The 72,089-nt window shown below is 45.7% G+C and overlaps 1 protein-coding gene across 1 annotated transcript; it reads right to left on the reverse strand.

Annotated features, from left to right (window-relative positions):
* Positions 1 to 6,502: 6,502 nt before the first annotated feature.
* Positions 6,503 to 39,137, reverse strand: LOC149331886 (uncharacterized). The gene is made up of 10 exons (XM_089557430.1): positions 39,065 to 39,137; positions 36,523 to 36,584; positions 35,485 to 35,575; positions 28,454 to 28,841; positions 22,181 to 22,340; positions 18,181 to 18,299; positions 17,160 to 17,277; positions 16,477 to 16,644; positions 7,883 to 8,017; positions 6,503 to 6,670 (listed from the first exon to the last, which is right to left on the reverse strand). The coding sequence occupies exons 1-10, from the start codon at positions 39,135 to 39,137 to the stop codon at positions 6,503 to 6,505; spliced, it is 1,482 nt and encodes a 493-aa protein (XP_089413556.1).
* Between the last annotated feature and the right edge of the window lie 32,952 nt (positions 39,138 to 72,089).

Raw genomic sequence — 72,089 nt, forward strand, 5'->3', positions numbered from 1 at the left:
ATGCCTAATCATAGACTTTAATATAACCACACATACCGTGATCTCTACTATGAACACACTTCCCGCCACGTTCCAGCCGACTGCGACAGCGACACAAGAGCGCAGAAAGTTGGGAAAACTCCACGACGGTCTCCATATTGTTTTGCATAATAATCGTCCCGCTGCAGCAACCGGAGGTTGTTGCCCTAGGTTCAAAGCAGAACTCTCCTGGATCAGATTTGATCGCGGAAAAATTGCCTCAGAAGGATCGAAAATGAAAGTAATATATTCTCCACAAAATAACAGTGAAAATAATAATAATAATGCTTTGTTCATCAGTATTTTAACGGATCATTTCCATCTTGCTTAAGCAGTCAGAGTCGGTATGGGAACGGAACTGGGCGTTCAAGCTAGAAATACTGGCTAAGAAAAAAAACAAATCAAAATGAAAGTGCCTCTTCGTGATAAAGAAAGGATTAAATAGCCTTTGTGCAATGAAAATATACCTATAATAATGCTCATTATGTACATTTATGCGTGTAGAACCCAACAAAAATACTCATAAATGGAGTCATATATGCTAATGCACTAATTATACATACATAATACATACATACATACATGCATGCATGCATACATACATACATACATACATGCATACATACATACATACATTCATACATGCATACATACATACATACATACATACATACATACATACATACATGCATACATGCATACATACATGCATACATGCATACATACATACATACATGCATGCATACATACATACATACATACATACATACATACATACATACATACATACATACATGCATGCATGCATGCATGCATGCATGCATGCATGCATACATACATACATACATACATACATACATACATACATACATACATACATACATACATACATACATACATACATACATACATACATACATACATACATACATACATACATACATACATACATACATGCATACATACATACATACATACATACATACATACATACATACATACATACATACATACATACATGCATACATACATACATACATACATACATACATACATACATACATACATACATACATACATACATACATACATACATACATACATACATACATACATACATACATACATACATACATACACACACACGCATACATACATACATACATACATACATACATACATACATACATACATACATACATACATACATACATACATACATACATACATACATACATAATTTAAACTGTTGTCTAGTGATAGTCTGGGCACAATTAAAGCCGACTCTCTTAGCGCAACATCGCATGCGTCGCTCTCCCATCTTGACCGCTCCAAATAAGCCTCGGCCACCATTCTTTAGATTCGGCAAGCCGAGCATTCTTACATAATTTATTCTTTTCGCAGTCCTGTCAGGTCTCCCCGGCGGATATCGACCCGGAGCAAGTCTTCTGTAGCGTAGCAACCATCGGAAGCAACACATATTTCATGACCTTCGAGGTGACAAGAACGATGACTAGCAAGGTATGAGACGGTATTGCCTTCGTAGACAACACTGGGGACTTAAAAATTTGGAAACATCCCTTTCGCATGGAGAGGCGTTAGCGGTTACCATTTAAGAGCATGTAATGAGCTCGCTCAGCATGAGCATCTATGAGGTTGTGGCTTAAGGGGTCTATATTTCGCAGATACTGATGGTGGCACGCTTCTATGTGTACACTAGGGGCTCACATTAGAAGCAGAAGGCGGTACTGACCAATAGCGCCGTTGAAAGGTCTCTAAACGTCGCTCATAAGCCTAGACAGAGTCTCTCAACTATTTTTTGGACAAAGCTACCTTTTTCTCTTGTGTTAGTCTGTTATATCTATATGTATAAACTATTTCTCGATTGCCTGTAGTCGCTGACAGCTTGAATAGTTATATTTTCGGGTCGACGACCTTGAAACTATGAACAAGGGGGAAAAAAGTCGGCAAAAAATTGTTTTATGGCTCAATCGTGTGAACTTCTCCCTCTTACGGCTTGTTTATTTTGCGTGTCTTTGATTTTTATAAGTTTGAGCTTTCTTTGATTTTTATAAGTTTGAGCATTGTACTTTTTTTGGTTGCATCACTTAATTCTGTTCTCACTCTAATAGCCTCGTGGAGGCAGAATGTTTTTCAGTTCGGCCCACGGAGATAAGGTAGAGGCACATGGCATACACAGCCTGGTTGTAGCAATCCAGAATTGGCTCGGCGCTGAAACCTGAAACGTGCTGAGTATAGATTTTCTTCGCTTGTTCATTTAATGAATTTTATTTAGCAATATATGGCTGCCAGTGTTGTTATGTTCAGATAGATTCTGAATATCGGCAAATATTATACTTTACTTTTGTACTGCCCTCATAGCAAGAGCATTGCTTGTAGCTTAGGGAGTATAACATAATACCGTGTACAGCAAAATCGCACAATGGCATTATTGTAATAATAAAGTGACTTAAGAGCAAATAACGTTTAGTTAATACGTCTTTCAATCCCATTTTGAAGTAAAATTTCTTCCTTACTTGACTGATTGGTTGATGGCAAATTGGGGGTTGATGTTTCAATATTTCATTGATTCCTACACTCTGGTATTTTCCTCTACCAGGCCACGGAAGTCTATAGATCACCTAAGCTGAAGGACAAGTTCACTTGGCTCCTCCTCAATGTGCACCTCACGGATTTCGCCGGCACTTGCCTTCGGACGCCCTTCGAACGCGTGATTGCTTTCAAGAACTTCAGCAATACACAGTGGGGGAACCGACAAGGATGACAGTGCTCCACAACAGCTGCCTTCTCTGCACCGGAAGGGCTTGGCGGGACTCTGCGTTTCTCGGGTCAGCGGGTAGCAAAGCAAAGCAAAAAAAAAAAAAATCTGTGTGCAATATTAACAATGTTGTGCTCGGGCTGAATCGATCCCCTCCAATTCCTGAGGCCCGCGTGATGCCGAATGACCCAGGAGCTAACATTGCCTGGAACAAAGAGACGGCATTGCATAACCTCCTCTCTCATATGCATACGCAGCTGGTTTGCGATGGAAATGTCTGAGAGTTTGGCTGCAACGTTCGCGACTCTATAAAGGGTTGTGCACCATCAGGGTGAACACGTAGCGTGTGGCAATGCACTTCGGAGCGCTAGTGTGTCCGTCACAGCCACCTTTCTAGGCTGTCAGAAGACTCAAAGCCCCGCCTCAAGGTCAATCTGCACCTGCGCCATTTTGGGTCTCTACGGTTATGCGACGGACACATTGGAGCTCTGAAGAGTGCGGCCACGCAGTCGCATGTCACCCTACAGTGGGCCACCCTGTGAAAGACGGCCACGCTGCAGAGCGGTCGCACTTGCGTAATGCCACGACGGCGTGCAGAGACCCTAAAAGTCTACGTGGTGTTGCTCGATCGCAGGAACTTTAGTATGCGATTACTTGGCTTCATCTTTCTGGAGTGCCAGTAGGAGGATGTTAAATAAGGCATGATGAAGGAAGGGTGTCACAATCTCGCCAGTGCTATTCGCCGCCTGTTTACGGGAGCTGTTCCGAGGCCTGGATTGGGAACAATTGGTGATAAGATTTGATAGAGAATACATAATTTGACATTCGCTGATTACATTGCCTTCGTAAGTCACCCAGGAGATGAGCTGCAAATCTTGATCAACAATTTAGACTGGGAGATGAGAACAGCGGGTCTAAAAATTAACATGAAGAAAGCCAAAGTAATGTTCGACACACTAGCAAGGGAACAGCAGTTCGCAGTTGGTAGGGAGATGCTGGAAGTAGTAAGGAAATAGGTCTGCTTAGGGGAGGTAGCGACCGCTAATCTGGATCCTTAAAGAAAAATAACTACAAAAATAAGAATCGGATGGAGCGCATATGCCAGGTTATATCAGATCATATGAATTGCAGTTTACCAATAACCTTCGAGAGAAATATTCAGCTGCTCTATCTTACCGGTACTGACCTATGGGGCAAAAACGTGGAGGCTAAAGAAAGGGATTGAACTTAAGCTTAGGGCAGTGCTGCGAGCTACCGAAAGAAAAATGAACGGTGTAACGTTAAGAGCGCTGAGTGCAGAGGGAAGAGGGCAAAGTGGGTCAAGCATCAAATACTAGCATCAAGCGCGGATTAATGACATCTTAGTCGAAATCAAGAGGAAGAAGTGGGCTTGGGCAGGGCATGTAATGCGAAGGCAATATAACCGCTGGTCCTTAGGGGTAACGAAGTGGATTGCAAGAGAAGGAAAGCGTAGCAGGGGGTGGCAGAAAGTTAAGTGGGCGAGGATACGTACGGAGCAGCTAGCAAAGGATTGGATGCAGCTACCAAAGGAGGATATGGAGAGACTTGAGACAGGCCTCCTACGTGCAGTAGGCGTGGTCAGGCTGATGATGATGATGATGCAAGCACGTCAAGAAATAGTGTTATAGAGAACCATCCGCTTCCTAGCAATTCCCATAACCGTTCTGGACAAAAGCATCTTTCAACAGCAAAGAATTTATGAACGCAACTTTTTTATGTCGCCGCGGTGGCTCAGTGGCTATGGTGCTCGGCTGCTGACCCAAAAGACGCGGGTTCGATCCCGGCCGCGGCGGCTAGAATTTCTTTGGAGGAGAAATTCGAGGCCCGTGTACTGTGCGATGTCAGTGCACGTTAAAGAACCCCAGGTGGTCGAAACTTCCGGAGCCCTCCACTACGGCGTCTCTCATAGCCTTAGTCGCTATGGGACGTTAAAACCCCGTAAACCATAAACCAAACCAAACTTTTTCATACCTTGTAAAATTTCACTATAGCAATCAATTTATTCGCAGATGTGTCAGCAGGCTTGCATTTTTTTGCTAGTATAATTTTTGATACTATCCAAAAATGTTCCCTACTGGCTTTTTATGGCAGAGTTAACTGCTCGATGCGAGCGACAAAAACTTTGCTACGGATCAGAAGAATGGGCCACACCATAATTATTTCTAAAACAGTTGCTTATAACATTGAAATCTTAAAAAAAGTTCTTCCTAGAATGCTGGACATGTGTAGCGCGGACCGTTTTTTCAGCAAAAATCTTGAAATTCAACTGGCAAAGCGGCCCCGAGGGCTCGCTCGGCGTAGGAAGAAAGATGAGGCACGTGCTTACCCATTGCTGAAACTTTTACACACAATTTATTGCGGACATTCGAGATCGAATAAGGCCTAGCTGCGGGGGTGCAGCAAAGTTTCCAAGGGTGCACTTGAGTCTGCTTAGGTGCAGTACTGCGAAAGCATTTCTTTGACTGCTGTCGATGGTAATTATGCCTTCACCGTTTCTAAGTCGTGCTATCGCTTTAACTTCGGTTCTACGCACATCCGAAGGCATGGGTCGCCGTTGCTAAACTAGTTAACTGAATAATTAACGAATTCAGTTTTAAGGGCTTACAAATTCGATTGAATTATGGATGATTGAATTCACTATCTGAACTACTTAAGTATTTCAGTCCTAACATTGGAGAAATTTTTTCTTCAAGCAGCTGTCTCTGGACTCTAGAGTTCGGTGTGGGCTGCTGGGATACGTCACGTGATTCGAAGCCGTGGCCGTGCATTAGACCTCTAAGCTCAATCTGTGCATATTAAACAGATTCGAAGCTGCGGTGACCATGAGGGGAAAAAATATACAACCCGGCATTTCCTTCATCGCATAAATTCGTTAAGAGCTGTGCGAGTCAACAAGCTATAAGCTCTTTTGTTTCCAAACACAACTGTTATTCGAGGGTTGTCTAATGACGGCCGAATACCTGTTATACCTCTGCATTAACTCAGCGTGCCACCGCGGCGGCTCAGTGATTTCGATGGAGGCGATGTAGGCGAAACTCCAGTATAGAGGCCCGTGTACTGTGTGATATTATCATCATCAGCACCAGTAGCCTGACTACGCCCACTGCACGGTAAAGGCCTCACCCATGTCTCTCCAATTAACCCTGTCCTTTGCCAGCTTCGGCCACCGTATCCCCACAAACTTCTTAAATCTTATCCGCCCACCTAACTTTCTGCCGCCCCCTTCTACGTTTGCCTTCTCTTGAATCCACTCTGTTACCCTTAAGGATCATGGGTTATCTTGCTTTCCTGTTACATGCCTTCCCCTAGCCCATTTCTTCCTCTTGGTTTCAACTAAGAGAGCCCTTCAGTAGAGCATCCCTCATATCCTGAGTCGTTTTGGGAGGTTGAATCACAATAAACGAAACCAAACCACTAACTCAACGACTTGGGCGGAAAATAGCAGCTCTGCATGCTTCAGCATATCACGTGTTTAAAATATTTCAGATAATTTCGTAATGCCGGCGACTCACGAACTTGCCCGAATAGATGAAATCTGTCCATGCACTTTTTTTCAGCCCTTTTTACTTCTTGCTCATGCCGCTCCTGGCTATTAAAAGACAGCTCGCATCAGGTGTATCTGGCAAAGCACGCGCTGAAGGTCCATCCGTAGTCGCACGTGCCCAGATGGCCGAAGCTTCTTTCTCATGGGTTCCGACGTGCCCATTCTTCGTGGAAGAACTGTCTGAACTCTTGCAGCCGTTGGAACGGACCCTGAGGAAGGCAGTGCATTGAGGTGTCCGAAAGGTGCACGTTGAACAAAAACCAGGTGAAGTTGGTACGGATCCCTCGGGACTGCATGACGAGCTTCGCCTGCACGAAGTGGTGATTGGAGTAAGTAAAGGTACAGTCTAGCTCAGTTTAAACGATAACTAATACGTCGACAATGTCCTCTAAGACGAGTCCTAGCAGACAGCAAACGAAGCGGAGAGTATGTGCGCGATAATCTCCTTATATCGGAGCACATCCTTATCTGCGTATCCTTAGCATTATCTCTGAGTGCTGCCATAAAATACGAAGAGACAGAATGAACTCAATACTATGGGATGGTGACAGACACTTGAGGAAAAATATTTCTCTTACGTATCGAGAATTCGATGCCACTAAACTCCTTTTGTACATCATACAATGTGCTTGTAAACGAATTTTTCCACCATATTTATTTTCGCGCCCTTTTTTCTCATCTTTCCGATCTCCCTTAGTTTCCTTTTTTCAATAAAATAAGCCACTGAAGAAAACCGCCGGTCGCCGTTTTCATTTTCCTCGATGGGGCTTCTACTGCTACCGAAAATAACATCCAAAAAGAACAGAAGAATAAGTCAAAAGCTTTCTAGTTTTCAGCCACTGTTAGAACTGGATTTTCTCGCTTTATTGTACACAGCTAATACAAATGATAGGTTCACAGAAATATTTACTCCAGTAGTAGGCCTCCTGCGTTTGATTTTCTCGTGTTTTGCAGAATTCTCTGGCCGCCGTACGTAATAACAGCGGTCATTGGCCGCATAATATAACAATTTTTTTGTTGCGCTCAACGAAATGATTTCATGCGCACAAATAACGCAGGAGACAGGCGGGAGTGCTTAGCAAATTAGGTTCATCAAAATGAGCGGTAGGTGACAATGAGTGAGAATTGTTACGAAATGATGTCGAGAAAATAAGTCACTAGCCAAAGACTGGCCGAAGCCAGGTTCGATGGATATTTGGAAAGTTAAAAAATTCCATTGCTGCGTAGTGGCACCCATCATCATGGGAAAATTCTCGTAAGCGGTGATTCAACTTTTTTGTGGCTACTGACCGTTCAGAGCTTTTAAATTCTACGAAATCAAAATGAAGTCAGTTGTAGAGCTTTTAAATTCTACGAAATCAATATGAAGTCAGTTGTAACGTTAGTGAGTCCCACGAATACAGAAACAGAGCACAATTCAACCGATTGCTTCTGGCCACAGAGGTAAGACAAAAGTCACGTGCGCTAATATTTCTAGCAGGTAATTGGTAGGGGTTCCGTGGAAACAAGATTTGCCTCACCTTCTCCTTCATGAACCTCGGCGTATCATAGGAGTAGAGGATGTATTTTGAGATCATTTTAGACTCCGAGTCCGCGTCGTTTCGACCAACCGCAATCCTCTCGCTGTTCAGCAGTTCTTCCGTTCCGTCGCACGCCTAAATGAGGGTTGAGATACATTCATTACAACCAACTAATCGTTTCTAGTTTTAGCAGTGCTTGCTTTTTGCGCATTTGAAATAAATATTGCAGCAAAATCCTAGTTTTCCTCGTGGATAAAGAACGGCGAGGAAAAGCATTACACCGTATGTCTGCTGAAAGTGAGTGCGCCACAGCCCGCGTACGGCAGGTACCAATGACGTCATTTTTTCCGCCGAGTTGACATAAGATGACCTTGATTCAGCGGAAGTTTGAGGTGACCAGGTTCCAAAGAAGATGACCGTGATCTAACGGAAGATTTAGGTGATCAGGTTCGAAAGGAATGACTGTGGTTGAACGGGCTTTATAGACGATAAACGTTTCGCAAAGTTCGAGGAGAAACAAAATATAATAACTGACTCACAGTATGGCTTTCGTAAGCACCGTTGTACAGAGCACGCATTACTAGGTGAAAAAGAGCACATATTAAAACACCTTGATCAAAATAAAATAGTCATCGGCATTTTCATAGACTTTACAAAAGCGTTTGATTTGTTGAATCATGCATTACTAATCCGCAAACTTGACCGCTACGGTTTCCGAGGTCACGCAGGATCTCTTGTACACTCTTACTTGAGTAATCGCAGACAAGCTGTCAGTAATAATGGGTATATATCAGAAATAGAATCACTTCACCGCGGTGTTCCCCAGGGAAGCATACTGGGTCCTTTTCTTTTTAATATTTTTATCAATGATATTGTGCAAATCGCCCCTGCAAAATACATAATACATGCTGACGATACCAGTATATTTTTTTTCAGGAACTCAAGTAGATACTTTAATAGATACAGTGAATTCTACCCTCTCAAATTTATATGAATGGACAAAAAAAATGGTTTGCAGGTAAATGTCGCGAAAACAAAAGCAGTTATTTTTAGAGCAAAAAATAAGAAAGTTACACTTGTAAAAGACATTTGCTTCAATAATGCTCAAGTAGACATAGTACCTACATTTAAAACACTGGGCGTTGTATTTAATAAAAAAATGACTTGGGATGACCATGCCTATTTTATTTCCAGCAAACTGTCGCAAATTATTGTTTTAATTTGCAGATATCGCCAACTGCTGCCAACAAGAGCATTGCTGGCCATATATCATTCACTCTTTAGTTCTCGCCTCAATTACAGTAATTTAGTGTGGGGAAAAACTTCGCAAGAAAACATCAATAAGCTACTCGTATTACAGAAAAATTTTATCAGAATAATTGAAAATGTTCCTAGAACATTCCATACACAAGAACTTTTTTATAAATACAAAATACTCCCGGTAACTAAATTGTACACCTTTCGCCTCAGCCACGCACTGAAGCGCGACATTATTAATCACACGTCCTTCCTTCATGAACTCTCCAACATTGTAGTAAGCTATAAAGCACACAACACAAGAAACGTCGATCAGTGGCACATTAAAACACACAGAACAACATATGGCTGTCAAACACTTGAAAACATATTACCGCGTCTACTAAATGCTCTTTGTGTCAATGACATTGACCTAAAAACCACCTCACACAGAAAGCTTTTAGAATATCTTTTATTTACAGATACTGCATTGAATCTGTGAACCGAATTTACTGTATTGCACTCTTCATTGCTTTGTTTGTCATTTTGTTTTTCTTGTGGGAAGTACCTGTCGCGACTTTGTTGCAATATTGTATTTAGTTTCAAAGTGTGCCACGGTTTTGTTGCCAAAGTTCGCAGCTGGGTGTCTATGGCCAAGTCAAGCGGTCCAAGAGGACCGCTTGACTTGGCCATAGACACCCAGCTAGTGACCGCGGGGCACTAATTGGAAAGCAGAAGAAAAAAATTGTTGTGGAGTAAAGTTTCACAGGTTCTTTTTCTTCTTCTTTGCACCAGAGGTGCCCCGCAAGAGACGGTTGGTAACTCGAAGACTGAAGCTTATTTCTTCGCACCAGGGGTGCCCCGTCAGAGACGGTCTCTCGATGAATAGAGACGCAGGGATAAAGGGAAAACTTATGGACAGTTTATGTACAGCAATTTACAATAGATACAAGTTAAAGGCACTCGAGACAAATTAAACGGCACAAAGATACACAACAACAAAAAGCCGGAACTGGCTAATACTAGGGGAGGCCCCTACTCGGCGTAGCCGAAGATGCATAGCATCTCACCTTAGCCCAGAACCCCCGCTTCCGGCTCCGGGGCCCGGTTTTAAAGCCTTAAAGGCCCGGCCCACATTTGGTCGCTTCCAATCATGTTGCACTGCTCACATGATTGGTTTACCGAGAGCATGGCCAGCTCTCCAGGTTCCGTAGGGCAAAACGCCCTTTCCACAAACAAAAACGCACGGTCGTGCCAGCACGTGCGGAGTCGGAACATTCTCTCCGCCACAAAATAAAATAAAAACAAACACAAATATACATTCGTGCCAGCACGTGCGCGAATCGGTACCGCGGGACGGTGGACAACCGTAGTTCCCGGCGCGTTCGCGAGCGGTCGCGTTCCAAGAAAGGAGACGCTCCGCTTTGAGCGCCCCTAGCCGCGTTCCAATGACCCCACGTACACTGCCGATCCCTTACATGTGGGTTAGCTCTGGTTAAACCTGGTTGGTTGCGACAGCAAAGTAGCGGCGCATAGCTAGCGTGCCGGGGCCGCCGCCGCTGCCGCCCGCTCTCCATCGACACCTCTCCTCCTCCGTTTTTCAAGACGTTCGGCCGGTTGTTCTGTTTCCTCGGCACGCCTTGGTCTCCTATAGCTTCATTCCGTATAGCACGGCTGGACTCACATTCTGAACTTGAAGTGGCTTCCTTAGCTGCTTCGGATTCTCGGCGTTTTCCTAAACGTTCTTCTCGTTGTTCCTCTGTTTCCTGGGCACGTTTTTTTTCGCTCGGCTTCATTCCGTTTAGCTTGCTTAATCACGGCTTCTGGACTCGATACAGCTCGTTGAGCTGCTTCGGCTTCTCGTCGTTTCCGCAGTCGTTCTTCTCGTTGTAATTCCGTTTCTTGGGCACGTTGTAACCTCTTTCTTGCATTTTCCCTAGTGTGCTTGGCTGTCGCCTTAGAGTTAAAGTGTTCAGAAGCAGCAGAGCAACTAGATTCAGATATAGACTCTTCGCCGGTGACTTCCATGACGAGATTCCTCCAGGAGCGCGGCACGACTGGCTCCTCCTGGCTGCGGTGGAGAGAGCAAGCTGACCTCACGCGTCGCCATAGCAACGGAGAGGCCGACGTCGCACCATCTGTTAGACTTTCTGACAGGCAGAGCTGCCTGCATGAAGTTCCAAGACATCGAGTCTCGCACACTGAAGTTAGGGAGCAGGGGCACGACGCAGGGCTCGGTTCTCTCTCCGTTCATCTTCAATGTGGCATTGTCGGCCCTCCCCGAAGCTCTGCAGAGCATAATGGGGCTATATTTCAGTATGTATGCGGATGACATCACCCTCTGGACTAACCAGGGGAGCGATGCGAGTATCGAGGAGCGCCTCCAGGCTGCGGCGGACACTGTCGTCGACTATGCTGCCAGTAGGGGTCTCTCATGCTCTCCGCAAAAATCAGAATTATTCGTCTATAACCCGAAGTCACTCCGACGCAAGCACAACTGGAAATTTGATATTAAAGTATAGGGGAAGCCAGTTCCAAAGGTAGATCAAATAAGAATCATAAGGCTATTTATTCAGGATAATGGATATAATGATGGGGCAATCAAAAGGCTCGAGGGATTTGCCACGCAAGCACTTGGCATATTTCGAAGGGTCGCGCTGAATGGACGAGGCCTGAAGGAAAGAAGCTTGCTTAAACTAACTCAGGAATACGTAATAAGCCGCCTGAGTTATGCCACACCTTTCTTAAACATTAGGGCTGATGAGAACAAGAAACTAGACTCGCTCATTCGACGGTGCATAAAGAGGGCCCTGGGCTTACCGATTAGCACCCCCACAGAAAAGCTGCTCTCTATGGGAGTGCACAATACCTAGGACGAAATAGCGGAGGCTGTCAGAATTTCACAGCTCGAAAGATTAAGCCGAACAAACACAGGCAGAGCCATCCTTGAAATGGTAGGCCTGCAAACAGATAGGGGACTACGAGTCAAATCGAGCATTCCGCAGGACTGCCGAGAAAATCTAATCATTCCCCCACTCACTCGTAACATGCATCCCATATCCAACACTGAAAGGAGGGAGAAGAGAGCAGAAGCACTAATTAGACGCTTCGATCCGATGGACAGCAAGTCCGTTGCGCACGTGGACGCAGCAAGTGGCAAGTCGGGTGCGGCGGTCGCCTCAGTGGTCGACGGCCGAGGTGCCCCCGTATCGGCAGCCACCATTTGAAGCCGCAACGCGGAAACAGCTGAAGTGTGATAGCGCTCGCTTGCGTTCGAACGGAAGCCAATTATATAATGAGCGATAGCAAAACGACCATCTATAATTTTGGAAAGGGTAGGACCTCGCCGGAAGCGGCAATGATTCTGGCCAGTAGACAGCTAAACAGAAAAGTTAGCCTAATTTGGACTCCCGCACACGCGTTCATTCTTGTAAACGATGCGGCCCACGAGTTAGCCCGAGCTCTCTACTTCCGGGTAGCTGAGGAGCCGCCCGGCTGCCGGAACATGGACGAGCGCCTGCAAAATTATACGGAAATTGTTGAAAATTACAGGTTACAGAGGAGACTGGTGCCACCACCGGATAAAATTCTAAACAATAGGGACGCAATCGCATGGCGACGCCTCCAAGTTGGAAACTTCATAAACTCGGTCTGGGCATATCATGTTCATAGAGATAACAAGGAAAACGATAAGTGCAAGCACTGTGGGGCGAGAGGGACCCTCGTCCGCAGAACTCCTATCCAGACTACTACTATCATTCCAGTGTCACTACACTCAAATCACGGGCTAATCTTACTAATCTTGATAAGCGACGCTGCATCTTCAGGCTGTGCCTTTTTCACAAGTTCTACCACACGCCACTCAATGTTTCAGCAATCTTACCAGTTCATCGACAATCAAGTCGCACCAGCCTTCCTAAAGCCGTCTATCCGCCCCCAGCACAAACCACAGCCCATCTTCGTTCGTTTTTTGTTCAGACAGCTCAGGTCTGGAACAAACTGCCTGTCGACGCTGTGCGCCACTCCGACCCACATTCCTTCAAGACTGCCATTGAACCACTTTTCACTTGAACATTATGCCCATCCCTCATGTAATACCCCTCACCAAGGGGCATTTGAGGTACTAATAATAAGAATAAATAATAAATAATCTGGTAATGCGCTAGCTCCCCAGGGGCTAACGAAAACATAAATTGCAGAGAAACCTCGGAAGCCCTGCTGCGGAGCGAGGCCCCTGCTTCGCAGCAACAAGCCATCCGCCTGGCGGAAGAAGCCGCGGGGAATCAAGACCTCTTTCGCCTGCTTCTAACCGCGAAGGTCCCAGCCCTCGTCACCAAGGCCTGCGTTCCGGGGACGGGGAGTAGGGGGCGTCCTTATCTCGCAGAAAATAAAGTTGATATCATCATCATCATTAGGCGCGCCGGCAGCTGCTCGAGAAGCGGTGGGGGGGGGGGGGGGGGGGGGTGGAGGGGGGCGGGGTCCACGCACCACGCGACGAGCGGTTAGACCTGGTGTAGTATTGCTTTCACAAAAAAAAATGCCGAGAATTATGTTACTGCCTAACCCGAAATTTGAGCGTAGCTTATGAGCAGTTTCAGGTTTTCGATACATTGAGGCAAAGTATTCGAGCGAGACATGTCTGTACAATTGGAGACTTGTTATTTTTCCCACATATTCCTTCTTCTAGACTCCACTAACAGCCCTTGGCTGTCAAGAAGGAAGCGTTGTGGTCGGAATAATAGACGGATATATGCTGGGGTTGCGTCACCTATACCTGGTTCTCAAAGACGAGATCTATGCTAGCATTTTGCGAGGTTGACACAGGCGTCGGAGACGTTACGAGCCATAGGAACGGGATGTTTTCCCGCATATGTTGTCATTGTGATTGAAAGAAAGATGGAAAGGGAAAAGATATTGCACGGGCCTGCCTACTGGCTCGAGCTGAGCCACAACCGCTGCAACGTCCAGATAGAGGAGGCTTGAAATATGAGAGGAACGAATGAAAGAAGAGACGCATGTCGCAGCAACCGCGTCCGCCGAAGCGACGGCGCCGGCTGCAACAGATACCCCAGTACAAATGAAATTGCTATTCTTAAGCGGTTAAGAAATTTCTGTTTGTCTTTATATCCACAGTAAAGTCCCCACTCACCCTTTCACCCTGGCAGGTGGCAATTATTAGTTCATCGCGGGAGTTCGCTCACCGTTGTTGGCGCTAACGCACGCAACCCACATCTATCTCTCATCACGCCACGTATACCTATAAGTATGATTCAGGTGTCCACTCATCCGGGGAGACAGTTATGCGCACTTCCTTGTCTTAAAATGATCGAAGCACAAAACATTGTCAAAGCCAACGCCAATGAAGACAATGAGCACAGACGGCTTATATTCAGCGCCGCGTTTCTGGCACAACGTTGTCAATGCCTGCAGCCCAGATCGCTCTCTCATCACCGCACGTACCTATAAGCGCGATTCATGCGTCCACTGACCCAGGGAGCCACTTATGCGCATTTATTTTCCTTAAAACGAACCGAGTGTAAAACGCTGTCAACACCAATAACACAATGAACGCCGAGTGCCGCGTTTCTGCCTTGACGTTGTCAATGCCAACGCATGCAGGACACACCTGTCACTACCGCCATGTGGCAACGTTACTAGAACTGTTCTAGTAACGTTGGCTTAAGGCGTGACTAAGGTGTCCACTGTCCGAGGGGGCCAGTTATGTGCCTTTCCTCTCCTTTGCTTTACCTGAAGTTCAAATAAAGGTGCAAACCGCAAGCACCACGAAGACAGCCCGAGGTCGCGTAGTGAAGCTTTTGCCTTAAAGATAATTTTAGATTTGTCGAACGGGCAAGGTGCCACGCCGAACGGGCGATGGCGTTCCATGGAGTCTCTGGCAGCGCTGCAGCACGCTGTCGTGTTCCAATTTTCAAGGTGAAGCTTAAGCGTCCTCCTAAATTTTAATCTCCGATTGCTCAACAGCAGACATACTAGTAAGTTCTGGCGGCTGTTGGCTTACGTCATTGATATGCCCACTGTAACTAGTCGTGACATGCAAGAATTTGAACTTAGAGCGCAGCTGTTGAAGCTAAGTATAAGCCGCAGAAAGCCTGTGCGGCCGTTGAAGCAAGACACAACTCTAGAGAGCCGCCGCGGTGGCTCAGTGGTTATGGTGCTCGGCTGCGGGTTCGATCCGCGGGTTCGAAGACGCGGGTTCGATCCCGTCCGCGGCGGTTGAATTTCTTTGGAGGACAAATTCTAGAGACCCCGTGTGCTGTGCGATGTCAGTGGACGCAAAAGAACCCCAGGTGGTCGAAATTTCCGGAGCCCTCCACTACGGCGTCTTTCGTATCCTTAGTCGCTTTGGGACGTTAAACCCCATAACCAAACCAACCTAACAACTCTAGAGAGGTCTTCTTCGCCGCAACTTGCGTTTTTTTAAAACTCGCCCAAGCATTCTTCGGTTATTCGCTTACTATGAACAGCAGCCTGTAGAGGCGGGCTTGTTGGATCGCCGTTACAGTTTCGAGCTGGAAGCTTAAATATGTGAACAGGGAACATTTGTAGACAGCGAGATAGAAAAAATGGCTGAGGCTTAGCTAAGTTTAAGCCTAGTCAGATGCGAAGCATATTGATGGCTAGGCTTGGTAATACATGGCTGTCCTTGGTTGACGTTCATCCCGCTCTTCATCTGTCTCTGTGGCACGCGGAAGCTTTCGCTTCTCGTTCAAATGAGCCCTGCTTCTAGGCGCCATCCCAACACCTGGCCGCCTCGTAAGTGCCCGGAGAGCTGTTGTTGTTGTGACTGAGAGAAGGATGAAAAGGAAATTGCACGGGCCTGCTACTGGCTCGAGCCAAGCCACCACTGCTGCCACGTGCAGATAGAGGAGAGTTAAAAGATCAGAGGAAGGACAGAGAGGAAAGGAAAGACGCGCGTCGCAGCAACAACTGCGTCCTCCGGAGGGGATGGTGCTCAAAAATGGCCCGGACAGCGAGGCAAGCTCAGCTTTATACCGCTGCTGTAGCGTCACGTGGTCAGCTGCAGCGCCTCTGATGTGGAGCCTCCACCGCCGCGGCCGACCGCGCGAGCCGGCAGCCCATCTCTCTTCTGCTCTGACGTCATGTTGTCACGCGGTCAGCCGCCGCGCCTCTGATGTGGAGCCTCCACCGCCGCGGCCGACTGCGCGAGCCGGAAGCCCATCTCTCCTCTGCTGTGACGTCATGTTGTCACGTGGTGTCACGTGGTCACGCTCAAGGTCAATGGTAGCTCCACCGCCGCGCTCGACGGGCTGTAGTGTAGCTCTAGTAATATGCTTCGCATAAAAGACCGCCAGACGTAATCGACAGAAGTAACTTGCCTGCGTGTAGTCCGAAACAACTTTTGACGTGCATTGCTGGTACATGCCACTGGAGGCAGCCTCGTAGCGCTGAGGCATGCGGTATACCAACACACCCATTTGGAAGGAAAAGGCCACAGTCAGCCCTTCTACCCCGAAGCTCTCACTCGCCAGGGGCAGTGCTTGTTCCTGCAAATAATCAATACACGTTTTTGCACGCAACGCTAGGGGTTTTATGTCGGTTAGTAGCGGTTCCGCGGTATTCTCCAGTGACTATCTTCGTTATCTCAAGTTCAGGAAATTATAGTATGTGATAGTATAACAAGAACAGTATAGCGAAGAAGCGTCAAAATTTCAGCCGCAGGCACTGCAAACTGGTCAGCAGCGGACGTTGCATACGCACATAACTTACTGCAAACAACACGTGCAGTGTTCAATTTAATGTGCTGATTAAACTTCGTTACTAAATAAGGGAGACGCTAGCCAATTTTTGTTTCTGAAATTACAAACGCTTTCCACGGAGTTGGGGGTTTCCGGATACATTTCCTTTCTTTTTCGACCAAATCATCCTTAGGAATGTTTCACAGTGTTCGCTGAAACATAGAATTTAGGCATATGGACGCAGGCTTGCGTATGCTGCGCTCAATGTCCCGCTGAACCAAGATGCGGTCCTCACAGTTTCGGACTTTGCTCGCTGTGCTCACCATGGAAAGCAATAGTTTGGAATTGGTCTTCCACGCGTTCGGCGGCAAAGCGGTGCAGTAGTTGGGCTTGGACATCTGCAGAATACTGGTGATTATCACCAGGATGTCTACATCGGGCCTGCGCAAGAATGAACAGAAGCACATCAGGAGAATATCGGAAAAAAACTTGTTTGGACGCAGCCCCGCTTGAACGCTCGCATAAAATGCAAATTGTGCTCTCACATAAGAAAAGCGGTCAATCCTCAGTGAAGCATAGTGTCAGGAAACCCTCTGCTGTATCAGTAACAAAGGCAGCATAACTAAATCTAATGATTTCTGTCCAGGGCAATCCTTATAATTCTGGTAGCTCTGTAAAGTGATGTCTTCGGCGAGGGGTTGGTATTTAGGCCTAATACATTGCTCCCAGTAGCCTAGTTTCTAATGCTAAACAAAAGATGGAACCATCAACTGGAAAGCCAAACATTAGCCTAAGGCTTCCCGGCGCTCCTGCCGCTCACGCTTACTGTCATTACTATGCAGAGGGATTTGTTTACATTAACGTGCGCTGCAAATGAACAAAATGACTTGCAAAAAGACTTTGTTCAAACTTCATACCTGTAAATCTCCTGCTTTGGTAGTGAAAGCTTAGCCTCTTTTCTTTCAGGGCATACGCTGACAGAATCCTTTGCGAAAATCCAGACATGCAACAGGTTAGCAGTAGCGGCTTAAATTAGTGATGTTTTTGTAGCCAATGGGAAACGGTAAGCTCGTACTATGCGGACATTTCGAGACAGGAAGCTACATCAGAATCTCTGATGGAGAATAACTCACATTTCATCGCACGCTTTAACGCCCCAGTTTTCATAGCGCTGCCACACACACACACACACACACACACACACACACACACACACACACACACACACACACACACACACACACACACACACACACACACACACACACACACACACACACACACACACACACGCACACGCACACACGCGCGCGCGCACAAACAATTCTGTTGAGCTATACTCACGTGGCTGCGTTCTCGGCAACGTAGGAGATGGAATTCGAGCCGTCATCGTACTCCCAAAAGCCAATTCCAATAATAATTTTTCCTTCCGTTCTGTCGTTGCCAAGGATATTTCGAAGTGACTAGAAATACAATTAGTTTTCTGTAAGCACAGGATTCTTCTAAGTTTGTGCAAAATAAAGCAAGCAGCAGAAACAACTTGACAATTCTAAATACGGGGAAACATGTACTACATTTTCGGATAAATTTTGAAAATTGGAAAAATATTAAGGTACCTTTATGGAAATATTGAAGGAAATGGTCTATTCTTCTTACATGCAGCAAAATCTTTCTTTTGAATTGTGTGAATCGATTCGCACCCATTAGTTGAGACTCACATAGAAAATTAATGGGGAATGCTTTTCTCGTTGCCAAAAACGTCAATAGAAAAAAAAATTGCAGACTGCCATAGGCTGGTCTGCTGATATATTGATTCTTATAGTTAAATGTTACACTCTATAGAAAATTTGCGTTCATAAATGTTTTCTGATTAACAAAGTTTTGGTCGAGAATTGTTCGGTGCGCAGTACTGAATCGGCTACAGAACGTTGTTCTCGAAATCTTTTTTTCTTCTAGTGACACAGAGAAAGTAGTCGGAATGACCTCGTTTGAGCAAAGCAGTTCAATTAATTTTTTAAACCCAATTTGTCCTTCGTTGCCAATTATTCGAAACTGCGTTCTCCCTCGGTACCATTCTACTAATTAGTAAATAGTGATTATGTCCTTCCTTGAGAAATATTGGTGGGTAAATGCTATGCTCGAATACAATTCTGCAAAACTCAAACACCATCAAGGAGATTCAAGGCGAAAACAAGCTCATCAATGTTTATGGCGGGTATGAAGGTATTTTCTCTAGACAATCTACTTGTCTTTGCGAGCAATTTCATCACGAACGCCATTCATTCGAAAAAAGCTCCCTGCGCATGGCACGATGTATGTTGTCGTGGCGTCCCGACATACCGGCTAACCTTTTCGTTTTGAAGGCGAAAACTACGATTAGGTATAAGGCAGTAGATGCTATTAGGCAGTAGATGCAATGGCGGTATTCCTTTGACATTTACGCTATTTTCTTTCAGAATCAGAATCAGCTTATAGGAGACAAAAAGGAAAATATAAGACGGACAAATTTATGCCGGAGGTCGTGTACTCAATGACTGTACTGGGCTCTCTTATATCATCAAATAAAACAGCAATTAAATAAACACAGCAACTTGAATTAAAACTCAACACTTGTGCAGTTCTCGATATCGTCAGTGGTACAGTTACAGTTAATAAAGAAAAGGTGGTTGCAAACAAACATAGGCTTATACAAGTAGTAAATAGCTGAAGAGTTATACAATACAAAACAAGAAATAAGAGGATAAAAAAACATCATCGACAAAGTTGCGCTTGCAACACATAATGCACGGTTCACAAGTATGCTATTCGCTCCTGTGCAGTTTATTTCTTCATCGTATTAGTTGGTAAACCAGCTTAATAATTATTATGACCATTTTTATATTTAAATATGAATTTGGGTTTTTAAATCCGTCATTAACTATTTGAAGTGTAGTATTCTCAACCCCTTCTTAGTATTCTCTAGAACAAATATTCGAACAAGTACTTGGCCAAAGTTACAAGCACTTAAATAGTGGCAAGAATCCTTCATTTTGGTGTCAGATGTGGGATATACAGATATCCCTCGCTGCCCCGCGCTGAGTCACGCGACGAAGCGCCCGCCGCAGGGAATGGGGAGTGGAGGGCACCCGGCAACTCTCCTCACTCCCAGCTCGGCGTGACGTCACGCCTACGCCCTGGCGCCTTAGGGACGGGGTGAACGACTCTGGATTGCAACCGGGTGCTCAAGGGGGTGCAATGTCGTAGGGGTTTAAGGAGAGCTCGCACGGGAACAAAGGCTCTCGAGTCTCTCCTCTCGCCGCGGTGACTGCCCGACTGCCCCGCCGACCCCGTCTCCTGCCCGCTCCTGCCCGGACTATACTACGCCGGTCGACGACGACCTGGTAAGCTGCTGAACCATCTATTATCGGATAGAACATTCTTCCGCAGTGCGCTTTGCCTTGCGCTAGGTAAATAAACGGTTTCCTAGCGTACTCTGTTCGTTGCCTACTTCGTCCGAACCCGCCGTGGCTGTGACTTTGCGCCACGGGTTGGGGACACGAGAACGCCCGCGCATAGCTGGCACGGAAGCTTGCCTTCCCGGCCGGCTGCACGCGAGCGACCCCATACAGTTCAGAATTTCGGAAATGCCTCTTTTCCGTGCTAGTAGCGATTGTAGCGATTAAGCAGTGAACAAGTTTACTATGAATTTTTCCTATATGAACCCTTGTACGAACACTTGGCTTTCTCGTGTTGAGATGCTAAAACCATGTATCCTTCGCACGAAGAGCACTTCGTAGCGGACGCTTTAGGGGGACAGCCTGTAAGCTAGTCATGGGTGCTTACTTCGTGACTATTCACGACTCTGCTTAGGGTGACAACATCCCATGCATTTTAAACAAACGAATTTATCAGTGCAAAATATTTTAGAAAGCAATTTCTTCATGTATCGTAAGATGTCACTAAAACAATGAATACATACGCAGCTCTGCCTTGGCAGGATTGAATTTTTTTTTCGGTTATTTTCTGTCATAGACAAAAAACGTTCCTTGTTGGTTTTCTGGGTAGATTTTGCTATTCTTGCTAGCGTTGTAGAAACTTTTAGGAAAAGGTTTTAATAAAGCAGTAATTGCTCCTTGGTATCCAAACGAGTGCATACGGCTACAAAGGAAACCCCGCACGAGAACAAACTTTTCTATAACTAAGAAGTTTCTGAGAAAGCTGTGTAGCCTTCCTTTGTAGCCGTATGGCTGCGCTCGGCTGGACGTCAATGGGTAATTACTCCCTGATTATAAATCTACTCCACGTTAGGGGATTCCCCTAAACATTGGACCAAGGAAAGATTGTGCTACGAATCGAATCAGTGAGCAATTACCTTCAATATGAACAGAACAATACCTTACATGAGTAATTCGTTGCCCGAAAATTAAAATTTTTGTCCAGGAACTTTAGACTTATATCGCACCGACACCGTTCACAACAGCCAGTACATTCACACAGTAATACAATATTCTTTTCCTTTCGACCTGTCCATTTTAGAAATCCCTTTTAACCGACACCGTCGTGTCTCAGAGATATACTTCTCTGTCCTCTCATGGCCACACATGTGTTTTCTAGGTCGTTCGTTCTTCTCCTGACATTTACCAGGCTATGAGTTGATTTAGTTGAGAAGAGTAGTCTTCGAACGACATTCATGGAGAGGCACTTCTGCGCAGTTTTTGTGTCATATACCTGACTGGAAAGCCCTAATTCACAGGCTTCGAATTCGCCATTACAAAAAAGGTTTTAGACAGTCTATAGAGTGTCTATAGACTTCTGTCTACAAAGTCTATACACTGTCTATAGACAAATCCGAGAGAGAAGTCTATAGGCAATACAAATGCAGTAGACAGTCTATAGACAATCTATAGATTTATGGATATACACTTTTAGTAGACTTTTTGTCTATAGACAGTCCATAGACTATGAATAGACAAAAATAAATATCTAAAGGAAGTCAATAGAGTCAATAAGTAGTCTATAGACTGTCTATAGGCCATTTTTATAAGGGCGATCACAGCGGCCGCATTTCGATGTAGGCGAAAACCAAAAGGCCCCCGCGTGCTGTGCGATGACAATGGACGTTAAACATCCCCAGGTGGCCGAAATAATTCCGAATACCCACATTATGGCACCTCTTTCTTCCTTTCTTCTTTCACTTCCTCCTTGATTCCTTACGGCGCGCTTCAGGTCTCCACTGAGATATGTGAGACATTTACAGCGTCCTTTCCCTCAAAACCATCTTTATGTTCCATCATAGACAAACAGAAACACATTCTACTTCTGGCATGATCGACATTCTTCACTACAGTGAAAGCAACCGCCCTACCCTGATGGTGTTAGCGGCTTCGCCCTTCGTGTAGTTTTCGGTGACGGCCTTCTCTTGGTGGATGTTCATGATGCCGTAATGGTGGACAACCCCTGTACGCTTCCAGTTTGTCATGGTGTCACGCGTTTCTGTCTTCGTGAACATGTCATTGTTCAGATACCTGTACAAAATAGAAAAGACTTTCCAATTACCGCTTCAGTGAAGAGAAAATCTTTCGCTAGCTGCTGCATATCTTGGTGACGCTCTAGCCTTCGGATTTCAACGAAGCTGCCGATTCGTAATGCCAAGTCCCATACGCCATAAAGCAGATTAGTTGCTTTTGTAGCGAGAGCTACATTACGCGCAAGTCTCGCCGTTTCGCCGTGGCCGCACCGTGACCTTGAGCCGTTGCCTAGCAACCGCCGCAGCTGGCGGCCGCCGTTCGCCGCGCCATGTGGCGTGACGTCACAGGAAGAGTCTGTGTCGCGGCGTGCCGGCGAAACCGAGTTTCTATAGCTGTGCGCGTGCGCCCTAGGAGGAGGTGCGCTGGTGCAGCTGTATATATATAGAAGGCGGCTCGGTGGAGTCATCAGGAGTATCTGATCTCGCTTCGGCGAGCGCGGCTTCGGCCGCTTATCTGATTTTTTCGGCAGCGTCCGCTCCGGCGGACGCAGTTGTTGCTGCGACGCGCGTCTTTTCTTCCCTTTTCTCTTTCCTCTGATCTCTTACCACTCCTCTATCTGCACGTTGGCAGCGGTGGTGGCTTGGCTAGAGCCAGTAGCAGGCCCGTGCAATTTCCTTTTCATCCTTCTCTCAGTCACAACAACAACAACAGTCATCAGTAGATATGAATAGTGAGCAGCAGAGACCGAAAGAAGCCAGGCTTCAACTACAAGATGAAGAACCGGGAATAAAATAAATGCGTCTTCCTTTGCTGAATAAAAACTATCCCTTCTTTAATGTAGCCGCATTTAGACGCAACGGAGGGATAACAACCAAAGCTAAACATAGGACGTAGCCAGAGGGAAACCAACCTAAACGACAAGGTGCAAATAAGTTTAACCGTACTCTCGCTACGTATATCCTGGTTTAGCTGAGCTAAGCCACTGCCATTGTTTTTAAGCATGAAATGCTTTTAGCCCCCGTTGTCGGCAGTATGGTGATGTCACGCCGAGACCGAGAGCCATCATCCGGGCACTGAAATCCACTCATCCGAGCATTGAAATCCACTCATCCGGGCATTGAAATCCACTCATCCGGGCACTGAATTCCAGTCATCCGGGCTCTGAAACGAGAACATCCGGGCACCGTACGAGACTTAACGAGATTTAACGAGACTGCTAGCCCTCCTACGCGACCAGCATGCAAGCGCCGGTTGGTCTCCAAAGGAGTCACAAAAAATAACTGCTACCGGTGCCTTCTCAATGTTTTTCAAGATATCAGTCGCTGTGCGTTTGATAATGCACGGAATTATAATTTCCGATTTCTAATAACGCGTGCAAAAAGCACATAAATGCCACGATACACTTCGTTGTCATACGTGATCTCTTAGGGGCTTCGCGCATCGAAGCAAAGCCGCGCAGGCGCATGGGGGCCCGGGGGAGAAGCGCTGCGTTCAAAGGGCAAGGCATCGCGCCGAACGGGTGGTGGCGTTCCTCCCTTCCATTACGGTGCGGTTCGGGTGTCCACCGAGATGGCAGAGAATTACTGCACCATTTCCTTTCCTCAAAAAACCTTGCGTTCAAATGGCAGGGCATCGCGCTGAACGGGTGGTGGCGTTCCTCCCTTCCTGTACGGTGCGGTTCGGGTGTCCACCGAGATGACATGAGGCCCGTAAACATTTCATGCTTACTCTACTCTCGGTTACGGGAGAGGCAGATAAATTTTTAGTTATTAGCTATTTTGATTAGTTATTAGTTTTACTTCGTCCGATAGCGCTCGGAACGTTAATGAGCGAGACTTGCAAACGCCCGGCAGGAGGAAAAAGGAACGCGGGGTGCCGTCTGCAAAGCCGGGCTTGAAGGCAGGTAGAAGAGGGAAAGGAGGGAAGACACCTTTATACGTGATTGTTCACAGAGACAGTCCTCATAGCTTGACGGACTCTATAAGCGGACGGTTGACCGCACAGATACGTCTCCCATTTGGTACCCTTGTGTCGCTGTTTACGGATTCGAAGACGATGGACGATGACGACAGGACATGGGACGGCGACGACTACAAACCGACGAAAAAGCGGAAGCAATTGTCTTCGGCCAGAAAGCCGAAGCGTAGAGAGCGGCGTGGAGCGAAGCCGCGCGGTGAGCGTTTCAGGACGGCCAGCCGCCATGTTGACCTACTTTCTCGTCCTCCCCGGGCTGTCAAGGTCACCGGGACCGGGTCGCGCTAAGCCTATCTGTACGGTGTCCGCAGTTCACTGTATCCGCGGGGTGTTATTGCTCGTTTCGCGCTTTGGCGCGGTTATTTAGGTGCGCTTCTTATTGGCGCTCGCTCGCGCATTTGCGCGGGTGCTTGTGATGGTATTTCACTGGCGCCCGCTCAGCTGAGGGAGTTCGCGAGGGCTCGCATGGCGCGAGCCATCACCCGCTTATCGAGGGCGCGTCACGGCCGTCGTTGTTCGAGCATGGCTTGAGGATGTCATTAAGCGTAGAAAGTTGGGCTAGTTGGTTGGTAGTACTATTGTGATACATTCCAGCGGCTAAAAAGACACGGACGAAGGTAGACGAGACAGGACGAACGCCGGACTTCAACTGAGGTTTATTTCACAAACAGCGATAATATACAAAAGGGAGGCGCAAGGAAAAGTAATCCGTGACAAGATTAACCCATAATCAAAAAAGTGCAGAAGGCTCCTTTGCCATGCCACTCATGTTTTCCACATCGGCGCACCTACTATTTATCGCCTACCTGGCTGAATCCACCCGTTTGCCTTCAGGTAATCTATTTCTTTTTTGTGTAGCGCCACAGAAGGACTGCTGACGCAGTTTTCTTTGTCATTGAAAATACTGAACGCTTCAAAAATTTCTCGGCTCTTTTGAGTCTTAAATCTGCGCATCACACTTGTCCTTTCTAAAAACGCCTTGCATTCTGGCTTGTGTGAGCAACGGCGAATGTGGTCGGCTAGGTGACCTCCGCCAGATAACGAATGGGCTGTCCGGCGATGCTCTAGCAAGCGTTCGTTGAGGCATCGTCCCGTCTGTCCGATATACCGTCTGCCACAGGCGAGGGGGATGCTGTATACAACACCAACTTCACATTGAACAAGAGGTTTGATGTGCTTAATTTTGCACATAGGCCTCTTTTTGGCGTCATTCACCAGGCGGCACATGCGTCCAAGCTTTTCCGGGGCCGAAAATACTACACGCACGCCACACTTGTCGCCGACCTTCTTGAGGCGGTGTGAGACCTGATGCCAGTAGGGCACAACGACAGGTCGCTGTTTGGTACGTGCATTTTCCCTTGGCTTGCACCGCCCACCAGATTTCACCTCGCGAATCTGGGTTTCCACCACAGATGCCAGAATGCCAGAATGCCAGGACTGCGTCAGCAGTCCTTCTGTGGCGCTACACAAAAAAGAAATAGATTACCTGAAGGCAAACGGGTGGATTCAGCCAGGTAGGCGATAGATAGTAGGTGCGCCGATGTGGAAAACATGAGTGGCATGGCAAAGGAGCCTTCTGCACTTTTTTGATTATGGGTTAATCTTGTCACGGATTACTTTTCCTTGCGCCTCCCTTTTGTATATTATCGCTGTTTGTGAAATAAACCTCAGTTGAAGTCCGGCGTTCGTCCTGTCTCGTCTACCTTCGTCCGTGTCTTTTTAGCCGCTGGAATGTATCACAATAGTGCTTGAGGATGCGAGGCCGCCATGTTTGGCGCTCCGGGCAAGCTCACTTTTTTGGACAGAAGCCTTGCAGTGTCTGCTCTTCTCTCTTTTATATCTCAGGCACACTTCATGTGCTTAATTTTGCGTATTCCCTCTTTCTTAGACAACGCCGCGGCTGATGTAGCGATAGAACATATCTCTAATTCGCTCTTCTTTGACCCGCCGATGCAAGATTTTTTCTACGCAGTTCTTTTTTGTTCGCAGTTTAGATATGTTCGCCGTCGTGTGTGACCAGACTTTGGCAATGATATCCTATCTTAGACGATATCCTAGCATAAGATATCCTCTGATAACCTGAAACTAATAAGGGAATCCATACTCTACCCGAGAAATAGTAGCTTCTGTATGATTTCAGTTTTCGGTGTCCGGTCCACTCCGCCGGAGCTCTCTATTCATGGCCGACGCAAGCTGTCCGCTCGAAAGCAAGAGATAACGCTGCAGCCGTATCTTGAAAGGCAGAGGGCCTGAATTGGCATGCAGAGGTTGTGGACTCGGATCCGAGAAGCTGCTTGACGCCTTAAAAATCTAACGAATAGCCATATCTGGACGTAATTACGCAGAAGAGCGCTACGGAGGAGGACGCAAGCATTACAATATCGCCGGAAAGAAGTCCCAAGCTTCCGCGCACGGCTGTGAGTCCTCTGCTGCGTGTATAAGCGTATTTTTGGTTCAGGCGTTCAGAGCGAGGTGTGTTGTGATTTAACGACTTTATCTACTTTCGAAAGAAAGTGTTTCAGAGCCTCTTCAAGAATAAAATTCAATAGGATCGGAGATCCCTCCCACGGAAGCGCTCCTTCTCTATGGCCAAGGTTCTGCCACCGCTGGGGCTTGTGAGACGAAGGTAGGAACCTCTCGCGACCAATCAGGAACTTAACTCCCTCCTGCCACACTGTCCAATTTGCTCACAAAACGATGGGCAGGTTGCAATCTTGAACGGTAGGCAGGATGTTTGGTTTCGTTTATTGAGTTTAACGTCCCAAAGAGACTCAGGCTATGAGGGACGCAATGGTGCCCCATGTACAGCGCCATTTCAATGCACTGTCCTGCGCAATCAAGTATCCAAGAGCGGGGGCTTAGGCCCCTCCCCCAGCCCCGGTTTCCTTGGCAGTGATCTTGTAGGGCATGTAGGCAGATCTGTGATGACGTCAGAAGCTCACGTGCCATTGGTCGCAGGTAGCTGTATGTCGATCAATTTTCAAAAAAAAAATTCGAAAATTGGAAACGTCTAAGATACTTTTACTGAAATATTGAAGTTAATAGCCTATTCTTCGGAGATGTAGCAAAATCTTTCTTTCAAATGTTTATGTCTTCGAACAGTTAAGGCTCCCATAGGAAACCAATGGTGATCGCTTTTGAGGATACCAAAACGTTAACAGAAAATCAAATTCAAGACTTCCGTCGGGTGACTGCGAATATATTGAATGTTATAGTGACATCTTACATTATATGAGAAATCTCAGCTGCCGCAGTAGCTCAGTGGTTACGGCGCTCGGCTACTGACACGAAAGACTCGGGTTCGATCCCGGCCGCGGCGATCTAATTACGGTGAAGGCGAAATTTTACAGGCCCGTGTACTGTGCGATTCAGTGCCCGTTAAAGAACCTCAGGTCGACGAAATTTCCGGAGTCCTTCAATGCGGCGTCCTTCATAGCCTTAGTCGCTTTGGGACGTTCAGCCCAATAAACCAACCAACAATATGAAAAATCTGCGCTCATAAAAGATTTCCCGCTCTAAAATGCTTTTTGTCCAAAATTGTTGGGTATGAGTGCATCTCGGAGGACTTTTCGCTCAAGCCGCCACCGGCGACACAGCGGGCGTTTCTCCGTTGAACGAAACCCTTAAACCCATCGCGTTAAAAAAATGTAAACGTCATTCACAGCTCGGTTTTCATATTATTCGCATTTCTTACTTTGTGTCACATTGTGATCTTGTTTCACCCATCTTATTTGTGCTACACGTAATCTCTGTAGCAAGGAACAAGAACATCGCTACACGGGTGTTCAGTGACAAGCTTTGCAAAGTAAGACAGAAATCGCCCCATAAAAACCCTCGTGGGGCTGCTTAAGTCCGTACTTGCCGTCTTTACTGCGCACTTTTGTATGTCGACACCCATGTACTGAGAGATGTCAGTAAAAGACGTCCACTCAAGAGCCCCTGAGAGTGCGTGTGTCATACCGATTCGGGGGACATTTAAAGCCAAATACCACACCATATTTCTATGCATCATGCACCAACCACCTTAATGAGGATTTCGCATAAACTTAGATTAAACTGGCCACGGAGGAACACCCACCTTCCTAAATAGAGGGAACTGCCGGGAGAACACTTGGTGCCCCTTAAGTTTGGTAGCATATGCTTGCGAATACAGTGCGGGTTATTGGAATGCAGAGTCTCTTCCTGTACGGACTTACCGGACATCGAAGGAGAGACCACATTTTGTATCCCTGTAGACCATGCATTCGTTCTTGAATGATTCAAAGGTGATCGCTGTGTCCACTGCTTTGATATTCGCTTTGTCCACTCTCACATGGGTGTACATCAGGATGTCACAGGCCCCGTCCGGAGGATACAGCGGGTGTATCGCCGATGCAATGAACCCCACAGAGCACAGAAGGGGCGGCGGCGTCTTGGGCTTTTTTGTACTCGTAGTCGTTGTTGTCGTCGTCGTCGTCGTCGTTGTCGTCGTAGTCGTTGTCGTAGTCGTCGTAGTCGTTGTTGTTGTCGTTGTTGTCGTTGTTGTCGTAGTTGTCGTGGTGCTCGTGGTGGTAGTAGACGTCGTAGTCGACGCCGTACTCGAGGCTGCACGCGCGGTTTCAATTAGAGGCGTCATGAGCCTGCGACGTTTCGACCGGGATAGGCGATTATTGTGATAAGAATAAATTTCAATTGATACGATCGCATTATCTTTGTTTGGCCTAGGACTCTGCCTTTAAATTTGTTCGAGGATTGAGGCACCGTTTATGTGCTGCAGGAAATTTAAACTTTGGTTTGGTATTGAATAAATTCATTAACGTGAAACAGTGTTTTACCCCTAGTTCATCTAAAAAAACACTTCCTAAAATTAAATGGGCCACTGAAACCTTTCTTTAGTTTGGCAGAAGTATGCAAACCTATGTTTTTCTTTAAATAATGAAAAGAAAAAAAATCATGCATGTACACTAAACAATGCATCTCCAGTTATGCACGCACTTCTATATATGCCCGAAGTTGGTATTTCTGTCAACGTGAAGAAATTTTGAACTTCAGTTTTCACTTGATGCCGATTCCTGATGTTTTGATGATGAAAAAACAATATGCGTTGTTTCCTATAGAGCTAGGCTGTTAAGGCATTGGGCTCAAGCTAAAAAGTGCCTCCACCGGGCGCATCTGTCTGTATATGGTTGATCTATCTCGTCTTGGATGTACGATCGGGGGCAAAAGTAATAGACCCCCCCCCTCCGAGTTGCGGCCCGTGCCACTCTGTGTGGGGGTGCCACTTGACAAAGCAGTTCTGGTGACGAGACCGGCGCTAAGGGCCCGTTTCTAAATCAGAAGTGTTATATCATGGGGTGCCCCTACGCCTAGTGGCACGGGTCGGAACTTTCATGGTGGTCTGTTATTTTTTCCCTCGATGGTCGGTCATAAGCGAACATAATGTTAAATTAATGCACTCCCTGTACCGCGACGTATATAGCATAGTAGTGCAAACATTTGAGTGGATTTTACTTAGTAACAATGATAGCTTTACTCAGTGAACATAAAGTCTGGTCCTAATCTAGCCCTCCAAACCAAGTCCAAATATGTACCGCTTATCTGGAATTTTGCACTTATGCGATCGAGCGCTGCCCAAGTTTAGCCTGCAGTAGCTGGAATCGGTAGCACTGTTTAGCTTTTCACAATATGAACTGCAGCATAGTTAACATTGTACAACCTGATCTTAATACGGCCTCCGCAAGAACGACATGGCAAGAAAGGTACGGGTTCCTGGGTGTTTTCTACACAGCAATGAATTTAGAATGTGATTACGAGGAAACAACGCTTTAAAAAATTGCCGAAGATGGATAGCCACAAAAAATCTTATGTACTGAACTTGGTTCTTTATAACAAATTTTGTGTCACTGCAGCTCTTCAGCATAACCGATAGATTGCTGAAAATAATATTTGGAATGTGGTCTTGCTGCCGGAATGAAAAAAAATGAAGTAGGCATGATGAGGGTTCGGGAAATTAGAATTTGGCATCCAGTGCTTACATGAAATTAAAATTTCGTTCTTCCCACTCTGCTGTGCATGCCACAACCATCCGGTTTGCGCGTGGATATGTATAGGTTAACGTTTTCTTTGGCATAATATTGCTTCCTGGCAGTACTTTCTCTAGTATCGTACTTTGGGGCCGGTTCCCGGCCATAACATCTGCCATGTTCAGGAGGCATTCGGTATTAGAAACGCTAACTTTCTTGCTGATTTCTTTACGCAGTATAATAAGGAAGAGCTATAACATGTTGCTTTCTAAAATATGACGCGGCTCTGGCATAGCTCTGAGCATGACACTGTGTTGTGTCCCCTTATTGCTTTTGTGTGTGTGCGCCCCCTCCTAACGACCACTCGCATTCCTCCTCCTAACGACCACTCAATCCTCCTCCTAACGACACTTGCCCCTCGTCGCACGCTGTCACCAGATGCCCCCCCACGGTGCGCCCCCGCACCCTCCTCCTGTTCTGGGAAGCCACTCCCTCCCGTGGACGCTTCTCAGCTCCCTCCTTTCTTCGGGCGGCCAGTTCGGCTCCTGCCTCGGTCGACGCTGGTCGCACCCTCATCGGCTTTAAATAAACGAAGTCTAAAAGTACCGTGTGCGTCTTTCGCTGCATTCAACACAGCGACCGGACACGACAGTGGCGACGAGAAAGTGGATTCGACCCGCGCTACGCAACGCTATTGACAAGCCATGGCTACGCGAGGGTTTCCCAATCAGATACCAGAATTCAACGGCTCATCGTGGTCATCGTGGGTTGGACGCCTTCAGTTCTACTTTGAAGCTAACAACATCACAGACCCAGCCTTGAAGAGGGCCAACCTGCTGACGCTGTGCGGGGAGCAGACCTACGATACTGTCTGCGCCCTTATTCAGCCAAGCACACCAGCGGCAGTGTCTTACGACGACATCGTAAAAGCGCTGCAAAAGCACTACGACCCAAGGCCATCCGAGGTCTACAGCCGGGCTCGCTTCCAACGACGAGATCAACTGGGAGGAGAAATGTGAGCGCCTACGTAGCCGCGCTCAAGAAGCTCGCTGCCGACTGCAATTTTGGAACGCTGTCGACAACAGCTACCGGGCAGGAGGGAGACGCAGCTTCTTCTGCTAACACCACCATGCTTCCCTTGGACGTGATGTTACGCGACAGATTTGTGTGCGGACTGAGTGACGAGTCACTGCAGCAGCGCCTGTTCGCTGAGAAGGACCTCACATTCAGCAAAGCTTACGACATCGCCGTTCGAGCGGAGAGCGCCGGTCACCAGCAGAGAGGGATTCGCCGGAACACCGAGCCGGTACACCAGACAAGCAACCAGGTGCGCAAGCCTTCTGTTGTTGTAAAATCGGTCAAAAAGGCACAACGCTGCTGGCGGTGTGACGACCAACACAACCCCCAGGGATGTCGATTCCAGTCAGCCACGTGTAATTTTTGCCACAAGCGAGGGCATATCGAAAGAGCATGCATTACGAAACGGAGACTTGCCAAGATAAAGTCACCTTCCCAGCCTAATCACAGCGTCAACGCCTCAGAGAATACGCCGCTATCTGATCTCCATGGAACAACATCAGCAACACCATCTGTGTTGTACGACCTGAACACCATGAATCTCGGCACGCGACCGAAGATTTTTACAGAAGTAAGCGTACATCACCAGCTGATTAAGTTCGAGGTGGACTCCGGCGCAGCCTGTACTCTGATCAGTGAGGACACGTTCCGAACTTCATGGCCATCTGACGCACCCGCCCTGCAACAAGACGACACGCACCTGCGAACGTGGTCAGGACAGAATCTGCCACTATTGGGCTCTGCCAACGTGCAGGTTAACTACAACGGCCAGACCCATACGCTACCTCTGCTTGTTGTGAAGGGCACAGGATCAAGCCTTCTAGGGAGAAACTGGTTTTCTCCACTAGGCGTGATGATATGCGGCATACACCAGACGCCGAGCCAGAACATGGTTGGTAAACATCAAAACGCCGATGCGCTAAGCCGTCTGCCACTAGACGCAACTGTTGACGAACCATTTCCACCAGGCGACGTTCTGATGTTCGAAGCACTGCCAGAACCTCCGCTTACAGCAGGCACAGTTGCAGCATCTACGCAGAATTGCGCAGCTCTCCGGCTAGTTTACACAGCTGTTCAACAAGGCAACGTGCATAAACTCAAAGGGGACAACTTCGACGCTTACCGCAGGCGAGCTACAGAGTTGAGCACCCATCGCGGCTGCATCATATTTGGGTCCCGAGTTGTGATGCCGAGAGAACTACGCGCACAAGCTATGTCTCTCATCCACGCCGGACATCGGGGCATCGTTGCAATGAAAAAGTGTGCCAGAAGCTACATGTGGTGGCCTGGCATTGACAACGACATCGAAACAGTGGTGCGAGAATGCAAGCCTTGCCAGAGCAGCCGGAGCGCCCCGCCGAAAGCTCCTGTCCCAGAATGGGAAAAGCCAGACACACCATGGCACACACTGCACATTGATTTTGCAGGACCAATTGAGGGCTGCACTTTCCTTGTGGTCGTAGATGCCTACACAAAGTGGCTTGAGATAAGGCAAATGGGACAGACGACTTCAGCAGCAGTCATTGACAACCTCCGATCACTATTTGCAACGTTCGGCCTGCCACGCAAGGTAGTATCTGACAACGGAACACCGTTTGTGTCTGCGGAGATTCTCAAGTTTTATCGCGACAACGGGATCTCCTCAGTTACATCGGCCCCCTACCACCCAGCGACAAACGGACAAGCCGAGCGCTACGTAGCCGAGCTAAAACGCGCCCTTGAAAGAGATCAGACAGACTCGCTGCAGCGCCGCCTTGCGCGCTTTCTCTTCAAGCAGCACACGACGGTTCAGAGCACAACAGGCGAGACCCCCTCGAAAATGATGTTCGAGCGTGAAATGCGAACCCAGCTCACAGCCATCCTCCCCGAGCCAAAGGCAGAGACGTTCCGGGAAGAAAAAGCAATTCCGCGCTGCGGCACGCTTAATGAGGGGCAGCGCGTCCTCGCCCGACAGTTTCTGAAAAAGCTACGCTGGGAGTAAGCTACAATTGTCAGACGCATAGGCCTGCGCTCTTGGCTCGTCAACATACATGGCACAGTAGCACGCCGACATCTCAACCAGCTGCGTAGATTTACGACGCCGTCTGAGAGCTGTCCGCCAGCGAAGAGAGCACGTGCACCATCTTCCCACATAGCCTGGCACCCCTTCCCGGAAGAAGAGACTTCGCCCAGGACAGACCCAGGAGACACAGCGAACAACAGCCAGCCTACAAGTGTTTCTCCCCCGAGCGCACAAAGCCAGCGCGCCTCCACGCGTGAGCGCCGACCCCCTGCACGATACCAGGCAACTTTCTAAGGGGGAAGGAAGTGTTGTGTCCCCTTATTGCTTTTGTGTGTGTGCGCCCCCTCCTAACGACCACTCGCATTCCTCCTCCTAACGACCACTCAATCCTCCTCCTAACGACACTTGCCCCTCGTCGCACGCTGTCACCAGATGCCCCCCCACGGTGCGCCCCCGCACCCTCCTCCTGTTCTGGGAAGCCACTCCCTCCCGTGGACGCTTCTCAGCTCCCTCCTTTCTTCGGGCGGCCAGTTCGGCTCCTGCCTCGGTCGACGCTGGTCGCACCCTCATCGGCTTTAAATAAACGAAGTCTAAAAGTACCGTGTGCGTCTTTCGCTGCATTCAACACAGCGACCGGACACGACACACTGTAATAGCGAAAGTTCAGCCTGTACGTCAAAGTAATCTCATGTGAAACGGCAAAAATGAGTTATTCATCCCGGGCAAGTCTTGCATACTCCGGCGGCCTAATAAGCGGAGGCCAAAAAAAAAAAAAGATTTCACTAGTGCCTTCCACTATGCCAACTAATTAATACAAGTTGGCTTGGCTGCTCATAGAATTCATCATTAGTTAGTCAATACTGTCCGCTAAATTTTCTTTCTAGATCTATAAATGCGATGCAGCTCATGCATGAGACAACCGGTAAGCATGGGATATGTACGGAACTTCTTTCATCGCAATGTTGCCATCGGTAGAGTGGTGATCTATCGGCTGCGTTTAGTTCGGTGGCTAAGCATATTTTTTTAAAGAGAAACTGTCGCGCATAACAAAGGGAAAAATTAAATTGACGGCACCGACGCTAATAGAACTGTTGTCAGCTAAAACCCAATATTTTTTTTTCAGAGCATGAATTCTTTGTAAACCAGTTTTGTATGCAAGCAAAGTATAAGTTGGAAGCTGTTACCTCGAAAATGCCAGCCTGAAAATATTACGCCCTGTGAGCCACGATTTCTTCACAGAGTATTTTCATTTGTCAAACAGTTTTTTTTAGAAGTTAAGGGCTCGACAGTGTCGATTGCACTGCACTCTGAGGGGCGCTAGAGACTAAATATTGATCCTTTGGAGCGGGAAGCAGTTGATGTACGGATCACCCTAACCTAATGAGAACAGTGCAGGAGTGATGGCACAGAATTAGCCATTACGAAGACCGTTGACAGGAATCCTCCAGAGAGGTGAGGGTCGCCTGGTTTGCTAGTGCATGACGCATGAAAAGAGTGTAACAAGATAATTCTTGCTGCAGAAAATGTACATGGTGCTTACAAAGGTTCGATCTGAGAACTACTTAAGCTATGCGATGTAGCATGACACTACTTCACTGCGGCGCTAGGCTTGTATGCATGTGGATTCATTAACTTACAGGCCTATAGGGCGAGTAGGGCCTTAAAGTGTTAAACTGTACCGTGATGATAATTTTAGAATTTTTTATTTCGGAAAACAGTGCGTTGAACAAAGAAAAGCCCAATTATTGTTTTTATTTTCTAACCGGTAAAAAAAAGGCTAATGGACTGCATATTCTTCCGAAAGAGTGTTTTGATCACCTAAATGGGCTCTAAATTTTTCTTGATTCTAGGGTGATCAGTATTTAAATTTTCAATGGTTATGGAACAAACGTCGTGCGATGCATCAAGACGCCGGCGCTTTTGACGTCCAGGAAGAGATCACCCATAACATGAAAATTGCGAGGGGACTGAGTTCCTTGTCTCTGCGGTGAGTTATATCTAAGGCAAACGACTACTATCATTATTGAGGCTTTCGCAGCAAGGCTTAGCGTGACTGGCTAACAGCTGCCTCAAAATACTGGTGACGGAAAGCTACGTCGGCAATAGCGGCACCGGTATTCAGCCTTCGTCGGCCTGGAGAACTCACTCGTCGTATATGTCGGCTTCTTCCTTGGGGTGGTTGCCGGTGGCGGTGCGACTGGTCCACGAGTCACCACGGGTACCGGCGGGTCGCCACTCTTGCGGTGCCGCCCAGAGGCGTAAACAAAGGAGTAAATTAGACCGTGGAACGACACATTTTGCCCCCATTTACGCCAAATAAATAGCTGTTTTCTGCGACATACTGCACGTTTTCTAAACGTTTATTTTTTATGTCCCCTCTGGGACCTGCAGTAGACGCATCGAAGCACTCAAGGATGGGCTTTACGGGACGCAAGTACCTTTGCCAAGAGTCACCAAGCTGGCGAGACTTCTCTGAAATGCTGAAGCTGCCGACTAACAGTACTCACGCGTTCTTGACCTTCGTAGCAGGCGGCTCACTTCTCCTTAACAGTTGAAACAACGGACGCCACTTCATGATCGACAAGTTCTGACATCGTGTAGACGTTCAAGTCAGCCATGTACATATAAAGTGCATGACCGTCTTTAGGGGGCGCTTTCTCCAAGTTGTTATGAAAAACATATTCTGTGGCTCTTTCAGTCTACATGAATGTTTTAATGGCTGCAAAAGACGCGATTCTTTCCCAACTAACCGGTTTGAAAATTTTCCCGTAATTTGATTCAAGTAAAGACATAAAAATTAAAACGACAGCGTGGTCGCCGTAATCAAGTTCCCGGCGGTACAGTTTATATTCCGCTATGCGCGTTAAAAACAACTTTTCACGAATGGCAGTTTGCACCTGTTTTGAAGCCGCAAGTCCATATTTGATCTTTGACCTTTCCCAGCTCATTCAAAGCTGTGTTTTTAGTGAACATAGAGACTTTCTCGATGAAACGTGGCAGTCTATCAGCATAGGCCAACTTCAGTTTGTCTTCTGAATCCTTGCAAGACCTCTTGTAGCGAGAGAAATCTAAGAGAACAAGTGCCGATCGCATATGCTTTTCTTTATAAGCTGACATTGAGAATTGTGCCATCGGTGTTTCCCTTTTAGGAAAGAGCATTCAGAACAAACAGACAGCAACTCACCGGCGGCGTTGCGACTGCATCGTCCTGTGCATAGTCCGTCGCATCGCCGTCCTGGTCGCCACCTGATGGAGGAAGGGCGGATGAAATCGGAGAAAAAAAAAATGAGCAGAAAGACGGAAAAAAGATGCGGGAGAGCTATTTCAGATAGCTGTAAATACAGGAACAAGTAGCCTGTTTAACTCATTGCTTAAAAATAACCGCGATATGTTAATTCAGGACGCTGATGGCGATTTCAGTGTGGTTTCCCACAGTATTCACTAAAAAAGGGTGTAGTCATCGTGCTTGTGTGTTTATAGGCGGTTTTTTAATTGACGCCCACACCAGTGCGCTTAATTATTATCGCTCACGGATCTTATATAGCGGCTTACGGCATATGATGGCTCCCAAAGAACGCAGCATCCTCCACGAATAAAGTAAAGCTGAGATCTGGGCGAGTCGGTATGCATTCATACTATCATACAGCATGATCGACGAATAAAGCCGCTACTTATGGACGCAGTCCAATGGAGGTGTAGAGCCCGCCTCAACTATTCTCTAGGGGGTTACTGAATTTCAAAATGAGGAAATGTGCTACTAGATAGGACCGAGGATGGTGAGGAACGGAAAACAGGGGATTGCCAATGAAACTTTACCGATGGAACTTTTCCGCGAGCGACGATAAGAAAGGTCTCTATATTGTTGGGCACGAAAAATAAGAACAAACTTTAAGCCACATCCGAAGATCATCGCACTTTTTATATGGTAACGACAAGGCCCACTAGGAAACGTACAAGCACCGAATATGGGAATTTGTGGAACTTCCGTTATCTCCCTTCAAGTTCATCCTTTGCACGTTCAAGCAAGGAGGTCCACACCGGGTGAAATTCGTGCGTGACTCTATGCGCGGTCAGCTTCGCACCACGTTAAGAGGTTAAGATACCTACACCATGGTGGCGCAGATTACCAGTTCAGCAACGTCCAGTCTTCGCAAAATGCACGTAGAGCAACGAAGGGCAGTTTGGGTTTAGGGGGGTTTAACGTCCCAAAGCGACTCAGGCTATGAGGGACGCCGTAGTGGAGGGCTCCGGAAATTTCGACCTCCTGGGGTTCTTTAACGTGCTCTGACATCGCACAGTACACGGGTCTCTATAATTTCGTCTCCACGTAAATTTGACCACCGCGGCCAGGATCGAACACGCGTCATTTGGGTCAGCAGCCGAGCACCATAACCACTGAGGCATGGCGGCGGCACAACAAAGGGAAGTATGTAGGCAACGCATGTTTCACCTTTTGGATTTTACAAGATTCGGCGAAGCACCAAGTTGCGAGAGTTGTCAGGAGAGCGATAAGAAATTCTCAAAACCAAATTTTCTGGCATCTGAGTCCCAAGTTCGAAGGGTTTTAGCCTCCCTATGTTAGGAAAAAATATGTTTTCTCTCTTTCAAGTTCGGTTTCTTCCACTTTCCTGCTGCTTTTATCTTCTGCAGAAGTTTTTCCGCAGTGTTTTTGTTAGCCTATTAAGTGCAACAGACTCGGCAGTAAAAGAATCAGTAAGCTCCAAAAGGCCTTGTTTGGAAAATAGCGGCCAGCGGTAAGTATTTCTCGCAGTCGTCGCAAACAACATGGAAAAATCTGCCAAATTAGTGCTGTATAAACCAGAAGGTCATGTGTTTTTTTTCATTATTTTTATTCCTACGCCATTGAAGTTCTAGAAGAAGATATTTGTACCGGTAACTGTTTCTACACCAATATTAAAAGGCCGTGATGAGAAGTGTTTAGAAAAAAAATTATTTACATATGTACACATGCCAAGGTTACAGGGTACAGTGACATTTTCAAGAACACATGACAATAAGCATGTAAGGCAAGCCAATTAAACAGCTACCATAAACATCTCTAACTAATAAGAATTGCTCGTGGGCGATGTAAAACAGGATAGAATACCTATTGACACAAGGGTGAAAAGGCAATCATTTGACATTGAAATATTTAAAAGGCCACCTTAGCGCCAGTTTGGCCTAAAGTTTTCACAGGTATCACTTAGGAACTAACAGGGCTGAATCAGCTTGAAGCACTATAACTCCCTACAATGCATAGAACATTCTCGGTAGTAGTTCCCACTTTTCAATGTGTACACTTCAGCGTACAGCGCCACCAATGTTTAACGGTCGAGGTAAACAGTGCCCAGTTTGTCTGCAGGTGCGTACTAAACTGCTTGAAGTGTAGTATTAAGAATCTTTCAAACATAGTGAAAGTTATCGTCTCCATGGAGGAAGCTTTATCTCTCGATGTCCTTTCTCTTTAAGTATTGTCAGAGCTGCTCTAAACTCTAGCTTAGCCAGCGTTAGAAGAACTTCGTCTTTATAGTGGCATGAAATTTCAGCTGCTTTACAGACTTCTTTATTTCATTTTTTCTTTCGTTGTTTATTTCCTCGATACTTTTTTTATCCCATTTCAAACAAATGGAATGTATTGAGGGCCACCGTTGCTGCTATTGCAACAATGATTTGTAAAATAGTTGCTTAGTTCCTATGAGCAAAACGTAACATGAAGAAAAACTCACCACTTAATGCAATGGCAATCCCAGCTGTCGCAATCATGGCCAGGAGGCAGACGATGGCACATAAGCCAAGCATTGTTCTAGTCCGCGTCCTCTCACTGAAAGTGCACGCCGTTGGTGTGCTTATACCTTCTTCTTACGTGTTGTTTCACGACGCTACACCACTAAATTTTCATTCCACGCTAAGGGGAACCACTCAACGTGGAGTATTTTTTAAGGGACTGAATACTCATCACCGTACACCCAAGCGTACTTATACGGGGACAGAAGAAAAGTATACAGCTTTCGAAACACTTTCCATTTATCAGAAAATTCTTTATGGTCTGGGTTTCAAACCCGGGACCACCTCCTCACCAGCGCTGTCACTCTACCAACTGAGCTAACCAGGACGGCTAGCATAAGAGAAGGCGGTTGTGAGCATGGTACGAACTTTTGTGATTTATTCTAGCATGCACCAGATGCTGCTGCTAGCACAGACTTAATGGCTAAATTGTGCGACAGCAATTGTTTAAAAAATATCCGCCGAAATGGTTTTATGTCACGCTAGTGACACTGCAACAACAATGAATACCTCTGATGCATTTCGTTCGTTCAATCGCATTTTCTTGGTGAGTTGCTTTAAAGTGACCAGGGTAGATAGTTTCCTTAAACGGGAATAAGACAGGGCGTTATCGATTGCGCAGAATGGGCTAGAATATAGAATATTTAACTGTTGTGCCATCATACAATATATACTTATCGCAGGTTGGTCGCTAGTTAACCTCGTAATTACAGTGAAACAATTGAAGTAGCCGAGATACTTACTCGATTTCGTCTGTACCGAAATGCGAAGTGCAATATGTTCTTAGCGTCACATAAGAAACATCCTTCCCCCAGTCATATAAGCGTTACTGTTTGTAACGTATTGCCAGCGTATGAGGTACACTTCAGTGAAGGTGGTGATGTAATGGCAGCTTCGTTGTCATCAGAAAAATTTAATGATAGAAACGAGGCATTCACTACACAATTTTTTACCGTAATTTTCGCCATCACGTGTTGCAGAAGACGTGTTGACGTCAATTACTGCCTAGAAGAAGAATTCAGCCATTCACACTAAATCATGTCGGTCAAACGACCCTTTCCACAAATGATCCCCATCGGAGGCTTTGTTGATGGCTTCGCAGTTGTCGTAAGGAGGTGAGAGTAAGGTGCTTCAAAGAGACCATACTCTAAGCCCTAGAGCACTACAAATCATACTCCAAACCATGGAGCTAATATGAGTCACGATCACTGGTAAAAGTTCCTTTACCTGTAGTAAGCAACACTGAGAAAAGTCGTATTAGGTCCTTGAAGTTTTGCCCTAGTTACACGATCTTGGTGGACATCAACTCCACCACCCTATAATTGACGTATAAAAGGGTAACGATATTTTCGTCAGACTTTAGACTCACGTAACCTCTTAAAGAGAAAAGAAGGTGCCCTCTTATTCTTCGATTTCTTTGCGCCCATAGGAGAGCTGTTAGCATTGGATAGACATGTCTTAGTTGTGCCACCGCCGATATATCCAGTTCGTCACGTATGCGACAGGATATGAAATGTCTCAAGGTGCAAAGAGACTCATTTTGAGTTGTCTGAGAAGTTTTTAATCCGAGCACATCAGCCAATAAGTAGCTGTTAATTTTCTTCTGCGACCTCTCACTAGTTATTAATATGATTCTAAATACAAGTCAAAATTGGTAATGTCGTGGCAAATCTCGGACAACCATTCCAGATATTCCGGAATCAAATACAGGCCAGCAATAGTTTCTTTTTAAACTAAATATCTTTTGCTAGAAATCGAAACCACTCATTAAGAAACACCTCATGGGTTTAATCAGAGGAACATTCAGATGGCGCAACACTCACTAAAGAAGGCCTTCTCGGTGTGCTGGCCCGCAATCACAGGATATGACACGCATACCGTAGAGCTTTGCTGGCGGAAATGACTAGTTACGTGCGCCTATAGTTAAATGAAATGCAGTCCGTCCACTAATTCTGTGGAGTGGTTGCTCTAGTAGCTTCAAGGAAATCATTTCATAAGCTGGGCTGAATTACAACCATGCTGTGCGATATGGCATATGTAATTACACTGGTAGCCCAGAATTTTGTGCATTTGACTCTCCCGCGGGCATCTGCGACTAGGGCAGCCCCTCTCAATGAAGCGTCGGTCCCCAGTGCGGAGTATCAGAGCCAAGGACTAGGCGAATAGTGAACAGCCAACGTTATGCCTGTGAGCGCCCGACTTTCACAACTATGCTCGCCTAATATGAGCCACCTACAACTCTTCAAAAAGTGAGCGACGAACTGCACAGCATTAACCTACTGGAAAGCACCTCGCATTAGCGCCATACTGGGAAGGGTTGCATGACTCACACGGCCCCATATAGGCTTCCTACATGGGAGCTTCGCCGACTCCTCCTCTGAACTCATATTTGACTAAACGCGCATACGAACTCCTGGCTTTGTGTGACAGCAACGCTCCTTTGTGGAGTCAACGTTTTATACTTGCCTTTCGTCATTCCCTGTGTGGAGTATCCAGAGCCTGCAATTGACAAGATGAGCTCAGAATTGTAATGTGATTACTCTGACAGCTGTTGGGAAAACTGTTTCGCAAATGCTTACGCACCCCAGCCCGTGAACCGGGAGAACATGGAGTAATTCGTGGCGTCACCTGGGAAGAAAACGAAAGTAAAAAATGAAGCACAGCTATCCTTTATCTCCCTACTATATATATTTGAAACCCTTTCTGACAGAATATATGAGCTCTAGCAGTTGATGGCGGTACTGCTACATTCTTCAGGTTCATTGAATTGACTTTCTCTGCAAAATCCACAAAGCTCCAGCTGACGCAAAATGCAACCAGTAAGCTTAAATGCTATGCGGGCGCGACAGATTATGTCGAGATGTATGCCCACTATCGACTTGAACTTCATCACTGTAGCAGCAAACTTCCTGCAAGACATGTGGGGATCTGCAATGTCGAGTGATAAATATGTCATGAAAATCTGCTGAACAGCATCGCTGTACTTCTCCAAAATACAACGGGTGTAAGTGCAGTGAAACAGATCGTTCAGTATTCCCAAGTCCGAGTTGTCTGAATACATATGAAAGTAATGCATGTAGCTTAATATAGGATGAATTATAGATATCTTAATTCACTACTGTGCGTGCTTTTTGGTATCTGTAAACAAGTACACTGCCAAAATTAGTGCCCTCGGCGCTTATTTTTCAATATTCTCGGAACTTCTTCCCGGACCATAGCAGGAGTGCACTTGCTAGAGCAAGATAAACAACTGGAGCGATAAGATAAACTCTGTGTTCACGAATTTCGTGAAAGCCAGTCATCTAAGAGCTGAATTAGATCCCACATGCTGTTTGTGTTTTCTTTGTCATATTAGTGGGCTATAATTACAGGCTCTCCGATAGTGCGGGCAGTTTCTTGCCACTGCCGACAGTTTACTTTATTGAGAAATGAAAAGAGCAGAAAGATTCGGTGCAGTGCAAGAGAACGTCAAACTTGGCTGTTTTAAGCGCGCTCTTCTTTCTCAAAGTAGCAGCACAGCGGTAGTGCTGAGTCATCGCCGTGCTAATTTTTCGTACTGCTAAGAAAACAGGGGAAAACGAGGAAAAACTTAAAAACACATAACCAAGAAGTGGTCATCAGAGCAAGGTTATCTCCGAAAAAATTGCCGAACAATTTAGAGTCGTTAGGCCAAACGAAAATTACATCCGCTTGCATTTAGTTGTTCACTTTGGTTTCGATTCATGGCTCGGTCAAGCAGACTTCAGACAAAGAGCGGAGGCATCGAATTTAAGCGCTGCCTTAAGATTATGACACGATTTACTTAATGAGTTAACACCCATATATGCGGAATTGGCCCCTCTCTGACGCGCCTTTGCTGTGCGATGGCAGGCGCCACCACCGGAGAGGCCTGTGAGACCAAGGTTCTCTTCGCAAACAACATCTCGCGACAATCAAATTTAACAGCCAACCGCACAGCGGGAAGTTTTCTCCGAGTCCTGTGGCCAGGCAGACATTGGCCACGTAGCCAGACAGATAGAGGCGAAATCGCTGACTAGGGGTCCTAATGCTAGTACACTAACAGGCGTCTGAAATCCCGGTGTTCCAGAGGTACATTGCTTATTGAACTCCGGATCAAACAACAATTTATAAAGGCTGTCGCGTGATCCAGGTCTATTGCTAAAAAATACCAGACTGGTTAGAATGCCTCAGCGTGTGATATCGAGCAGTAGCACTAGCTACGATGGGCACTTCAGGTCCTTACGTGCTAAAGGCATTTGACCTGAAGGCCTTTACTGTATAGGTCGTTGGCCTAAATTTCTTTGAGCAAAGCACAATTACCCCGAAGACATTCACCATGAAGGCCTTCACACTAAATGCTTTCAGACACGTAACCTATGCCCGAAACAGGAAATGCGCATTGTAGTGCCATTGCAGTAAAATTTACGGCAGGAAAATCATTTCGCCTTATCGGGGTAACATCGGTTCCACATTAATCTCAGAACAGTCGGCTCACTGCTTCCGTAACTGTCTTTCTACCTAATGACTGGTGCTAAGTATTCGTCCTCTGAACAGCCTTATGTCAGAACAATCAGCATGATGCGTTAGTAGCTGTCTGGCTACCCTGTGACGGGCGCTCGGCATTCTTCATCTGGACAGCCTGCGTAACCGCTGGTTTCTGGCTCAAGCTAGTTGACGGACCCATTCCCTCCCGAGAGAGCTTTAGCGAATTCAACAGCGGAACTGGACCTGAGCGCAATGGCGGCTTCAGCGGCGGGGGCGAGGTTAGGGCTTACCCATTGCTGAGATGTGCAAACACAGGAACCGAGTAGGGACGCTTGACGTCGAAGAAAGCCTAGCTGCCTGAGCTGAGCAAAAAACAGCCGTTCGTCTTCCGTGCTTCAAACTGTGCACGCCTTTTGTTGCGAGACGCGCGCTCGTGTTGAGCCGTCGGTCCTCAACTTCTTCATCCTGGTTCGCCGGCAGGAGGTAATTGGTGCAAGAAATGCATAATCGTCGACTACCGGAGTTAGTATAACAGCGGCAACCGGCAGTGCAGAGGTGCTGCTGATTCCTCTGAGAGGAAAAAATAGGAATAAACAATTAATAATGAATGATATCAATATCGCAGACAATATAAAATCTGATACTGTTATCCGAAATCAGCAGAAAAAGCAGAACTTTTGAGCAAGTTATGAGCATGATCAGTAAACTTCAACTAATGTTTGCGGGAAGGCATGTACGTGTCCAGTCTTTCATGTGTTTCGGGGGCAGATAATGGGCAGTCCTGAAATGACGACTACTTGCTCGTCCGCACGCAGAACCTCTTTCGTGAAATGACGCCGAAGAGGTTTTTAAGTCGGCCTGTAAACACAGATTATTGCGCAATTAAAAAGTTGGCTCCTTTAACTAAAACATAGTTTTTATGAATTTTTTTTTTATTTAAAAATTAAGGCGGCACTTCGACTGTCTAAAGCGCGTAGAGGCGAAAGCGTTTTCCGCACCACTTTGACTGCCTTTGTGAAACGGGTGACGTCGCGCATAAATAATGACTAACTACTAAGTAATGACAAATTACCATTTAATGGCTAATTGCTGATTGATGACTAATTGCTAATTAACTGCTAGTTAATGACGCTTAAGCTTCGTCTTTAGGAGTGGAACGCGACAGCGTATTGTAGTGCTGCCAGGGAGTCCAAGGAACGCCACCACCAGTTCGGTGCGATGATTTGCCCTTCGAACGAAACGCTTGTTGAGGAACGGAAATGGCGCAGTAATTCCCTGTCATCTCTATCGACACCTGAACCGCATCGTACAGGAAGGGAGGAAGTCGGAGAGTAAGAAGAGAGAGGTGCCGTAACGAAGAAAATGAAAATTGTATTTGAGGAAAGGAAATTACGCAGTGACTGTCTCACATATCTCGGTGGACACCCGTCAAAAGATTGACACCTCAGCTGACAAGCTTCTTCTGATAGCCTTCTGTGGACAACGATGAGGCAGCAATTTCGCCTTAAAACAGGTGTCGTCATCACTGGCCTTTCTCACTGGCAAACCAAAATATATGCCAAAATACAAGCGCTATCGAGAACCTTGCACGCAAAGCAACTTCTCCAGTGCAGGTAACTCATCGAAATAGTTGAAATTTGTTGAGCCACAGCGCTCAGGGTAATCTTGTTTTTGAAGTTCTGAAATCTCATATGGATATTACTCACGGTAGGCTGCATGCCGCTCATTAATTAAGGAGCCTAACGGCAGAGTGGAGAGTTGGGGTTGTTGGTTTACAATCATGTTGGTAACAGCGCTAACTCAGGACGGAGCGAGAATTGAGCAGCGCCTGTGTTGTGTTTTCGCTCTGTACTTTGTTAGCGCTGTTCCTAACATGAGCATAACGGTAATAGTTAAAAAGTTAACTGCTGAACATTAGTTAACCAGCCTGCTAATTGGCACGTCTCAGCTGTATCCTGATGCATTACTTATGCGTTCTGGTGCACTTAGTTACGTTTTCCTACCGGCCGTTATTGTAAACAGGGAAAAGTCAGGGTCCGGATGGTGTATCTTGATGGACTCCGAAGATTATACGGGATATTTAGGATGAGCACTTTCGTGCGCAGACGAATTCCTTTCGGTTAGTGAGGAAGAAATAAAGTCTATTAGAGACCGAATACGTAATATTTAACCATGAGAGGTTTTATAAGAGACATCTGTGAGGAAATTTATCAAATGATTTTTATGAAATCAAAGATAAGATTTCGCAGGTATGAAGAAATGAAGAAGGGAATTTACCTTTTTTTGTGTGTGTCAGTGCGGCACATAATGCGGAAGCGCCGTATGCGCCGAATGAGTAAAGTGCGATGTGCGCTTTGCTAATATTTGTTTTTGTTTTCCTAAAAAACGTTCTGGGCGTTAAACATGGATTATTAATTTTTAGAGTTTCTCGCTGTCTCTATTACATAATTGGACCACAAGAAAGGATCTCTCCTGTTGTATTGTGGTTCATGTGTTTTCCGTACTTGTTTCAATTCTTGTTTTCCCTCTCTCTCTCTCTCTCTCTCTCTCTCTCTCTCTCGGTTATGTGGATTGTCTTGTATTCTTGTCTTGTGACGTCATCTCGTGTACATATAGGCTGTGTCCGTCCAATAAAGCGGCTTGGTCTTGTTCTTGGTCATGGGACAGCAGCACGGACTTTGCACGGAGGACAGCATCCCAGCAGGCTGTGGCTCATCAGGTGACGACCTGACTGGTGGCAACCACGCTAGGCGACGAAGTTGAAGAAAACTGGAAGAAAATGTGCAATGCCTTCGAAATATTACATCTATGTCGACGGGGCTTCTTCGGGCAGCTTACATAGCAGATAATGGCTGGACGATTACTTCATAAGATAACGGATGTCATCGGATTACTGCAAGATACTGGGGATACCATGCCCCTATTCTGTTAGGCCTATCCCATCCTCGTCAACAGTGTGGTGTTGGCCGTCTTAGTAAGGAGAGTCGAGTCCGTGCTGCTGTCCCATGACCAAGAACAAGACCAAGCTGCATTATTGGAAGGACACAGCCTATACATACACGAGATGACGTCACAAGACAAGAATACAAGACAATCCACAAAACCGGAACAAGAACTGAAACGTGTACGGAAAACACATGATGATGATGATGATGATGATGACATGAACCACAATACATTTCCTCTTTTTCCGGATAGAAATTTCTACAGTGCTTCTCTGAATGTCTCTGTTTCGAATTCGAAAAAACACTGTTTTTCTTCCTTAAATCACGGAGACATATTAAAAAGAAAACAGAGCTTATTTGGTTTCTATGTAATGTTATCTAGCCTTGCTGTTGTTTTCTTTTGGATTTGTAGAAGTGAGTTCCGCTGTTTTCTGTTCTGTTTGTTGTTTTCTGTTGTTTTCGTTTACTACGAGTACTATATCTGTATCATATAAATATGTATGTATATGTTTGGATGTCAAGAGTATGTTATGTGATGCTGACACTTTGCCAAAATAAGGGATTGTGGACCCGTCAAGCTGTCCAAGGACAGCTTTTTTTCTACAATCTCCCCATCTCTATTTGATGGAAAATAAAGATTTCATTTCATTAAAGCCAGTGCATTTACGTTTTCCTTGCGTAAGTGCGCTCAAATTAAAGGACGAGCAGTACACACCAGAACAGGGCACGAGATTGGAATACGCGTGCCATGGACCATGATAGCGCATTCCTCTCGGCGCAGCTGCCCGCCGCTTCTGAGCTGCTTCCGTGGCACTGCCTTCTAGTTCAGTTCTCCACTGTCCGCTTTGGTTTTATGGAGCGATCTTACAGCCATGGGTGAGTGTAGACTGTCTTCGTCATTGCGCAGTTAACTGGTTTAATGTATTCAATGCTTATCAGGTGAGGCAGCTATTTCCGCTTACAACTTTCGTACGCCAGGAGGAATCAGAAAGTGTAAACAGAGCACTTCTGGCTCCGAGCAAGCTTAAATCCGACGTTGAGTCACGCTCGCTTCACGTACTCTTATTCCACTGCGAGATTCCTCTATTGGGAACATTCGTCATCAGCAGCTACACCCAGTTTTTATAGGCGACAAGCCAATTGATAAAACGTGAAAACCCTTAATATTGTTCAGTTCTAAGAACTTCCTAAATGTGCACCTAAAGCCACAATGCATAACTTGCGACATTTTCTGCCATAACGCTTTCAAATTCAAAAGCGCCGATTTAAGGAATTTTTAGTGACTCAGTCTTGTGAGCACAGACCCAAGTAGAGAAAGGGATAGAAGCAATTAGAGGCAATGCTTTCATTCATGCAGTGAGAATTCTGGAGTAACAGCAATGAGAGTTCAGTGTTTTCAAAGGACAAGGCGGATAAAGCTCATCCTCGCCCTAGTAAAACATTCAGGTGTGAGTGTTATATATATGCTCTAATTGTTACTGCGCTCATTCTCCATCAGCTTCTATAGCTGTATGTATTTCTTTAAGCGTTTACACAAGAATTAGGTTTCTCAATCGGGCAAGTTCTCACACGAGCTTCCTCTACTGACTGGCGCTTGAGCCAGCAGGGTGGTTATCTGACTGTTATCGGCTTTTTGCGCGTTGGCCGTTCCACAGGCGGAAAGACGTCTTCAAATCTTAACTATCATACATCACGCCGCCTCAATTTGCTGCCTCTCAGATCGAAGCTTATGCTCACGCAATCAAATAAAGGTTCATAATCTGACGGCACTTTGCAAGAACCGGAACAACTCACGATTGTTTCGTCTCTTGGGTTGATTTTTCGCAGTGTAACTTATCAGCAACGCTAAGATCATAGCTTAACTGACGAAGCTTGTTCATGGTGGCAAAAACCATGCGAGGGATGAAATTTACCCACTCTAAACATTGTGTACTGCTCACCCGCAGCTGCCGAATTCTCCGTCCAAGACAGTCTATCCTACCAGTCTGGCGTACGGCCTGGCATATCGGGTACGTGGTTGCATCTGAAAGCACTTTTGACAAGGCACGCTGTTTCCATCATTAATTGGAAAGTGGCCGCTCTTTCTAAAAACACTTACCTTTTGGAGGAACAATGCATAATGTCTTTGCTAACCCCATAGAGTGACTTAATTTTGATGGGGATATGCGGATGATGAAGGTTCAGTTGAAACCCAGTCGAGTTAAATGTCTTTCACTACTGAAACAGGAACAGAAATAAAGAGGTTTCAGCGCTTAGGAGCAAGACAGAGTGTATACTCTTTGTCGATATCGAGCAGATTTATTTCAATCACGAGCGTGATTACTCAATGGCGTAGGCCCGAGCGCCGCCATTTGGGTACGAAAAAAGCTACACCAGAATCACCTTATATTCATGCATAGCTTTCAATGCCAGGCTTCCGTTATCAAGGCTCTAACTGTTGAGCACTCTACCTGTTTAACCATAAATACGAAAACAATAACAATGTTGTATCGGCTAAAAAAAATGTGGAATGAATAACTATTTTCTGTTAAAAAATAAAGCATCACCAATCGAGATTGTATCTCATGTTGAATGAATTAGCCTTTCCTCTGTAAAACAAATGACCTGCAACACGCATGTAGACCTTTCTGCAGCAAGGACTTCGAGCCTAGGCTGCATATTAAACGTTTTACGGTTTTTCCTGCCAAGAAATGCAGAACATAATTTACGATAGTTTGTTGTTGTCCTAAGTTATCTACTGCCTTCTCGTGAGGGGAAGTACTTCTTTTATCAATATTAAAAATGTTGTAATCCAAAATAAACTGCTTGGGATGCATTATAGTTTTAAAAGGAAACTGCGGCTTTTTTTGCCTCCCATGATTTTACTGAAGCTTTCACAAAGCGTTCTGCGCAGTTTCCTTGCTGTTTGTGGCAAGTTATACAGCGTTAGGTTGCATCGTAAATGACTTTTAAGTCTTTCCCGTTTATGGGCCTATTTGGGGAGATTTCTAGGGGCAAGGTTGTGTGTGTGACGTCACTGAACACACAGTCATTTTACGGCCAGTTAAGAGAATCAACGCGCACAGGATACGTTTAGTGACAGCATCCGTGACGTCATACAAAGGTCTGTCGTGACGTTATCATTAAGACGAAACATAGTTTAGGTTTCGGTTTCCTGCCCTTTGACCTCGTTAACGACTGCTTGCTATTTTGCAAACCTTTTTCTAAAGGTGCGAGCTGACTCTAAGGAGTATGGTGCGAATATCAGGTGAAAATTTTCGAAAAACCTCTGCTATAACGATTGCGTTGCTACGCGATATGAGGTGGTCACATAAATCCCCTCAACTGTTACGGCATTTTGAAAGAATAGGAAGCACTCCTGATTGCCTCGTCTCCTAGTCTTGTTCTGTCCAAGCTTAACTTATCAACAACGCTAAGATCACGACCTAAGTGGAGATCTTGTTCATCGTGGCAAAAATCATGAGAAGGATGAAATTTAGCCCAATTAGCTCACTATAAACATTGTGTACCACTCCCCTGCAGCTCCCGAATTCTCCGTCCAAGACGGGGTCATGATACAGGCTGGCGTACCAGGTACGTGGTTGCATCTACAAGCACTTTCAAGGAGGCATTCAGTTGATATCATTAAGTGGAAAGCGGGCGCGCTGTATAGACGCTTACAGTTTAGAGGGACAATGTTTAGCGTATTTGCTATCTAGCTCCATAGAGCGACTTATTCTTCATGGGGATATGTGGATGAGGATGATAAGAAGGCCATACCAGAATCAACGTATGTCCACATATAGTTAGCAATGGCAGGATTGCATTGTAAAGGCTCTCACTGTTGAGTGTTCTGAGAATTTAGTCTTAAAGGCGAACGCAAGAACGATGCTGTGTGAGGTAAAGCATGCAGATCAAATAATTATTTGGGGCTAAGATAGGAAGCATCACCAATCGAGATTGTATCTCACGTTACATGCCTTAGCGTATTCTCTATAAAACAAATGGTCTGCAACACGAACACAGATGTTTTTTTTTTGTTGCTGCAGCGACTTCGTGCGTAGGCGGCATACTAAACAATTTACAGATTTTCCTGCCAAGAAATGTAACACTCAGAATTTACGATAATTTGTTCATGCGCCACTATAACTACTGCCTTGTACTGAAGAGAACCACCCCTTTAGCCAATACTAACAAACCGAATATAATTCGAAATAAATTCCTAGGGATGTTTTATAGTTTCAAAAAGGAACTGCGGCGGTTTTTTTTTTGGTCTCGTCTGATTTCAATGAAACTTTTATAGAAGGCTCTCCGTAATTTCTGGCCATTTGGGGCAAGTTACTGCATGGTGTGCTATTTGGGTGCATCGCAAATGAATTTTTAGTTTTCCCCTTTCAAGGCCTCAATCGGGGACATTTATGCGGGCAAGTTATTGTGTGGGACGTCACTCACCGCACGGCTGTAGATTTTTGCCGTGTGTTTCCTGAAGGAGATTTCGAGCTGACTTTTGGACATTTCAGACACATAATGACCGAAGCTTTCACATATTATGGCGAGTTTAGGCAATCAATAAGCACCCGATAAGTTTCATGACAGCATCCGTGACGTCATAGGGCAGTCTGTAAGAACGTCATTTTGACGAAACCTATTTTGGGTGTCAGAATCAACACGCGCATGATAAGCTTAGTGACAGAATCCGTGACGTCATAGGGCGGTCTGTCCTGACGTCATCATTTGGATGAAACCTAGTTTTGGTGTCGGTTTTCTAGATTTGTACCTTGTTAACTACTGCTGGCTAATTTTAAAACCTTTTTTCAAACGGTGCGAGCAGACTCTAAAGAATGTGATGTGAACATAAGGTTAAAATGTTCGAAAATCCTCTACTAATGCGATAGCACGGCTATGCTGTATGCGGTGGTCAGGGAAAGCCCCTTGACCGTTACGGCATTTTGAAAGAATCGTAACTCCCGATTCTCTGGTGTGTTAGTTTTGTTCTGTCCCAGCTTAAGTTAACAACAACACTAATATCACGAGTTAACTGACAAAACTTGTTCGTGTTGGCAAAAACTATAAGAAGGATGAAATTTAGCCCCCTCTAAACATTGAGTAATGCTCTTCTGCAGCTCCCGAATTCTCCGTCCAAGACGTGGCCATGATGCAGCCTGGCGTATCAGGTACGTGGCTGCACCTGCAAGCGCTTTCGACAAGGTATTCAGTTGACATCATTACAAGGAAAGTGGGCGCTCTTTTCAAACGCTTACGCATTACAGGGTCAATGCTTAGCGTATTTGCTATCTAGTACATTAGAGCGACTTATTCTTGATGGGGATATGCGGACGATGGAGGTTCAGTTGAAAGTCAATTACGTTAAATGTCTTTCACGACTGAAACAAAAACTGAAATAAAGCGGTTTGAGCGCTTGCGAGCAAGACGCAGTGAGTAATAGGGGCTCATCTCGGGCAGGTTTAACTCATTCACGAGAGTAATTACTGATTGGCATAGGCCTGAGCGCTGCCATTCGGATGCAGGAGAAAGCCGTGCCGGAATCACCTTATATCAATATTTAGTTTACAATGCCAGGTTTCTGTTATCAAGGTTGTCACTGCTGAGCGCTGTAACTGTTTAACCAAGAATAAGAAAACAAAAACGATGATGTGCAGAATAAATAATATTTTGGTGTTAAAATATGAAGTACAACGAAACGAGATTGTTTCTCACATTAAACGCCCAGGCGTATTCTCTATAAAACAAATGATGTGCAGCACACGTATAGATCTTTTTTGCAGCAATGACTTCTCGAGTAGGCGGCATACTAAACAATCTCCAGTTTTACCTGCCAAGAAATGCAAAACTCAAAATTTACGATAGTTTGTTGATATGCCACGTTAACTACTGCATTCTATTCAGGGGATCCACCTCTTTAACGAATAATAACAAACTTAATATAATACAAAATAAACTACTAGCGATGCTTTTAGCCTTAATGGGCAACTGCGGAGTTTTTCTGGTCTCCTCTGAGTTTACTGAAACTTTCACAGAATGTTCTGCGAAGTTTCTTGGCCCTTTGTGCCATATTTTTAAGCCGGGTGACGTTTGGTTGCATCACAAATGAATTTTAAGCTTTTGTCGTTCATTGCCTCAATCGGGGAAATTTCTACGGGAAAGTTTGTGCCTGTGAGGCCACTGAACGCACCGCCGTCGACTTCCACCCTGTGTTTGCTTAAGGATAAGGCTTCGAGCTGGCTTTTGGACATTTCAGAGAAATAGTATCCAAAGCTCGCACGTATAATCGCCAGTTTACACAAACAACCCGCACATAAGTTTTGTGACAGCATCCGTATCCTCATTGAACGGTCTCTCGTGACGTCATCATTTTGTCGAAACAGTCTGGGTGTCTGTTTCCTGACTTTTGACCTTGTAAACTATTGGCTGCTTTTTTGAATAAAAGTTTTTTCAAAAGGTGCGAGCTGACTCTAAGGAATGTGGTGCGAATATCAGCTGATGATAATTTTCGAAAAACTTCTGCTGTAACGATAGCGTTGCTATGCGGTATGAGGTGGTCACATAAGTCCCCTGAACTGTTACTGTATTTTTAAAGAATAGGAAGCACTCCTGATTGTCTCGTCACCTGGTCTTGTTCTTTCCCAGCTTAACTTATCAACAATGATAAGATCATGAGTTCACTGACAAATCTTGTTAAAAGTGGCAAAACATATGCGAAGGATGAAATTTAGCCCCAATTAGCCCACTACAAACATTGCGTACTGCTCCTCTGCAGCTCCCGAATTCTCCGTCCAAGACGTGGCCATGATGCAGCCTGGCGTACCAGGTACGTGGTTGTACTTGCAAGCACTCTCGACAAAGACCTAAGTTGCCGTCATTACATGGAAAGTCTGCGCTCTTTTTACACGATTACCTTTTAGAGGAAGAATGCTTATCGTATTTGCTATCTAGCTCCATAGCGCGACTTATTATTCATGGACATATGAGGATAAGTGTAGTTCAGTTGAAAGCCCATCACGTTAAATGTATTTCACCACTGAAATAGGAACTGCAATAAAGTGGTTTTAGCGCTTTGGAGCAAAGCACAGTGCGCATTCGTTGGCAATCTCGAGCCGATTAATTTCAGTCACAAGAGTAGTTTCTCACTGACATAGGCCTGAGCGCTGCCATTCCGGTATAAAGAAAGCCATACCGGAATCACTTTATATTCATGTATATTTGGCAATGCCAGGCTTGTGTTATCAAGGCTGTGACTGCTGAGCGCTTTAACAGTTTGCTTTGAAGGCTGTCAGTGTAGGGCGTTCTAGCACTTTAGCCATAAGTACGAAATCAAAAACGTTGCTCTATCGGCTACAAAATGCGGAGTAAATAATTATCTGGTGTTCAGATATGAGCCATCAGCAAACGTGATTGTATCTCACATTGAATGCCTTACCGTTTTCTCTATAAAACGGATGACCTGGAACACGCACATAGGTCTTTTTGCAGCATGGACTTTTTGCAGCGCGTTGGTGGCATATTAAACAACTTGCATCTTTACCTTCCAATAAATGCAAAACTAAGGAGTTACGATAGTTTTTTGATGTCCCACGTTATCTACGCCTTCCTAGTGACAGCAAAATCTTTAACCACTATTGACAAACTTGATTTAATTTAAACTAAATTCCTGGGCATGCTTTATAGTCTTAAATGTCAACTGCAGCTTTTTTTTTTGGCCACCTCTCATTTTACTGAAACTATCATAGAACGTTCTCCACAGTTATCTGGTTCTTTGTGCCAACTTATTCAGCGAGGTGGTGTTCGGTTGCATCGCAAATGACATATCTTAGTGAAGCAGCGCAACGGCACAAGGACAAAATTAGCGCTGTGTTTGTCCTCTTCTTCCCTTGGCCTTGTGCCGTTGCGCTGCTTCACTAAGATATGTCAGACCAACTCGCCCACCAGTTCATGTTGTATCGCAAATGAATTTGTTTTTCCCATTCTTGGCCTTAATCGGGCAGATTTCTACGGGCAAGTTTGTGTGTGAAGTCCCTGAACGCACAGGCGTCGATTTTTGCCGTGTGTTTGCTGAAGGAGAAAATTTCGAGCTGGCTTTTGGAGATTTCAGACAAATAATGACCAAAGCTCACGCTTGTAATCGCCATTTTAAGCATTCAACACGCACATGACAAGTATTTTGACAGCATCCGTAACGTCATAGGACGGTTTTTCGTGACGTCATCACTTGGCCGAAAGCTAATTTCAGCTTCGGTTTCCTCGCTTTTGACCTTGATAACTACTTCTGCTTGCTATTCTGAAAAACATTTTTCAAATGGTATGAGCGCACTCTAAAGAATGATATGTGAATATTAGGAGAACGTGTTTCGAAAGCCTATGCTTATGCGATAGCGTTGCCATGCGCTATGAGGTTGTCACATAAAGCGCCTCAACTGTTACGGTAATTTGCAAGCAAAACTGGCCGTGGCTTAGCTCAGGTAGACCAGGATATAGGTAAAGAAAGCAGTTTCGTCTGCTGACATTTCGGTAGCGACACGCCGTCGTTGTCATTCAGCAGCTTGGCGACATCTCTTCACGAGAAGTTTCTCTCGTTCTTCGGGCGTCTCGGCAGCCCGCTTAGCCTTTCTCGCCTCGTTTTCACGCTGTCGGCCGGCCTTGTACCATGCGACGACTTATGGACCGGAAGACTCAATTTCACCCTGCCTGTACTGCCGCCGTGACGAGCACGGCCGCTCTCCTTCTTCCGTGGTGCGCGCCTGAGGAGCGAGCGCATCGCTTCCGGCTTGTATCCAAGCTGCGCGGCGCGACTCTTCGCATGCGCAGTGTGGCGCAGTGGCTGCGGCGCTATAGTTGACATGGTACTGGTTGCCTTGGTAACGGCGCATGCGCAGTAGTGGGCCTTGGCAGGACCGCAGATTCCGCGTCTGCTATCCTAGTGAAGCTTTCACTGCAATAGGAACAACTCCCGATTGTCTCGTCTCCTTGGCGTCGGCTTTCTCAGTTTGACCTATCAATAACTCTAAGATTACGAGTTAACTGAAAATGATTGTGCATAGCGGGAGAAACTACAAGACGGATGAAATTTAGCCCCTCTAAACACTGTGTACTGCTCCCTCGCAGCTGCCGAATTATCCTTCCATGACGTGGCCATGATGCAGCCTGGAGTATCAGGTACGTGGTTGCACCTGCATGCACTTTCGACAAGGCACTCAGTTGACATCATTACTTCGAAAGTGGGCGTTCTTTATAAACGCTTACCTTTTAGAGGGACAACGCTTAGTGTATTTGCTATCTAGCTCCATAGAGCGGCGTATTGTCCATGCGGATAGGCGGATGAGCGAAATTCAGTTGAAAACCAATCGCGTCAAATGTCTTTCACTACTGGAACAGGACCTGAAAAAAAAAAGCGGTTTTAGCTCTTAAGGCGAAGAGGCGGTGGGTGCTCGTTGCCAATCTCGAGCAGATTCAATTCAGTCACGAGAGCAATTACTCGTTGGCATAAACCTGAGGGCCGCCATTCGGGTACAAAAAAAGGCATACCGGAAACACCTTATATCCATATATACTTAGGAATGCTAGACTTTTGTTATAAAGGCTCTCATTGTTGAGCGTTCTGTTATGAACAAGAAAACAAAAAAGATGCTGTGCAGAATAAATGATTATTTGGTGTTAAAATATGAAGCATCACGAATCGTGTTTTCTTCTCCCGTTAAATGCCTAAGCACTTTCTCTATAAAACAAATGACCTGCAACACGCACAGAGATCTTTTTGCAGCAAAGAATGCGCCCGTAGGCGGCATACTCAACAATTTACAGCTCTACCTGCCAAGAAATGTAAAACTAGGAATTTACAATAGTTTCTTGATGTCCCCTCTCAACTACTGCCTTGAAGTGAGTCAACCACCCCTTTAACCACTAGTAACGAACTTGATATATTTCACAATAAACCACTGGGGATGCATTATAGCCTTAAAGGGCACTGCGGAGTTTTTTGTTTCGCCTCCTCTGATTTTACTGAAAGTTTCACAATACGTTCTCCGAAGTCTCATGGCCCTTGGTGCCACGTTTTTCAGCGGGGTGACCTTTGGTTGCATCGCAAATGAGTATTATGTTGTTCTTGTTCATGGCCTTAATCGGGGAGATTTCTACGGAGAAGTTTGTGTGTCACGTAAATGAACGCACTGCTGTCGATTTTTGCCCTGTGTCTGCTGAAGAATAAGATTTTGAGCTGGCTTTTGAACATTTCAGGCAGAAAATGACCAAAGCTCTCAGTTTTATTCGCCAGTTTAGGCAATCAACACACGATAAGTTTAGTGACAGCATCCGTGACGCCATAGGACGGCCTGTCGTGACGTCATCATTTGGCTGAAACCTAGTTTCGGCTTCTGTTTCCTGGTTTTTGACCTTGATAACTACTTCTGCTTGCTATTCTGAAAAACGTTTTTTTCAGACGGAAGGCGCGAAATCTAGGAATATGACGTAATTATGAACTAAAAATACTCGAATAACGTCTGCTAATGCGATAGCGTAGCTATGCGATTTGAGGTGGTCGCTTGAAGCCCCTCAACTGTCTCGTTGAGCGAATGTTAGAGCAATAAACAAGAAAAGAAGTTCCTCGTTGATAGAGGGGTAGCGCGCTGCGCTTAGGATTGAAGGTGCAGTGGTTCGAGCCCGGATAGGACCATTTTGCTTTCAGCGCAAATTCTTTTTTCTTTTTCACAAGCGGTATCTAATACTGGTAGGATGACATCATTACTCTGCAGAAGAAAACAATATGGCGTTAAGAGCAATCTGTGCTATTTTAAATAATCGGCAAAGTGTTCGTACGCGTCTCTCGTTAGGTACCTTCATTTACCCTCGGAAGTCAGCCTCATGAAATCATGCCTTTTAAGCGCCTTAACATCCGGTAAATCCAAAAAATGCCTTCTTTAACGCAGTTGCTCATCTGGTACCAGAACAAAAAGAGTGTAAGTACCATTTGTATGTTGTAAGAGGGAGAAGTTCCATCGTATGCTAAGTGGATTAGGAGAAGAAATGCTACCGTTTCTTCTTCGTATTGCGTTGTGCGAGGCAATTTTTCTGCGCACTTTATTTCCTTTCGTATCGCTTGATCCTCTCTTACGTTTTTTCTCTTTTCTTTTTAAGCCGCCGCGGTGGCTCAGTGGTTATGGTGCTTGGCTTCTGACCCCCAAGACGCGGGTTCGATCCCGGCCGCGGCGATTGAATTTTTTTGGAAGAGAAATTCTAGAGGCCCGTGTACTGTGCGATGTCAGTGCACGTTAAAGAACCCCAGGTGGTCGAAATTTCCGGAGCCCTCCACTACGGCGTCTCTCATAGCCTTAGTCGCTTTGGGACGTTAAACCCGGTAAACCATAAACCATAAGCCATCTTTTTTTCTCTGCTTGAATATGCGCAGTGTACATAAATTTGTTTTTTGCAGGGCTCCTGCGCTGTCAGCTTAGCTCAAGTACATTGGGCCGTGTACCTCATCAAACCGTTTGGTTTGGCTTGTAGTCCGCGGCCGAGAGGATTTATGTAGTTAGTGATGCAATAGAAGAATCTTAATTTATCCGGGATAATCGATCTACCAGCAGTGCCTCATAGTTGACAGGATGTGCGAGAATTCACACAGAAATCGATGATATACCCTTAAACACAGGATGCACACGCACACCAGGTCATATCATAAATACTGTTTCTCTAAGTAACCGTTGTGTAAATCCGTTTCAGTAAACCTTCTCGAAATCCTGTAGGTTCTTGGATCAGAACGTTTGCGCAGGTACACTGTAGAGAATAGCCATTCGTAAACCATTTATATGTGATTATTTTTATTCGACGCAGCTTTCTTGCTCGGCACAAGTAAGTATCATATACGATCAGCTGGCTGTATGTGAAGGAAAGAAGGAAGGAAGGAAAAACTTTATTTTACTCTAGTCCTTTTTCTTGCGGTTTGGGGGCATCTTCAGAGACGTTTTCTCCTTGATTCTACCCCCAGGAGTCTTCTCTGTCGAAGTCGTCCGCCTCTAATCAGTGGTCGGTTGCCCTCAGTCCAGGGCTCCGCTGGCCACTGCCGCCCGTTGAGCTCGCTGTACCAGACCTTGTTGGTCTTCACAGTGGTCGCTGGACAGCAGAGTCTCCCACTGCTCCGCACTCGGGTTTTGTATTTTGGGGACCACGTCTATGTTTTGGCAGGCCCATGTGATGTGATAGAGAGTAGGCAGTATGTGAGAAAATTTTTTAGGCGTTGTACAGTCGGGGACAAAAGTCTTTGCACCGCGTGATCCACGAACGAATCATATAGCTCTTAATAGCAGCTGATTGGAGACCACCCTTGTGGAGGTAAACGTCATAATCTTATCCAGTCACTTCCACAAGCGCAGACCTCATTCGACTGGCAATAATGAAGCCATGTGCTTCGGTTGAGGATCACGTGTTCTAGAGACTTTACCGTTATGCGCCTGTACAAAACAGGCGCATGGCGCGCTAGAAAAATGAACTAAAGGTTCTGAAGTTCACAAAGAAACTTTTATAGACTAATATTACAATCTTCAGGGTTTTTTCGTAAAACTAAAAAAAATAGTCACCGGCTACTTTATACATCACGTTTTTCAATGCGAAAGCGCCACTTTACTAGCTATCCTGAAAAAGCCGACGGGTCACTGAAACCTCGACCTTTGACCTTTGAGCTGAAATGACTTTGGCCGCATTTGAGTGCCGGTGGCCCTTAATGTGCTCGGGTGGAAGTCAGGCTTGACCCAGTGTCAAAATGAAAATGGCCAACCTCCAGTAATGGGGCTAGCCCATCTCTGAAATTTGGGCGGCCCAGTAACAAATATTTTAAAATTGTGTCGACCCGCCTTCGGAACACACCCGGAACACCCCCTGAATGGGACTGGGATGAAGCGTAAGAAAGAATGCATCTGACTACGCATCAGATCATTCCAGGTTCCAATCTCGCTAGCTCCTCTTTCCTCTCCAGTTGTGTACAGGGTGACGTGATCGAGATCGAAATGAAGCAGCGCTAGAGACAGTGCGCGCGAGTAAACCCTTCTCTTCTGACCATCATATAGACACAGAGCTACGGTATAAGACAGGTGCAAAAAAAAAAAAAAAACATTACCATGCAATGTGCCAGAACTGTCCCAACAGTAACTATATTCTTTCGCTGCCTGCTTTTCATGAATACCTTTGTTCTGCTTCTCTAAAACGTCTATGAATTTAGCTGCTAGAAAAAAGACAGTGTTGGTACCATCTAGTATTTACTTTAATGCTTTGTGGCGTAGAGACCAGGATGTAGAGATTCAGCAGGGCTGTCTTGTGAACGCTGCACCGTCAGTCACCACCACTTCACTGACGGGAATATTCCTATCCAAATAACTGTCTTGAAGTCGCAAGTCTTAACGGCTGGAGTACACAACAATCGTTCTTCTCACAAACAAATAATTATGGCTCCATCTGGGTGGATGCTACTCGTGTATTATTCTGTTATTAACAATTATTTACGTTTGACTTCTCTCCGCAGCCCAAGGAGAAAAGCAGTAAGTACATGCCTGCTTCCCTTCTCTCCTACTGCGTTTATATTTATAAAGCTGAAGCGGCAATTGAGAGAGATACAGAGACCTAGCGTCATTTCGCTCCGCAGCACTGCCGATGTTAAGGGTTTACACCTTTGAAAATTTATGCGCTATTCAGGCTACAGGAAGGAGGCGAAAGAAGCGACTACTGCTGCACGCAACCCTTGATTCACACCTCGTGAAACCTTCCTCGTCATCGGTTGGTCCGCGTGGCTGTAAGACACGGCCTATGCTTTGCGCGGTTTGTGCTTCGAGCAGCTTTCGTGGTCACATGGGCGCACGTTATGAAAACTCTGTCCAGAGCTTTCAAATGCTTCTCGGACGCTGAACGTAGGCGGGTTTCCGCGGCGGGAGACGCCGCCACTAAACGCCGTGCACGATCACAACCCCAAGTCAGTGGCCACAAAATTAAAATACAAAAAGAAGACATGCCGAACGTTTGCTAACCAATTTAATGTTCCAAACTCAGCAGTAGCTTTTGCGTCGCGTGTAAGCTTTGTTGTAATGTTGTTCCGTTCAGTGAACAGTTGTGAAATATTATGCGTTTAACCATTACAGTCCATCTCCTCCTCTGCTTTCTTTCGTCGTCGCGCTCTTCACGGTCTTCGCGCTTACGCATTCTTCACGACCACCATCATGCGCACACGTCTCGAACCGTATCCTGAAACATTGGCGTGAGAGACGAGCTTTGTGTGGCTTCAGAGGAGCAAGGAGGGTAGTGTCTCGAGCTATCCTATAAATGATGTGGAAAGGGCTACCAGTGTGGACAAGCTATGTTTTTGTCTCTGAGCTTCCAGAAGTCGGTAAATGTAATAAACGTTTTCAAAGTTGTTATTTTTCAGAGCAGCCTGGACAGTGATTTGATTTGCGAATGCTATCTAGTCTAACTACGTGTTTTCTGTGCTCAAGCCACTGCACTGAAGTGTTCTGGTCACGCGCTTATGTGCAGCTTCTCGAAAGCGTTTCAAAGCACTGGACGTGTTCTTAGCACTTCTTGTGGTTCCACGCAATGGCAACGAAGGTTGCGTGAAACGATTGGCTCGGGCTGTTTGGCCAGTGTCGTGCTCGAACGTGTTTGATCCTATTACGACAAAGTTTGGACGAGGCGCACGGTACGGGCTTCGAACGTGAGTGGTAGCGTGCCTAGTTATATGGACATTTACGAAATCAGGCTTATGAGCAGTGATTTCACGTGCTTCTGTCCTGCATTCGCAGGCGAGTATGGAGCGCTGTTTCTAAGTCATTGACGCACAAGTGCCCCTTTGGCCTGCGTTATAAACAAAAAAGAAGCAAGCAGTGGTAACTCAAACGCGAAGGTGTTTGGTTGCAAAATGCTAATTCCGAGGTTTCAACCTCGCCGCAATTTCTGTCGCGTTGACGGTGCCAGGAACAAGTTTCTCTCGAAATGCGTCTGGCGCGACTGAAATCACTGGGTTCGGTAGTCGATGGATTAAAATAAAACCAGCCACCTAATGAGATCGCGCTCGGGATTGCAAGAGTCGCACGTGGTCAGAATGGGCCTGGAAATCTTTACTGAGTCGAATGTGATAGTCGGGTCGTTACTCGGTCCCGCAAAACTGTAATACGTATTATTTGAAAGACAAGATTGCTACCGGACTAGTATTTTGACGGACCAACTACTATTTGTAGCTGCTGGCAATGTCACATCACTTTAATGCCGATCTGGCAGGTTATCTGCGGTAACAAGGCAGTTAGTCAAGCAACCAGAGCTCTGTAATCATATCAGGTGCAAAATCTAGTTTTAAAACCTTGTTATTCTCACTGGACACTTTGCAGAGGTTAGTCGTTCGAAGCGCCTGCTATGAGCGCGAAATAGAAAGTTTGCTGTCGTTAACATTACAAGCACAGGAACTCATTAATGTTTATAGGTCCTAATTCATCTATTACAACAATCTATCACTATGTCTTTTACTCCAGCTGTTTCACAGGTTTGTTGTCTAGGGGCCACAACGGTTATAAAGAATTTCGATGGACGCGAAGTGCTAGAGGCCCGTGTAATGTCCGATGTGAGTGCACGTTGAGAAGCCCAGGCGTTCCAATTTTCCGGAGCCCATCAATACAGCGTCCCTCATAGCCTGAGTCGCTTTGGGACGTTAAACCTCCTAAACTAAGTGAGATGCACCTAACACGTCAACACTAGTTTCAGAAGTGAGCTGATGTTCAAGGTTTGGCCCAGACAGATCCCTAGGTTACACTGGATAGCCATTATAGTAAGTTTAACAACTAGTATGGTAGAACAGCTCTGGCATTCAACAAGGAACTGACAGAAAGTTAGTGGAACGGGCTATTAGTAGAGTACCGAAACGTCCTGCCAAGGCTAAGTATTCGGGCACTGGCTATACGTTTATCGGTATTGAAGAAGACATGGATGCACGTTCTCTCCTACACTTCACGGCACGCTATAATAAAGCAATTTTTTGCTGCACTTGTCTCAATGTAAGCTGAGAGCGGAGCTGATAATCGTAGAACTCAAATCTATTTCTTTGCCAGTGTCAAGCGTACGGAAGAATAATGGGGTTTTATCAAGCTGACTTGTCCGTAGTTTAGAAATCTTCCTCCGCAGTGGTGGCCGTGTTTCTTTCGACTCTTGTTACAAACAGGAAGCCTGTGTGCATAGCCGGTTTTATAAACAGTGCAGCCATCTTGAATAGGTCGACAATGGCACCTATGTTTTTTTGAACAGCTGTCACTAAAGGTAATGCTGTTGTTTCTGTCGCGTGCCAAATTCCTATGATCGAGTACCGTGTTTCTGTAGTGATAATAGCATTTCATATTGTCCCCCCGCGTGTTTTTGCAGAGATAACAAGTTCCTTTCGTTCCTGTGCGGGTTCGTCGTTATTTCCGGACTTGTCGGCATAATCGTCTTCCTGGTTGGTTTCTCCGGGGATTGTGAGTTCGCACGCTCTCGCATTACTTTTGTGTAGCAGATACCCACCCTATCAGGCTGCATACTGCGTGCGTAAAAGTGTCGAGGAAGCTGCTCTGAGTGGCCTCTACGCCAAAAATTGCCTGGAAGATTTTTTTCTTTTTCCTGAAGTTGAAGCTACCGCTGGGACAGGCCAAGCTAGGTCCAAGGCTCAAAGCATTTCACTCGTGGTTACGCGATTCGGTTCGTTGCTGAGGCGGTCATTGGTAGCCTGGTTAGTTTCTCTGAAGAGAAGGTCTTTTGAAAAGTACCATAATACCAAGAAGCCAGAAATTCCGGGCCCTTGTTTTAAGCTACCGCGGCTGCCACTATGTGGAGTACTACTTCAAGCATTCAAAATTACCGACATCTGGTGTGTTTTCCGCGTCCGTCCGAACTCAGATTGGATACACCTAAAAAGAGCGGCTGGCAACAGGAGACATTTGCCCGCAGGAATCAGTATTGTTCCACAAAGAAGTCATTGCGGTCACCCCGATAAAGATCTGAATGCTTCAGACAGCTGAACAGGTCAGAGATATCAAAATTGTTGCGCTTAAGTTGTCACCTTGGGATTGACGTATTTTCCTAATAACATGAAAAGTTTGATCGAACTAATTGCTTGTCGTGAAGGAACAGTCTGTGGGAAATAATGAATCTCTACGGAGCTTCACTGGACACTTAAACTGTCTCTGATATAGTCGACGCAAGCTGAGGAACTATTTTTAAATGTAGTTTTGGTGCGCGTAGGAAGATTAGGCCATCACATGCACAAGAAACATGTTTCTGTGGTTTATATTGTTCCCGTCTGTCTGTAAAGCGTCGGAAAGTGAAGGTCCACGCTTCATGACCACCACTGAAGGAAATTTGTAGCAGGCCACTTCTTATGTTCCAGTTGAAAGCGAGAATGAAGAGGAAGCTGATTCTGACGACAGTACTAACAATGGTGGAACAGGCGGCCCCGTTGGCCCACCTCCTCCTAATCCTCCCCCTCGGCGTCCGGCCACTGTGAGTAACCATGCAAAAGAAATGGGATTCGTTGTACTTACAGTCATGGCCGAAAGATTTGGGTCGCGTGGTTTAGTTTTTAGCCTTATAGAGAATTCCTTACGGACCCGTTAAAGACCGCAAAGTCTTAAACAGTGACCTCGAGGGTGTTCCTCGGCCTGTATAAGCTTACTGTTTAAAAGACAGGCCTGGAAATTGCTTGCATTTTATCCAAAGAGACAATTATTAACATTTTGGTATTGGATGCATTTTAGTAGCAAGGTATTGTGAGTGGCGGAAAATATGCCCACTTGTGATGTAAACTTCATTTCCACAAGGTTTTTTTTTTGTTAGGCGATAATAGTTGACATGAACTGTGAACAAGGGCCCCGTATTGGACCCGAAACGTCATTTTTCATCTTTCGACTTGGTCAGTGACCCAATTTTCATTTCTGAATAAATCATGCTTCGCCCTGACCAGACGGTGTTCCGTCCAACCTTGGACTATGAACTCAAGCGCCATTTTTGTAGCGACAACGCAATGCGGGAGGATGATGTGCTGCGGAAACAACACAACAGGACACACTCCTGGTCGCTCGTTGTTGATCAATATGAACTGGGTGAAGAACATAAAAAGAATAATAAAAACAATAGCATTAACTGAAGTAACCTTGTTTACACAGCTCTGCGAAACGTCTATCGTTGGGTGAAGCGCACACTTAGCCCTTTTTCTGTATAGTACTATGACAGTTACTTCGGTGATATGTACAGGTGCGTGTGTGGTGGAGCAGCACAACCGGACGACAGAAAGAAAGAATAAAGAAACTGCGCTCGTGTGTGTTTCCTTGTTCTGTGTTTCACCCGGTTGCGCTGTTCCACCCAAAATACATCGTTTTTTCCTCTTGGGCTAAGGCATATACTATGCGACTAGTCTTTTGTTTTATCCCATTCTATCCCACGACATTAATACAGACTCCTCCGGCGATTAGCCCTGGACCAAAACCACCCGGACCAAGTGATGTGAGTTCTCCGGCCCCCGTCACAGTGGCACCGGTGACGATTCCCACTACACGTGAGCGACAGTTTGAAATTCAGCAGAGATGCTGAACGATCCCAGCCTCCTCGAAGTAAACGAAGCAGTCTAGTTTTTAAGGAAGCAATGCCGTTGTTAATTAAAAATGCAAAAAGCAGGCATGTTGGTTTATAGTTATGCAGGACAGACACATGTAAAAAACTTGTAGTGTGCTTACTCAGATCAGATTCGGCTACATAGGTGGGTTCGAGACAATTAGAGCCATGTGTCCAGGATGGTTTATACAAAACGTTCAACTTGAGCGTTGTCTTAAAGAGGAAAAACTCTTCTTTCATTAGACGAAAATTGGTGACTCAGGGAAATTACAAGCTCGGCTACATGGTGACTTTTGCCTTGCTCTAACCGTCCACCTTAAAATGCGCAAAATAAGGTGTCAACACAGCGAGTAGTTCGGGATGCGCAGGCTTGGAAAATTATTTCACCGAATAACACTTAATTGCTTTTTGTTGTTAAAAGAGGGCTGGAAGACAGTACATAAGCCAAATAGAGGCCCCACTGGGCTCATCAAGAAGAAGTGGGTATTCGAGAGGGGTATAGAGATTCTGGCTTGTGGCTAATGTTTAGAAATCACCTTACAGCATGTGAGTGTTATGTGCGATATGTGTGTTTTTCTTTGACGAGTGCGTATTGCTTTGTTTTGGCTTCTCAAGCGTCGTATGGAAACCTCTTCTAGAGGACAGCAGCTAGTGGGCAAAGATGATTCCATGTAGATCGCGTTTGATATTGTTTTAGAACGTTTAGGCAGGCTAGTTGGTTTCGAAGCACACGTCTTCGAAACAACCACGCTTCATTGGTAGGGTACAGCGAATCCAGGCGCGCACTAAAAACGACGAAGTTGCAGGACACAATAGCAGAATGAACCAGTGCACCCTAAGAATACATAAGTCGTTTTATCGTCTCGCGTTTCTTCGTACTTTTCTGCGTATCTTCAGTCGTCCTGTACGCTTCATTATGCGGTGAAAATGTGATCTTGGGATCGCTATGTCACAATAGGACAAGAGAGAACGCGAATATATTTTCATCATATGTTGTCATCTATTGAAACATACAGTTCAAATCTCATATAAATCAGTAGAAGAAAAGCGATTGTCTATGCTCTTTTGATTTTCACGACTGCTGGCTTCCGTAATATATATATATATATATATATATATATATATATATATATATATATACTGATAATATATTATTTTTTCTTAATACGCCGAGGACGACTGCACAGCCACATCAGTGGAACACCCAGAGAGTGGGAGAGAAGATGCAGCGATCATAATTATGAGTTCATCGCCGTACTTACTCAGTGCTTTCCCCCAGATTAAAACCACTGGATTAAAAGAAAGTTCTACAAAAAGCCAAATTGTTGCAGTTGGCTCTCAACCCCCTCCTAAACTGTCAGTGTTGTGAACAAAAAAAAGCCAACACTGCTAATATGTTGTGACCTGGGCTCACAATTAGTTAGCATATATGTAGTCAAAACTCATACGTTTCTAAAAAGCTTGTTTAAGGGACCTGAGGTGCTTTGTTTCGGCCGTAAACTTTGAGGCCCATGTTCCTTTAAAGGCCTACTTGACCGAAAGTTTACTTCGGCTAATTTTGCGCTCGATATAGTCTGCATGTTATGAAGAATATTTATATTTAATATTAGGGCTGTGAAGCGTCTAGAATTTTAGTTAGAAGCGTTCAAAAACTTATGTAGCAGACGACGCAGTCCCCTAGCGGTGTGCTGGACAAGTAACAAACCTGACCGGAAATGACGCACATTTGAGACACCGGCATCGCCGGCTCGCCAGTTTCAGGCGTTCTGAAGTGAGTGAGCGCCCCTTGTAAGCCCTTTTTCTGGCGCGTTTCTGGCTGTTTTCACCGCGAAGCTCGATGGTCCCCCAGAAAAATAAACTGCTGGAATCATGTCGACGAAGTGCGTGGCCGCGGAAAGGAATACGAGGAATCCGAAAAGCCCCATGTATACTTCTTGGCCACTGCCCTTCACCCCCGATCTCGAAAGCTGGTGTGAACTTCTGGAGCTCAGGTTTTAACGTGAATTCCCCTCTGTTCTTCAAAAAAGATTATGGTGGGTCGCTGACGCTTCTGCGTCGCGCTAACCCCTTTTGTGGGTTGGGAAGCTTTGTCAATAGACCTCTCCCCGTCTACATCATGCATCAGAGCACGCACGTGTTTCTGGACCGATCTGCAAAGCATGCCACGCACCGAGAGGGTTATAATAAGGGGAAGAAAGGCTTCGAGGCGTCTCTAATCAGGAGAATAAAGAAGACGGGGAACCGCTCGTCGCAAGCTAGATTAGCCTGTTCGGAAGCTAAAGTGCACGGCTTTGCTCATTGAGCAACGCCCTTTTGACGTCACTTTGTTTACGCCAGGCAGAAGTCTAAAGAGAGGCCTGCTTCTTCTGAAAAGGAATCAACATATGCACGCGTTTATTGCAGGTACAGGTCTGCCCAATGCACAATAATGCCGTCGTGCGCCCCGTGCATCTGCCGCCTCGAAGATTCTCAGGCGGGGCTGAGAATCCTGGAACGCCACACGAGCGTTGCTGAAAACGTCTGCCTCACGCCGTTCATACTTGTGGTCGATTACAGGAAGCTTCAGCATTACCATCCGAGGCGCGTCTCCAAGGCCTTAGACCTGAACGCATGTTATTTTAATGATAATATTTTCAAACGAAGACAACCCGTAATTTTTTATTATACGTTCTGCATTATTTATTACTCAGTCGATACAAATTCACTGCATGCCTAGCGGCAATCTGCGTGGCAGGCGTGTACGGTCGATTGGGGTCCGGCAGTCACGTCGTTCTGTCCAGCTGTGTGATTTGAAAAGCTTAGAAAAACTGTTCCGTCTCTGGAGTACACGGGCTTTAAGTGATTCTAGGTAAATGCAGTAATGAACACAGCGCGGAAGTCTTTGTTCATATGAACCGGCATGTATTTTGAAACGCGCAGTGACTTGCCCGACCGAGGCGCGCGAAGATGAACCAGCCCACCATCGGCACCACATTCATGCCACGGTCCTCTAAGAGAAAAATATATATTTTGCAACACAAATTTTGCTTCTGGAATATTCTTTCGCTTAACACAGCGCTTAATTCTCTTGAGCTCCCATTTTAGACATCCAGCTGTTATTATTGATTTACCTCGCGTTCACAGCACCTGTTCCAAATTCCTATGCACAGGAAGGAATACCTTTCGACGGGGGAGAAAAATGAGAAGGAAAAGGACAACGAGAAGGAAGGTAATTTTTTTTTGTATCAAGACAGCAAACATATTGCACGCACAGCAAGAGCGCACATGTGCTGTTGGCACGCGCGTGACCGCTCAAAAAAGCCGACTTGATAATACAAGCACTTCTTCTACTTGGCCTCCATTTGAATATGCTTCCTTCCTCGGCTATGTCCGAACCTTACACAAGCTGTAATTGAATACTGCCAGGCAAACAACGCTCACTAGCATTGCGGCGCGATCACCTTCACTGAGGTTGAGCGAGGAGTTTTCTAGTCTACTGCAGCAAATAAAACACGTTTAAAACATTTTCTAGGGCGTTTCGTCCGTTTTAAGATGCGTCTTTTCACATATAACCAGTATTTATTGCTCAAAGTGCTGCACGCGCTACCGATACCAGCGCTTTGCACGAGCCGCAACGAGTAGACGCTCCGAACCTGTCCGGACTCCAGTCTCAAACTTGCGTCACTTCCGGCGGGCGGCAATGGCGCCCGTTTTTCCAGTTTCGGTATTGAAAACTGTGTTTTTTGCGTGCCATTGGCACCGTAACTGTTTGAAACTGGAGCGTAATGTTTTGTGGATAGCATAATACGGGGGTGTACTACGAAAAAACAACCTTTTTACGGTTGGAAAAATTTCGGTCAAGTAGGCCTTTAAGGCCTTTTTTCGCGTGAGGTATCGTACATATGAGGGACTAGGTTTTTTTCGAAACCATTTTGGCTCAAGGCGACATCTCTCAACCAACAAAACTTTGGAGCCTTTTTGTAAAAAAAAAAAAAATTCCCGAAGGTTTTGCTGCTGAAATCATATTTTCTCAGCGGCATTTTAAAGGCGTACTGAGAGAATACCGCTGATACATCCCTGTTTATTTATCTACCCTCACGTCCCATGGGCATTAGAAAGGAGAGAAGGTGAACCAAAGCAATATAAAACACGAAGCAGCAAAAATACAATATAAATGTAAACTCTGATTATAAAATAACCGCCAGTGCATAATAACATAAAGTACAAAATCCGAAGCAACCCAACAAAGAACTAAGTGCGTTAAGAAAAAAGTGGGTTGCACCAAATCTCTAAACGATACCAAAATTGAGGGCAATCGCCTATTTACGGCCTAAAAGCCACATTATTAACGCTATCGGTAGAAGTGTTAGCCATTTGCGCTGTTAACGTTCAACTAACGTGCGAGACAACGTAGGTGTCGAGATAGGTTGTCTCCGGAATTAGCAGCAGCCCTTCGTCGAATGGCTCCAGTAGTGCTAGCAGCTAAATTCTTCTTGCGATGGTTGGGCGACTGGAGGGCATAACTGAGAGAATATAACTTCGGACTATGATTGGATTCGGCGCATGCGTGCAAAGAAAACTGCTTTTAAGTCGTTGCTGCGTCCTAGCGTATTCACGTCTGAGGTACAGACGTCTGCTCAAGTTGGTAAGCTAATAGCTTGTCAAAAAGCATGACTAATATACTACTGTGGCGAAATCCTTGGGGAGTTGCCTCCATCATCTTCATGTCGGGGCCGTTAGGGACCCGCAATGAAAAATCATTTAAATGGAAGGGGGCAGAAAAGAGGCTTACTGTCACGAGGCTAGAGGAGCAGTAATACTGATTTCTCCAAGATAGTCGCCAATATTTTCGTCTTTCTCGGTTAGCTTTTCATGTAGATTCCTTGTCTCATTTTTTAAAGGAGTATGGACGCCCAACCTTTCTTTGTAATGATGCGTAAGACATTGCAATACATAAATTAACACGAGGCATTCTCCTACGACCACTAAATAATTTATAATCGAAGTTGTTTCTTGTGTTGTTTCGGTTTCAACAGCTGAACGATTGCTGTGACGTCAAAGTGCGCTTATAGACCGCACTGAACTTAAAAAAAGCTGCGATATAATCGCTGCTTTGTTGTTTCAAATGATACAATGCAGTTTTTTCATGGGTCATGTGACCTATAGGCACTTCTTGACGACACAGCCATCGTTCGGCTCTTGAAAACGAAACCAAACCTGCGTGACAGAAAAATTCGATTATAAATTATTTAGCGGTCTAAGACGAATGCCTTGTGCTTGTTCGTGGAGAGTAGTGCCTTTTACATCATTGTAGAGAACGCATGCCACTAAAATTATGTGATACTTTAAGCCAGTGTCTGCCAACAAAAGTGGTGAAAGGGGAAAGCCTGAGTGCTGCATTTTGCTACGCGATTGTTCACTTCACATTCTGTTGGTGCATCAGTTAATTGCCAATTAAGGACGCTTAATCTTTGCCTTTAGGAGTGGAACGCGACAGCGTGTTGTAGCGCAGCCAGGGAGTCCACGGAACACCACCACCCGTTCGGCGCGATGCGTTGCCCTTTGAACGCAAGGCTTTTTGAGGAAAGGAAATGGCGCTGTAATTCTCTGTCATCTCGGTGGACACCTGAACCGCACCGTACAGGAAGGGAGGAAGTGGAGTGAAAGAAGATAGAGGGGCCATAATGAAGAAAATTAAAATTGTATTTGAGGAAAGGAAATTACGCAGCAACTGTCTCACATATCTCGGTGGACACCAGTCGAAAATTGTATTTGAGGACAGGAAATTGTGCAGTCACTGTTTCACATATTTCAGTGGACACCCGTCAAAATTCGCGCGCAGTGACGTCACGACCATTTCGACCAATCTGAAACGCGGACAAATTTGCTAACACGTCTTGGTCACGACATTATGAGCCATTAAAGGCTTTCGCTTTAAAAATGTCTCACTTCGCATTCGTGCATCTCTGACTACACAGCCACAACTACGACGAGGACTTCGAACACAACGAAGACGACTACTACCACTCAGCCTCCTCCGCTGCTGTGCTCGGTGGACCACACGGCCACGCTGAAAAACGTGTACCCGGCCGACGGCCTCTGCGACATGCTCATCTACACGCACGTGAGGGTCGACAACACCAGCAAGGTCGCCTCGCTAAACAACGAAAGCTACGCGACTTTCACCACCGTCTGCGATGGATACGCAAACACCACTTGCGGGTTGTCGTTCGATTCGCGGTAAGAGCTAGCTATAAAAGATTTATAACTATTCAACCCGTTTCCGAAGCATGTCGTGCAACAGCGTGAGCGCAATCTAACGCGAGCTCATTATAACGTTCCCTGCACTTTCTACGCGGGCAAGAAAAGGCGAAAAAATCTTTTTTTTTTCAGCTTAGCTGCAGCAGGGACAGCTGACTGATCATAACTTTTGCAAAACTCTGCCGCACAAATAGGTTATCCCTGATGGTCATTTCGCTGAGGACAGCATATGGAAGCATCAGGTGTCAGCTGCAAATATAAACTGTCACTGTTTATCGTCATTAAAGGTCAAGCGCACAAAAATGTATCCATCTATTCAGTTTTATATTTCTGTCCTACTCTTCTATAGCTGTATTTTCTTGCGGCGCCTCTTGCACTGAGTACGTTGCCGCCCAAAGGTGGTTTTAGTGAGTTTTAATGTCGTCAGGAAAGGCAAGAAAAATGGCGAGAAGAAAGTTTCGCAACATTCATGTCCGGTGTCTTCAATGTCACGTTTGACTTGCCAGATCACACCTGTTGTCCTGGGTAGTGCGTACGCAGCCTTAAGCTCTTCTTTTCATTCCTGCGTGCTACTTCAGAGCCTTTGTTGAAGATGTATAGCCAGAAATGTTTTCTTCTATGCCGCGTTTGTAGCCTTTTTGGCACCCACGGAAGTCTTGTGCTTTGGGCGTGGGCATGGCCCAGGAGCAAACTGTGAATGCTGTAT

The sequence above is a fragment of the Amblyomma mixtum genome, chromosome 8, assembly GCF_055824585.1.
Source record: "Amblyomma mixtum isolate Tamu chromosome 8, ASM5582458v1, whole genome shotgun sequence".
Classification (NCBI taxonomy): Eukaryota; Metazoa; Arthropoda; class Arachnida; order Ixodida; family Ixodidae; genus Amblyomma; species Amblyomma mixtum.

Bases quoted from the DNA above. Each gene is read 5' to 3' on its own strand.
- LOC149331886 (XM_089557430.1), bottom strand. From the start codon at position 39,137: ATGCTTGGCTTATGTGCCATCGTCTGCCTCCTGGCCATGATTGCGACA. The intron at 18,300-22,180 runs GTAGGGCGGTTG...TTGTATTTCTAG, and splicing joins AAGCCGCTAACACCATCAGG to TCACTTCGAAATATCCTTGG. The intron at 17,278-18,180 runs GTGAGTATAGCT...ATTCTTGCGCAG, and splicing joins GTTGCCGAGAACGCAGCCAC to GCCCGATGTAGACATCCTGG.